Raw genomic sequence first — 72,089 nt, forward strand, 5'->3', positions numbered from 1 at the left:
CCACAAGAAATAGAAGCCCTGATTGGAATGGAAAAGTCCAGGAAGAGAAATAGATTGGATCCCAGGAACAACCCAATTTCTACAAAGAGAGACCTGAGTCATATCACATGTTTCAGGTGCAAAAATTCAGGACACTACTTCAGTGATTGCCCAAAAGGGAAGATGAGGACCCCAGGAGGCTATATAATCACAAGGAAACCTCGAGATATGTCAGAAGTAATATGTTTCCGTTGTGATGAAGCAGGGCACTTTGCCAGAGAATGCCCCAAGGAGACGGAGACTTGAGACAAATAGTTGAGTGCAACGAGAAGTATAGTAGTAGTAGTGTGGACATTTCTTTTATTAGTGAGGTGCCGGATTGAGGCATGTAATGGAATGCAGGAGATTGTAATAATTTGAGAATCAATAAAGTTAGCATCATTGGTATTGATTTGGATTTTATGAGTTGTTACTCTATGAAGAAAGATTTTGATCATTTTCGAGGATATGAGAAATATGGTCTATGGAAGATTGTGCATCTTAAAGGTGGTAGTACCCTGGGAAGAAACTTGACCCTTGGAAAAGGTAATGATATTCCACGAAGTGGATTTCGAACAAAATAAGTATGAGTTTTATCTCGATATGTTGGATACCCCAAGAATATGAGGGTATGGAGTATTATTGGATGTAAAGGAGGTAGTCTATGAAATTGGAGACAGAGCATGTCTTCGTGTGTTCCCTCTGCAAGGAGTTGAACTATTTGGAGTTAAGGGAAAGTAAGCCCCGAGATTTGAAGGACCATACCGAGTTTTGGAGCGTATGGGAGAAGTGGCCAACAAGTTGGAGTCACCCGAAGGACTGTCAGGAGTTCATGATGTGTTTCACGTTTTCCCAGTTGAAGAAGTGCCATGTAGAGATGGCCAATATTCCCCTGTAAGGACGCTTCACCCTGGAAAAGATAATGATGTTCCACGAAGTGGAGTACGGACTTCATAAGTATAAGTTTTTTTTATCTTGGTATGTGGGATATCCCCCGAGGATGAAGAGATGAATTACTATTGGATATAAAGGAGGTATGATGTTGGAAATATGTACCAATGGAAATTCCATGATGAGCCTGAGTAATCATGTCCTAGTGGTGCCAATAGAAGGAAGGAAGACAGTACAATTGGATGGATTTAAGAATACCAGGAAGTTGGATGTTGGATTAAGGATCAGTTGCCCGATGAGAAGTTCAAGGAACTACAAGTGATGAGATGGGCCATAACCCGCAGGCCCCAGGACCTGCCAAGAAGCAAGCACACTCTTGTTGAAGGGAAGACCCTGGAAGAAGTTACGATTTTATCGATAGACGATCTTATAGGAGTTACGCAAAACCTGAGAGTTGTGAAGGAACGATAGATGTTTGTTTGGCTTGCAGAATCCATGGATTTATTCGAACTTGGTTCGTCGATAAGAGAAATTCTGCAATGCTTGCGAGGATGACCGAGTGTTAGAATGCGAGATTCACTAAACCATATACAAGGTAATGATTTGGGTGCGGGATGGATTGATCACCATACCGACTTACTCTTATTGTTCGCTTTGCTATATGGGATGGTAAATCTGAGTGACCTACCTATAGTAGAGAGACGACGGTATCAAACCTTGTTTGAAGCTTAGAATGGTATAAGAATGTTTCCCTTGTACACGGCAGTTGATGCCAATCGTAGGTTATACGGCGAGGATCAACCCAGACCCATTTCCTGCAGGAGAAACCATAAATTGTTGACCACCATGAGATGTCGATAGTTGTTTAGTTTTGGCGCCAGACCCGTCAGCTATGAAGACCCAGTCATGGAATAACCTTACCGAGATGAAAGATAGAAGAATTGAGGAAAAGGTTATGCCGCTACCCAAAGAGCCAGAGAAGGAATTTTTCTGAGAATCTGAGAAGACTGACACTGTCAACAACAAGGATGGAGTATAAGAGTTTTGGTGGAACCGTAACAACGCTTTTAAGGGTGGTAGCACCCCACACCCCTGTGAAAATCGATGGATTTTGAGGAGACTCCCAAACCCTAACCTAATTCTTTCTAGCCTCTCCGAATCTCGAGGACGAGATTCATTTTAAGGGTGGTAGGTTTGTAACATCCCAAAATTCTAAATTTTGGAATGTTATAATAAACAGATAGATTGGATTGATTGTTTGATTGATTGACTGAAAGTGAGTGGAATTCGAAATCTTTTGAAAGTTAAATGAGAGGGAATAAGAGGACTTTCCCAAACTTTCATTTTTCTTTTATGATCTCCATGAATTCAAATTCTTTTCATCACAAAACCCTCGAGAGAAGATGACATGACTTCTTCCATTTATTTAAATGACAAGGGGTGTTGAAAATATTTGAATTTCATTTGAAAATATTTTCCATTTCTGAAACTTTATGCAACTCAATGATTTTCACGAGAGAAGATAAAATGACTTCTTCAAAACAAATGAAATATGAGTTGGGAGTTTCAAAGGATTTATTCAAAGTCCCATTGAAATTATTTTTCAATATTGGAGTTATTTGAGTTTTATTCAAATTATTTTTCTCCAAAAATAAAATATACATAAAATAGGGTAACATGATTCCCTACATCAGAAAATTGGAGAAAAACAAATTTGAAATCATTTTGGTATTTTTAAAATGATTTTTATTGGATTTTAATAAGGCAGTAGCACTGTTTGATTTATTAAAATTTCTGTGGATTTTATTTGACTTTACAAAAATGTCCACGTTGTAGGAAATCTTTTTCTGAAAATTTTGATATATTATATGCCTATATAATATTTTTATTTATTTCGTTTTTATTATTTTTCTTTGTCCGAGAAAAGTTTTATAAAAAAAAAACTTTTCCCCGCGAACCGAACTGGGCCGGCCCAGCTCCCAGCCAGGCCACGGCCCAGCCGGCCCACGCGCCCGCACCGCCGCCTCCGACTCCGGGAGGAGTTCGCCTCCCGCACGCCTCCCGAGCGCCGCCACCGCGCCGTGCCGCCTCTTGTCTCCCGTTGCCCCTCCTCCAAGCCGCGCCCCTCCCCTGGCCTTTATAAGGCGAGACCGCCGCCCCGCCCCTCTCTCTCTCTCTGCCCCGCCGCCGCCGCTCCCGCATAGCCGCCGCCGCCAGCGAGATCCACCGCCTCGCCCCGCGCTCCTCCGTCGCCCTCGGCCACTGCCGTCACCACCGCCGCCACCGCCGCATCGCGCCGCGCCTCCCCGTGCCTCCGCCCGTCGCAGCCGAGCCTGAAGCCACCTCGCCGCCCTCGCCGGAGCCGAGCCGCCGCGCCGAAGCCCGCCGTCGCCGTTCGGTTTTCTTGCCCGAACCGCTGATCCGGTAAACCGCCAGGCCCGGTTTATTTCGTTTAGGGTTTAGGTTTTTTTTCGGTTTTCTGTTTTAAAACCCGGTTTTTCTTTTAATCTAGTTATTTAGTGAACGTTCGCTGGTTAGGGTTAGAAAACGAACGTTCGTTATTTAGTCCTTTTCTTTTTCTGTTAGTTTTACGTCAGGGACCTATCCGTAAATATTTTATTTGCAGATTAACCCCTGGTTTTCAAATGACCACATCTTTTTACTCGTTTGTCCAAATCCAACGAAACCAACGCCCACGTCTTCGTTATGATCCCCTCTATCCAGTAAAACAACTTAAACATGTTTTTAAAATTTAAAATTTGCTTTCAAACAGATTTGAATTTGAATCTTCTTTTGATCATAAGTTGAGTTCCGTAACTCCGTTTGAGTTGATTCTTTTTGCAAATCGAAGCTCTTGACCTAAACTTTCTGATAAGGCCAAATTCATATAATTTTGGTACTGTTAGAAATTGTTTTATGTTGCAAGAGTTATTTTCTTGGTTTTGAAGTTTTCCGAATTGTTTTCTTCGATCTTTCTGATCTTGAGTGATTGCTTATGTGTGGTTACTATTGCTTGCTCTCGATAGATTGACCAGAGTGAGACGAATAGATCTATCAAGAGTTTTGAGTGCGAATCATCTTCATCATCATTGCAGGCAAGTTCACACTTTGATCATACCCCGTTCATACCCAGTTTTTATTGCATTAGATCTTTTCCTCAAACACATTGCATGGTTAGGGTCTAATTAAACTGTGGGTATTGGGAAGTAGTTGAGGTAGTACCTATTGCCCTGTTTTCTCATCAAACCCTTGGGAGTTACTTCTACGTTGATATTATATCGCCATGCTATGCGTAGACGTGGATTGGGTTTGAGAGATATTCATGACAGATGTGAGTGTTTAATAATGGTTCAACTTAAGGTGGCAACTAAAACTCACATCTGGGTGGATTGAGGCACCTGGAGAACCCAGTGTTGTCTGTATGTATAAGGTCCGCCACCCAGGCTCAAAGGGATCATAAGATATTTCATGCTAGAAACTTCCGTGTGCAGCCGCAAGCTATTATGGGCTCTAGCATAGCTGAGTAGGTTACAGGATCTCTTGAAGAGGTGGACTAGCAGATGTAGGGGAAAGTAGGTGTACCGGTCCATCCAGAGTAGAGAGTGACTGTTTCTGAAAGACTGTGTCTCGGTCATCCGTTTCTCAAACATCATGCAGTGCGAGAATCAAGCGGAGGCGATCGAGTCTTGTGGGAAAAGTGCACAAACCTCTGCAGAGTGTACAAACTAATCATGATTAGCCGTGTCCCCGGTTATGGACATCTTGAGTATCTAGTTCTTGGATTATCCCGTTGATCTCATCATGTTACTTTAATTAATTTTGCTGGGTTAATGATGACACTTAATTGGGATTGAGTTGGAGGTACCTTCTCAATGTTTCACAACCACCATGATAGTTAAATAAAATTTATTCCTTGGAAGTAGGGAAAAATTGGCTTTTCGCAAAAACATTATAACCATAGAGCTTTTCCACCAGCCATATATGCATGTAGTGATAGCCTTTGTTCATCATTTCTCTATGGTGTGAATTTGCCAGCATATTCCATTGTGCTGACCCGTTTTCGGGCTGCAACGTTTCATGGTGCAGGATATCTTACGACGAGTAAGTGATTCGTTAGGGTTACGATTTCTACACTCAACTTTGCCGTTGGTGTTGATGGGAATCCACAACCTTGTTACTTCCGCTATTTGGATTGAGGTAATAGTATTTACGTTACTTTATACATGTGATTACCTCTGTTATAAATCCTCGAGTACTGTGTGTGTCAGCATACCGATCCAGGGATGACACTTAAGCACAGAGACTTGATCCATTCGGGTCGGGTCGCTATAGAGAGGCCGGCGTCAACCCCATCCAGATCAACGGCGACGGCGGGCGAATGCTGCGGCCGCGCTCCGTGCACGGCGAGAGCTCGGGGGCACGCAGCTGTCTTCGCTCGTGTCCGGAGTCTCATAGGGCTCAGGAGAGTCACTGGACTCCCAAGCGCCACCGCTGCTGCTGGAGGAACCGCTGGCAAGGCCAGCGGCAGGCCTGGCTCCTGGCGCTGCACCGTCCCGACGATCCCTTCCAGAGCAGCACTCTAGGCGGCGGCCATCCTCGTCGAAGATCTTGAAGAACACCATGGAGGCGCAGTCGTATTCGAAGTGGATGGCAAGGGCACCCTCCGCACGGCAAACCCGGGCGACCTCACCCCAGCCGCGGGTCATGAAGATCTTGCCCGGGGAGACGACCTCAACCTCTGCCCCTGTCGCCGGGGCGTCGCACTCGGCATGCTGCAGCCATAGCTCGAGGGGACCCATCGGCGGCATCACGGCGGAGAAGAACTGTGGGAAGCGAATCCAAGAACGCGGAGGCATCGCCGCCCACACCACCAGTTCGCGCGAGGAGCCCTCGGCGTGGGTTCCTGGGGTGACGGCGCGCGCCACTGCGGCACGGTGACCACGACGGCAACGCGGTCGGCGCTGATTGCCGCCTCCTCCTCCGGAGCCCTCTGCCTGGGCGTACAAAGGCAGCGGATACCCAGGGGGAGGTTGCTCATGCCAAGGCCTCGTCACCTCCGGCCTCACGATGATGTCGTGGCAGCGGACCAGCCTCTTCTTCGGCAGAAGCAGCCCCGGCTCGTCGCGGGGGGCTTTTCCCTTCTCAGCGGCCGAGAATCTCCGTATCAGCGCCATGGGTGTCGATGCTAGCGATGAAGCAAAGCGGAAGAGGAAGGAGCGCGCATCAAGAAAGAAGGAGATGAGCAACGGGGTCTCCGCCCCCTCCTCATTTATAATCAGCAGGAGGCCAACCGCTGGCCTCCACGATCACACGCAATGATGGTTTTTCTTCTGCATGCAGTAGGGTCTCGTCAAATCGAGGGAGTTTCTGAGGCAGCTTGGGGAAGTGGAGACGCCCACGCCCCGTCAGTCGCCACGCATCAATCAAGGCCGCACGCGGTTGGGGCCCGCGGCGCTCCGCACTTGCCCTTTGACTTCGCCTCGAAGCCAAGTCTGAGCGCGCCTTGGGCCCAGGGGCTACCGTCGGCGTTCTGGGAATGGGGGTCCCCAGACTTGCCTGCCTGCGGCCCACGGCCTGGCTCCTGCAGCGGCCTGGTATGGCCCATCTTCATCGGCAAACAATCAAGACCCTCGCGAGGGGCCGAGCCTCGCGAGGCGAACGCCACAAGACCTCCTCAGGGGTGGCCTCACTAGGCTGGCTCGCGAGGAGCGGAGAGATCAAGGCGAGGGGCACCTCGTGAGGTTCCCGTGACGTGAGCCATGACGACCAAGGCCAGGCGGGCGCCAGCGGGCGCAGAGTACCCGCTGCCTCTTTGGTGCTAAAGGGGCAAGCGCAGGCGAGGAGTCCCGAGGCATCAGGCAAAGGTTTCCATATCGGTGCAACGAGACCAAGACCAGCAGGACGGCAGGACAGAGGTCATCGTGGAGCCCATGACAGCGTCTCCACCAGAGCCTTTGGCAGGCAAAGACCACCTTTTGTCAGGATATCTTGTACTAGCTGTCCCCCTTCAAATTGGCCGTTGTGGGATCCCTTCCCGCCTAATATTTGGGGAGAGGACCCGGGCCTCTATAAATAGGACTATCCACCACCTTAGCAAGGGGGGATCATTTAGATCATCCTATACCACACAAGCTCTCACTGAGCCCAAGAACACCTCTCCTCAGGAGGCTGTTCTTCCCTTGTACCAGTTCATCCTCAGCCTACAAGGCAATCCACCACACCACACTGGAGTATGGTATTACACTACATCGGTGGCCCAAACCAGTAAACTCTTGTGTCCCCTGTTCTTCGAGTTCGACGCGCTGAGCCTTGAGATCATGGTGAGCGAGCGAGCTAGGGGGAGGGAGAGATCTTCGTGCACACCCCAGTGTTCGAACCTTAAGGGTTTTGCCGGAACCCGAAATCCGACAGTGCTCGACTCGTCGACAACCTTCAGCCCGGTGGTAGCGATGACTTCCTCGTCAAAAGCCTCCCCCTCGGTTGGCGTGCGGTGCTTGCCGTCCTCGGGATGCTGACAAACAGATTGTCGCCCACCTTCAGATATCTGGTTGAGGGGGGCTTCGGATGTAGATGGTTGGTCATCGACCACTGTCTCCCTGGCAACTGGGGCTCCGGGACCGATGCAGCGCCAGGCCCTCCTGCGGCAGGGATGCCATCAGTTCGGTCGCCGGTCTCCCCGGTAGACCCCTTGGCGGCCTCCTCATGCGCGTCCTTGGCGGCCTCGTCGGCAGCAACTTTGGCGCCTTCGGCGGCAGCATCCTTGGCGGTCTCCTCGATGGTGGCGTCGACATCCATCTGATCCGCCAAGGGGGGATCTGAAGGCCAAGGAGGAGAAATAAGATGAAACCAAGATTGAAGCTCAAGGCAAGCAAAAAAAGAGAAAAAGATCGCACTTGAAAGATGACAAGTACGAGGAAGCGGGCGACTTACCTGTGACGAGCTGTTGGGGGTGGTTCCCTCCCCGGCAACACTCATTGCCGGTATGGAGCTGCCGGCGCCAGTGCTCGCCGGCTCCTCCTCCACGCGCGTGGGCTCGTCGGTGGAAGCCCTTGCCAGGGATCCCTCCCTGGGAGGTGTGGTTGACGGAGGGGGCATGTCACGGGTGGCCCTCAGCGGCTCCTCCTGTTACCGCTCTTCTCCTGCAAACCCGGCAAGGTTAGCAGTAAAGATACACACCCTGACGCTCACCAGCGGGAAGTGAGTAACGGGCTCACACTGGGGGCTGGGTTGGGGACTGCGTCGTGGGCTGGGGTCCGGGCTGATCGTGATCGTCTCCGGCGCACACGAGGTGCCTGTTGGGGGCTCGTCGCCCGTCGAGGTCTTGGCCTTCTTTGCCATCCTCTGCGCTAGCGTTTCCGTGTCTCTGCTGGAACAAGTTAGGGCCAGATCAAATCAGATAGGACAAGCAAAACAGGGATTCTGGAGGTGAAGAAAACAGTGAGGCACTTACTCGTCTTCTCCTTCTGGCCTCTTCCCCCTCCTCGGGCTAAAATAAGAGAGGCCGAAGTCAGCCTCTGGTATGGTGTCCATGCGAGGGGGTGGAGATGGGGACCCGGGCCGCTTTGTCGTGGCGGAGGCGACGGCCGCCGTTTCCCTTGCTACCGCGGCCGTGCGCCTTGTCTGGCGCATAGATTGCGGTTGGGCCTCTTGTCGTGGCGCGGCCATGCCGGCTGCCCCCTTGGCGGGGACCTCTTCGCGCGAGGAAGGTTGCCGGACTGGATCGGTGGAGCCAACCCGCTGAAGGACATGTTTCTTCTTCCCCGGGACTGGGGGCTCCTCCTGCAGCTCCTCTTTTGCCGCTTCTTCAGTCGTCCCCTCGGCTGCCTCCTCGGCAGAAGGGCCCCTGGAAGCGGCGCCACTGTGCTCCCCGGTAGGCTCCTCCCACTCGGCAAAGTCTTCCTCTACGCCGGCCTCGTCTTCCCGAAAGCCGACGCTGCTGGCCTCCTCGGCGAGGGCTGCCTCTTCCGCCCTGCTAGCGTTGTACGCCACCTCCTCGTCGGTGGTAGGGCGGATGAGCTATGCTTCTTCCCGGACGGCCTTCTCCGACAAGTTGTCGAAGAACTTTTGCACCCGCTCCGCGTCTGGCTTGGCCCAGGCCTGATCAAGGCCATGGGCGTTGAATACCGGCATCATGGCGATGATGGAGGTCGGTGCGGAGTTGTTGCATAAGGGGATCACGCCCGCCGGCAGCCTGAGCGGCTTGTTGGCCTTCTCAGTCTTGTCGGTCTTGTCGGCCTTGAGGTGGAACAGCTTTTGGCAGAGAGACGCATGCTGCATCACCGCCAGGTTGTTGTTCAGGCCGGGGTGCAGCCTCATGATGTCTGTCGTGTTCCGGTACTCCCAAGCTGGCCTCCCTTTGTTCTGCAAAGGGGCGATGCGGCGGCGGAGAAAGTCGGCCCCAATCATCTCGATTGTGAGCCCGGCAGCCTTGAGGCAAAGAATTCTGGTGGTTGCAACTGCGAGCTTCCCGTCTTGAGGGTCGAGGTCGCCCCAATTGCCACCACGGACTAGTTTCGTCTCCCGGGGCATACAGAATGGCTGCGGATCCTTCTCCACAATCTAGCACCACTTGTGCCGCCATTCATCCCACGTCTCCTTGTGGATCCCATCTGGGTACGTCTTCTTCCTTAAGGCCCTCGGGATCTAGGTGACGCAGCCAGAAAGGGTCCCTCCTAGCTGGATGCGGGGGACGAAGTAGTGGCGGAAGAGCGCCCTATTGGGGACCACCCTGGCGAAGTTCTCGCAGAGGTGGGCGAACGTGGCCATACACGCCACAACATTCGGCGTGAAGTCCAAGAGATGGAAGCCGAAGGTGTAAATGATGTCGATGAAGAAATCCGAGAATGGGCGGCAGAGCCCGCAGTAAGTAATCGACAAAGAAAGGGAATTTATCTGGGGCGGGCTCGGCGCGAGAAGATGGGATGACACGGGTGGCTGGATGCCCCGTCGTCTCTCTCCCCAACATGCACAGGTACAGGTCCTTGAGCGCGCGCGTTGAGCATCGGAGCAAAGACGACGTGCTCCCTCCGCATCTTCACCAACTCACTCTCCGGCACCTCTTACCCCTCGCTCGCCTTGGACGCCCCCTTGCCCTTGCTCGTTTTGGGCGCCATAGTAGCCGAGGGAGGGCGGGGGACCAAGAACAGTGAGGGCGCGGCGGCGGAAAACGGAGGAGGAAGCTCTGGTTTGGGCTCGAGGAAGAAGAAGATGGTGATTCCTAGATTGGGATGGGAGAAAGGGGTAAATGAGCAGCGCCCCTACGGATTCCTCTTTTTATGGGGAAGGCGCGGGACAGCCTCTTTACTGTTTGATGTGAAGGCGTTTTCGCAGGCATGCTACGACCGTTCCGCGCACGACCCCCACATCGCACACTCAATGCGGATCATGGGGAAGCGCAGCACACGAGATGATTACAACAGTTAACCCGTGCCACGCGTGCCCGCGCACTATTTGGGCGTGGCCCAACAATGCTTCGCACTCGTGTATGGCCCAGGCCCGGGGGCTCCTGTCGGTGTACTAAAGTTTGGGCCCTTTTGTACCCCTTACTTGTGCATGGGGAGTTGCAGCCGCACACGCGGCAAGGCTTGACGGGGGCAGCTGGAAGGCAAAATACAAGACGACCAAGAGGGCATCCAGGCCAGTACCCAGAGAGCAGAAGGCAAGCTGGACCCCCGGCAAGATCCTTGCAGGGACGGCTCGTGAGGCCCCGGCAAGATCCTTGTCGGGATGGCTTGCGAAGCACTGACAAGACCACCACCCTTGAGGTTGAGAGCTCTGACACCATCGGCAGTATCAAGACCAAGACCCAGGGTCACCTCGTGGTGGCATGCAGATCTTAAGACAAGAAGGCAAAGTTCCCAGCAAGGTTCTTGCCGGGGACGTTTGCGAGGCCCCGGCAAGACTCTTGTCGGGGACGATTGCGAGGCCACGGCAAGGCTCGCGCATGACAAGGCTCCGCCGCCCTGCCACCATTCCAGCACGGCAACTAGCCTGCCAACCAGGCAAGCACCTGCGTTGCGGCATGCAGATCTTCGTGAGATCCTACCACCGCTCCAGCGCAGCGGCTAGCCAGTCAGCTTGGCGTTGCATGCCTCGTCATCCTGGATGCGTGTCAAGATGGGGTGAGGCAGCGACGGACGGGACGGGCTCTGTTCCCCTCCCCAGTAGAGTTAGAGGGCACGTAAGCAGCGCATTTAATGCGTTTGTCCTAAGACGTCGGTGATAAGCACGTGCACTGTAGCACTTTACACCTCATGTGTGCCTGCTCGCCACTGTGGTAGCCACTTGGTATAAAAAGAGTCCCAGGGCGATGCAAGAGGGGACTTTTGGACTTTCCGGCCCAGTTTGCATGCGTAGCAGCTAGCCGAAGCTCAAGAACACTGAATATACACTAAAAGCAGGACTAGGGTTTTACGCTTCTCAGCGGCCCGAACCTGGGTAAAAATCCCTCGTGTTGATTGTTAGATCTGCTCTTTGTGCACCCCGTTTCCCCGACATTGTTATTCTTAACCACCGAATGTTCCAGTTCAGAAATTAGTGACCAAAGTGGATTGGTCCGTACATCATTTGGTTATGTAGGAGAACAATTTTATTAGTTCAAAGAAGTGCAACTGATAAGATCGTATTGTTCACTTAATACGTAGGGTTGGAGTTTTTCCATTTTTCTAAGATTGTGATGCACCCCTGTGCGCCTCGTATTGCAACTGATAATGTGATGCCTGTTTCAAATGATTGCAGGACGTGTCATACATTTTAGTTGACAACGAACTTGGGAAAGACCAGTTTGAAGACGTGTCAGCGAAGAGGATTCAACGGGAAATTGCACTGGCTCCCCTTGTTGTACTATGATCGGCTAGTCACTCCAACAGAAAACCCAGTTAGTGGTGAATCACATCGCATTATCACGATGATGTCCTCGAAAGATAGAAAATATCTAGTGGACCTTCTCTTCGGCGTTGTTAACTGGTACTACAAAACCTTTAGGAGGGTTGTGCTCGATGATGCTGGCAACTATGTCTGGGGAAATTCGTTTCGCTTCAAAGACAAGACCATCATACTGCCTTCTTATGCTGCTCCCAACTCAGAAGAAATGGGTCACAGAGGAGACCATGACCAAGGTTCAAGGGTACGTGTTTCTAACTTGCGTGGGATATCGACAACCTATATTAGTGTGTGCTAGATTCTACTATCGTATATATCTGTTATATGCTATGTCTTTGTGATAGTTGTGTTGTTTATTTACTCAGCTTGTTCTGTGCAGGAAAACCATTGGCGATGGAACTGTTTTCATAGACATCTTATGGGTTTGCTAGGTATCCAGAGAAGATACACGATAAGAAATAGTTGAGCAGGGCAGTGCGAGGCACAGCCATGTACTTCTGTGAAGCACTGTGCTTCTCGGAAATTTACTTGGAGGTGCTCCTCACGGTCTGGGCTGGCACCGACTCGGTAACACACCTATCAGAAAAGATGAAGCACTGAATTGGATCTTGGGGTGTTCTCTGCAACTTTGTTTTCAGCACAAGACGGAATGGAGGAGTGGTTAATGTTGCTACACTGATGGGGCACGGGGCGCATTACGACATGGGCAGGTTTGACCAGCTGATTGGACCCGATGGTGAGCTCAGGATCTTGCTTCATGATGATGACATCCTGCTCGATGATGAGCTTTGTATTGCGCTGGCAGCCGAGGGAGCAGGTCAAGGTGTGTCGAACGTGGCGTTTGGGGGTAATCTCCAGGGTTTTGGGAATGCTTTTGCACACATCTGAGTTCCTATTGAGAACATCTCCAACTAGGTGCTAGCATCTTGTTTCTTTTGTGGGATTTTGTGTGGTATCTGAATGCCCTGATTGAGAATAGTAGCTCCACTGATTGAACATGTGTAGATGAAGTAGTATTCTGGAGATGTATTAACTGATGATTGCACTTGAGAATAGGGCCACTGGTTGAACCTGTGTAGACGAAGTAGTATTCTGGAGATGTATTAACTGAAGATTTCACTGCCTCATTGCCGGAACATATTTTCTTGAAATCTCAAAGTTTGGGGATCAAATGTTTGTCTACCAAATAGTTAACTTGGCGAGTCATTGACACAGAAATAACATAAAGAACAAAACTACTTGGAGGGGTTTCGAACCTTAAAACCACCTCGTTAACTGCCGGCACGATCTTGTCATGCGGGCGAACTATGCTTAACATACAAGTATTACCTAGAAATCTATGTAGACCACGTATCGATCTGCAAATTTTCTACGAGTATCCACCGGTTTTATATTAAATTTGTTTTCAAGTTCATGTTTAGTTTTATGACACCTAAACGGGGCCGGTCCAACCAAATATTAGGCCCGATGCGAAAATAAATATAATCATTTACACTAAAAAGTAGTGTTTATTTATAAATATTTTGTTGTGTAATCGCAATCATATGTACTTTTAACATATTACACCTTAAAAGCAATTAAACCAAATCCACTTAAATATTAGAATATAATAAATTAATAATTTACATGTTTTCTCAGATTAATTTGTGATTATTACATAAGTATAACGTACTCCCTTTGTTCCTAAAAATAAGTCTTTTTAGAGATCCACTACAAACTACATACGGATGTATATAGAGATATTTAAGAGTGTATATTCACTCATTTTGCTCTGTATGTAGTCGATAGTGAAATCTTTAAAAAGACATATATTTAGGAACGGAGGGAGTATATGTTTTTGTATGCATTCTTATAACGAAGCATACTGTTTTCAGCATGCGATCTGATTATAGATCTCTATAGTATCCCTCAAAAGTATATCTCTATTGTGTATGGTATACAAAATATCTTGATAGTGGTATTTCATTAGATGTAGGAAAATAGAGAAATCTAGATTACACAAGATGTTTATGAGGACCTTGTCACTTAACCATTTACACACTACTTTATCATTTTTGGTCAAATGTGTCGTACATATTATAGTGGGTTTGGTAATCTATTGGTTATGTGCGTCTACTCTCTACCACTTGTAAATCATTCACTTGAGGAAGACTAGTAGCCTAACTTAACTTGATTTATATTCTGGACTATAAATTGAGTCTTTTGTTTTGTTAGATGTTCAATTTTTGTAACATATTAGACCCTTAAATGTAAGAAATATTGCAATATTCAGATGATTAATATACACAATTAGTATGTGGGCAGGGGCCTTTGCCTCACATGCCCGGGCTTGTCATCTTGTTTGTCGGACCGGGAGATGTTTAAAGCTCAAACCATGTAGGAAAAGCTCAAAGCTACTTCCAATTGTCAAAGAAGCTCAAAGTTTGAATCTATTGCCACTCGGTTTGTCTATCGCGTGTGGGGCAAGCGATAAACCTGTGATACAAATATACAATGCACTTTAGTTGGGCCTAGTTACTGGAGCTTCTTGGGTCGATGCTTATGGTGCTATGGCACAACTTGGTCCTTTTCATGGTGCAGTTATATGTCTCATTTCAGTTTCTTTTTGAGATGGAGTATTGTTTATTGTTCCTACCATCATGGATCGTTCCTAGTTTGTGTTTCCTAGGTTTCAGTGTGGAGTGTTGGGAACTGAGCCATGGGGCTACGTTGCACTGAAATGTACTATCTCTGTCCTGGTTTATTAGCCCTCCTTGTAGTTTGGGTCAAACTTTGACCTTTGATTTACCTATCAAAAAATAAGTTATATGCCTAAAAATAGTATCATCGGAAACCTCTTTCAAATATGAATCAAACAATATAACTTTTGTGGCATACAACTTATAATTTGTTAGGTAAATATACGGTCAAAGTTGGGCACAAAATATGAAAGGGATCAATAAACCCGAATGGAGGTAGTATGTGTTTGGTGTCAGTATTCATTCATTTACTCCCTCTATTTCTTTTTACTCCGCAAATAATATATGTTTGAAGTCAAACTACGTAAAGTTTGACCAAATTTATATTAAAAAAAGTCAGCATCTAGAATACTAAAGTTATATAGTGTGAAAAATAATTTCATGATGCATCAAATGATATTGATTTTTTATTATCCATGTTGATATTTTTTCTATAAAGTTGGTCAAATTTTATGAAGTTTGACTTCTGACAAATTTTATATGCAAACTTAAAAGAAACGGAGGGGTACATGTATGGGCAAAAAATCTAGACTTGTCCCATGATACATACGGGGCTCCTTCCAACTAACTAGACTTGTCCAATAGGTGTGGTAGCTTTACTCCTGCATAAACGCTTCGTACATGTAGCTTTACTCCTGTATGAGGGCCCTTGGACTTCAGGAGGCCCTGTGCCACCGCACTTATTGCACATGCTAAGGACCGGCCTTGCACCTAAATTTTCCCATTTAGAAAATACAATACTTATAAATATGCAATTAATGTGTACTTTTAAATATTCTTCCTTTTCTTTATTATTGTGTACTTTGAAGAGATAAATGAACTTTCGAAAAAAATGTGGATTTAAATAATTCAACATGTATTAAAATATTGTGTGATTTTATATATTTTCGTTTCAGACCAGAAGCGAACACAATGATTTTGTATCTTCATTGTATTTTGATAATACCCAATTGCTAAAAATTTGACAACGTTGTATTTTGTAAACTATACCACATGTATTCAAATTTATTGTGTAATAACATTAAATTATAGAAATGTATCAAAATATGTCAGCGTGCTTGTAGAATTGCAAGGATAATTTTACACAACAATTTTTTAATATGCGTTGAACATTTTCTACAAACATGTTGAACGTTTTGTAAATACAGATTATCACATGCCGAGCATTTTCCAGAAACATGTTTAACATTTTTTGAAATGCACAAACATTTTCTTTAAGTTTGTAATTTTTTTATTACATTTCTTTTTCAAATGGTAAAAATAATTTCAAAAATGAAAATAAACACGAACTTGAAAAAGTTAGAAAAATGCTGTGAGGGCCCATAGGAAAGCCATGTATATATAGCAACCAAAGTGAACTTTTGGAGCACGGTGACCACTGAGCATGTTTGTTTGTTAGGTTAAAAACTTGCACTTAAAAATGATTTTTCACACAAAAAATGTATGCATGTGCTCCAAGTTACTGTCAAATTTTGTTCGAAATTATGGTATATTATTCCCTGCAATAAAGAGAAAATTCCAGCTAAAAAAATAGCTGATTTTTGCTTGTATTTTGCACCTCTCGCATACAAACACGGACTTTGATGAAAATTCACATGATATATTACACTTCGATGTGAGCAATATTTGGAATCTTTTGAGCTATTAAATCCGTTTCTTTTAACTTCAGAAAAACGGGCACACGGTGTCTGTGCTCCAAAGTTACCTTTTGCATAGCAATGTAATATAAATAATTCGGTCCACTGAGCAGATTTTCGTGTGGTTGACTGTTGACAGCTTGTGCGTACAATGCAATCTGCGACCATGAGTTCCCAGGATTGATCCTACATCACCCAATTAATTTTTCTGTTGTTTGTCTCTGTCATACTGACCACGCAGGGCTTTATTATTGTGTAGCTTTACTCCCGTGAATGCTTTTTCTTTCTTTAATCTAATATTGACCACGCAGGGCTTTATTATTGTGTAGCTTTACTCCCGTAAATGCTTTTTCTTTGCCTAAAATTGCCTCTCAACTCCCGTGAACTTTTGCAAAAAAAAATTCTTTTAAATATTCTTCCTTTTCTTTATTATTGTGTAGCTTTACTCCCGTGAATGCTTTTTCTTTCTTTTTGCAAGACATAGGGCTTCCCTGCGTGATTAAATAAAATATAAGGGGGTTTTCTGAAACAAAATCCTCACGAGCGGGCTACCCGGCACCTCCCCTGCTCTCAGCCGCTGACATATGGGCCACCGCCATGCTTTCCCGCATGCAGGCAGAGCGTACGCCTCGATAGGGAAGGCGGCAATGTATTTGCATGGTCGGACAAGTACGGACACCTGTTTCGTATATTTTGCAATTTTAGGCATCAGACTGACCACGCAGAACAAGTTGAGAGGCACCCATCGTGTAACTAAATCTAATTTTACCTTAGAAAAACTTTAACACAATCGTCATATTTATGGCTTCCATAACAAATATGCGCTCCGTAATGTTTTTGAAGCCTACGAAGTTTATGCATAAACATAAAGTCATTATAATATTGCCTTTTTTTCATGTTTTCTTCAATCTACTCTACTAAAATTCAACAAATATTATTACAAACCATTAACCTAGATGCAACAAATAATCTAAATTATCAAATATCTTGATTAAAAAATTTGAGTAAAAATAAATTAACTTTAAAGAAATTTAAGCAAGCTATTTTTGAGCTAGCTGCCAATGACGCTCAATAGAATCCTCCTTTAACTAATCATGGGAAAACCGGTGTTCAATCTTCCGGCATGCCATCAGAAATGCTTGAACGCGGTTTGTGTGCCGTCAGGGCCTCACGATTGTGCCAATATTTTCATAGTCCATGGACTTAGAATTAGGGTTGCAAACGAGTCGAGTTCGAGCGATTTGGACTTGACTCAACTCAACTCATATTAAAATTTTGAGCGAGCTCAAACTGAGTGAAGCTCGAGATCAAGCTGTAGAACATTACTCGTGCTCAGCTTGTAACGATCTCGAATCAATCTCGAGCTAGTTTTGAGCTAATGTGATTATTCCAGCTAGATAATGCACAACACGACATAAGAAAGCACTAAAAATATATTATTCCAATCCAGACAAAAATATCAAGTAAAAGATTCATATTTCAGTAATCTGAATCACATGCAGAGGATGCACTAAACGTGAATCCTTGGTTCTGCTGACGCTGGTTTGTCATCTAAAATATGACAGTACGGCTTAAAAAAATTTGTGTTGAAAGGAACTCACTTGATCTATGTTAGAGCATCTCTATCAGACCCCGTATAATGCCGATCTGCAAATTGCGTTTACAGTTCGTTGCAGATGAGATTTGTGGGGTCGATTTCGTGCGTTGCAGATCAGACCCCATATATGAAACTGTAAATTAAAAAAAAGCATTCACGGGAGAAACTTGCAACGACATTGATCATACATAAGTTCATCTACATACTACATTGATCATACATAGTTCATCCAAATTCATCATACTAGTGGGGGAGGCCACGCGACGGAGGAGCTCGAGCCTAGGTACCAAAAATCGACAAGCTCGCAGCGGCGGCGACGCGGCGGAGGAACCGGAGGAGCTCAGTCCTCGTCGAAGGATTGAGGTCGATGAAGAACTTGACCTGCTCCGCCTTCATGAAGCACATGTCCTCCTCCTTGGATGCGTGCGGCTGCGACGCAGGGACGCCCGTCCGGAGGAACATTTGCTCGTACTCGAGCTTGCAGCGGCGGCGCGCTTCGGCCTCATCCTGCTCCCTCCGACCGCTCCATGACGACGCGCTCTAGGTGCTCCTCCTGCCCCGGAGGGAGGTAGTCCTCGGGGCCGATAACTCCTCGACGCGGTGGCGAGTCGGCCTTGAGCTTGACGGCGAGCGGCCCGAGCTCCTCCGGCTCTCTCTTCACCGGAGTGAGCCGCGAGCTCGAGGCGCCCGCGGACGAGCTCCCCGCGGCAGAGGAGCCAGAGGAGGTGTGGCGGCGGCGGGCGAGCTCGCGCTCGAACTCGACCAGCTCGCGGCGATCGAACGCCGGCGGCAGCCGCTTACCGCGGTTGAGCCGCCTCCGCGTGCCCCGCTTGCGCGCGACGTCGGATCTGGCGTGGCGGCGGCGCTCCGCGTCATCCCCAAAGCTGCCGTAGCCATCCATGGCTTTTTCAGGCTCGGCGACGGGGAAAAATCGAGCGGAGGAGGAGGGGAATCGCGACGGAGAAGGAGGGGAATCACGACGGAGGAGGAGGAGAATCGCGGCGGAGCGGCGGCGGAGGCGGGAAGGGTTTGACCCATATCCGAGTGGTGAAACCGCATATATAGCGGTGGGGAGAGTTTTTGCGGGCCGCGCCGCGGATACGGTGTCTACTCCGGTTAGAAAAGCGGACCGAACCCGTATACTCGCCGGAATTATACGATGTCTAAACCAAAATATTCTTTAGAGTAAAACTGATGAAGAATTACATAGAAACAACTTGCACCCTATCCAAGTGTACTTTACACGTGAACAGTCTAATTCAGAGATCAGGACAGAAACATTTGATCTATGGGTGTATATACATCCTATATGAAAAAAAAATAGTAACTAAATAAAAAGTCAAAAAATTCCGAAAATATATTTGAAATGAAAAGACCTTGCATTGTACTTGTAAACAAAAACAGAAATAGAAAAACCCTCGTTGACTTCTTTAAAACAGAAATAGAAAAACCCTCGTTGACTTCTTTTAAAAAAAGGCCAAAATATTATGAATAGCGGCCTATAACAGCAATAAAATTTTAAAAAATTGCCCTGAATTCAAAATTGGTTTTTTATTGGTGAAATTTTATATACTAGTGCAAAAGATAGTCAAGTTATTTTAAAAATTTCTAAAGTTTTTCTATTTTTTAAAATTATTATTTTCCCATAGCAGGTGCCGATTGACCAAAGTGTATTTCCCTCAGAGATCATTCATTTATTTATAAACTATAGTACCAACTATATGGCATGAAAGTGAAAAATAAGCTTACTTCAATCCAAGGTACAACCATCTCGTCGTGCTCGGCACAACTCATCTTGGTCTCTTGGGCGAACTAGCAACATGTGCTGATCTTCATGGACGAAAGACAAGAAAACCATGGGTCATATGCTCGGCAACTTTGGTAAAAAACAACGACATGCTATTTAACACATAGCGGACCACATACTGTATTAAGCTTCCATGTTTGCTAGTAAATAAAATGAAGAAAAAATGTGTACATCAGATATGGTAACAAATTTATTCTATTCCCACTCAATATGTGGTGTGATCGTTTAACATAATGTTATTGTACCGAGCTATCGAGCGAGACGGTATTGACTCAAGATCAGCTTGTTTCTCGACCGAGCAACATAAAATGTTCAAACTCATTTTTCAGTTGATCTCGAGTCAAGCCAAAAAACGAGTCGATCTCGGGCGGCTCACAAGCCTCGAGGGTTTCTTGCAGCCCTACTTTGAATATCCCTCTTATTCTCGATAATCATGTTGTGTCAGATCACACAACGTGTCATGATCTTTGCCAAGACATCCATGTTCCAAAAATGACCATGACCGAAGACAATTGCAAACCTAGCTCGTAGCACTTCAAATGCTCTCTCGATGTCTTTCCTCGTTGCTTCTTGCATCTCGGCGAAATGTTAAAGTTTCATGGTCTCAGGATTAGAAAATGTGTTTACAAATGTTGACCAAGATGGATAAATGCCATTCTTCATCACACCGATGACTATTCACCGTGAATTTACAAGGTGTGTTCGCACACGAATACGTCACCGTGTACCCTCGACGTTGGGGGTGATGCACATCAGCTCACGTCGAAGGAGACCCATACGGAAGCACGGTACGCAAGCAATCCGGCAGGCGCTTTTGTAGACCTGAAACCCCACACACCGGGAGGGACCCTTGTCGGTGTCAAAACCGGCAGATTTCGAGTAGGGGGTCCCGAACTGGGCGTCTAAGGATCGAGGGTAACAGGAGGCAGGGGACACAATGTTTACCCAGGTTCGGGCCCTCTTGATGGAGGTAATACCCTACTTCCTGCTTGATTGACTTTGATGAGTATAGGGGTTACAAGAGTTTATCTACCTTGGGATCGTAATGGCTAAACCCTAGATGTCTAGCATGTATGATCTTGATTGCCCCTATGGACTAAACCCTCCGGTTTATATAGACACCAGAGGGGGCTAGGGTTGTACAGAGTCGGTTTACAGAGAAAGTAATCTTCATATCCGATCGCCGAACTTGCCTTCCACGCCAAGGAGAGTCCCGTCCGGACACGGGGGAAAGCCTCCCGTCTTGTATCTTCACGGCCCACGAGTCCGGCCCACGTCACATAGCCCGGATGCCCGAGGGCCACGTAATCCAGAACTCCCTCAGTAGCCCCTGAACCAGGCTTCAATGACAATGTGTCCGGCGCGCAAATTGTCTTCGGCATTGCAAGGCGGGTTCCTCCTCCTAATACCATATTAGTCTTCTGAACAGAAGACATGTACCCGACTATGTATAACCACAATCAACAACCATGAAAGTAAAATATAAAATAGAGATAAGCTATGTCCATTGACAGCCTTTTTTTCTTTTTGGCGAAACATTACGTCAAGTCTCATTATTATTAATTCGAACCAATTTTCGGGCCTCCCGTCTCACGTACCGAGGCGTGGCCTCTGTTGACACGTCTCGTCAAGGCAGAGATCCTGTCCCCTTATTTGCGGGATCCTCATCAATACGGGTTCGAGTAACCCTAATAGTGCCGTTTGCACGACCCCTTGGGAATAGGCGAGTTTTAAGGCTTGTGAGGGGGCGCTTGATATTCACTGCCTTTATAAGAGGATAAGGATCCGTCCTTGTACCCCGCGCCCTTTCTCCTCAGCATTCCCATCATCAAGCTCCAGCGCCTGAGTCTCAATCTTTCCGCTCGCCCCCAACCTCTTCGGACATGGCCGGATCCAGCTCCCAAGGCAAATGGATGGCTTCCTCCATCACGGAGGAGAACGTCAAGGAGCTTCGGGAGGCCGGGTACTTGACTGCGGAGATCGCACACAGGCTTCCCGCCCAAGAGCAGGTCATCCCCTCTCCAGGACCAGGCGAATGAGTGGTATTTATTCCCCACTTCCTCCGTGGATTGGGTTTTCCCCTCCACCCCTTCGTCCGCGGTCTTATGTTCTACTACGGGCTGGATTTCCATGATCTAGCCCCGAACTCTTTCCTTCACATCTCGGCGTTTATCGTCGTGTGTGAAGCACTCCTCCGCATCCCTCCACACTTCGGCCTCTGGCTCAAGGTTTTCAATACAAAGCTGAAGGTGGTCAACATGCAGCATGCGGAGTGCGGCGCACGCAATGATAAGCAAGCTCCCCAATACCATGTGGCCAAAGGGAGCCTTTGTGGAGACCATAAAGGCATGGCAACAAGAGTGGTTTTATATCACCGAACCCCGTGGCACCAAGTGGGCACCCGCTCCCGAATTCCGATCTAGTCCGCCTATGCGGCTCGTGTCGTGGATCAACAAGGGCCTGGACTGGGAGTCCACCGATGAGGTACTGATGCTGCAGCAGCGCATCAAGAACATAATAGAGAAGGGCACCGATCTTTCCAATGTGATCCAGGTGATGCTCTGCCGTCGATGCCTTCCTGCCAACGCCGGAAGACCCGTATGTGGGAATTCAATCTGCATGGCCCTCTAACTCTGCAACACTTCTTCGGCACAACGCACAAAGGGATCTGGAAGTTACTCTTCAAGGCCCGGGAAAAGAAGTGCCCCAGGAAGACCGAAGACATCGGGCTCGACATTGCGCACCCTGCTTCTCCGGTAAGCATTCTGTTTCCAAACATAGCCTGAATCATTAATCAAAGGGGCATACTATGTTCGATTTCCTCATTCAGGGCTGGACAGCATAGGTGGAGCGGATAAGGTGTTCGGCTCCTCTGCCAGAAAACCCAGCCAACCCTTTATTAACGAGAATGCTTGTCCCGGCACCATACCAGGTGCCGGTAAAGAAGGACAAGAAGAAGAAGAGAGAGGAGGGCACTTCGGACGCAGTGTCCGGAGAAGCTGAAGCCCAGTCCTCTCACGAGGGCGACGATGACGACAAGGAGGAGGATGAAGTAGAAGACCCTCCCCGCAAGGGCAAGAAAAGGGCGGCCTCCGAAGACTTAGAGGCCGAAGCATCCAAGAGGGACAAGATCATCCTCGCCGATGACTCGGAGTCAGATGTTGAGGTTATCCCGAAGCATCGTCGCCGGACCAAGCCCAAAGCCGAATCGTAAGTAGCTCGGGATTTTTCAAATATGTCCAATGAACAATGATGATAACTCTAGGTTCTATATTTTTTAGTCTGGCCCACGTTCTCCCACAGCCATCCTCATCCTCAAGGGATCTGCCGCCAGAGATGATGAAGAGCGAGTCGCCTCCACTAGCTTCCCTGTCGCCTGAGGCGGATGACGCCGAGGTGTTGTCCCGTAGGCCCTCCCCGGGCCTTGAAGAGACGCGGGGGGCAATTTAACGGCGCCAGAGGGCAATACCTCGACTGCGGAAGGACTGGGGGTACGGCTCCCCCGAAGACCGGCAATGGGGGCCCCGGTCAACCCGTCCCCCTACCGCAGACTACTCCGGAGGCCCATACGGCCCCGGGGTCTAGTGAACGACCCCCTGCAGGAGAGGAGGGAGCAACAACCTCTGCTAATCCGGAGGCGCCGAATACAACGGCAGACGCACTTCAAAGTGCATCCGCCCTAGACGAGCACCGCATCCTGATGGGTGCGGTGTCTGAGAAGATTCAGACCGCCAAGAGCGGGCTGAACGAAGCCTTCTCCGGCCTGCTAGCAGGATTCGATGTACGCAATGTAATGTTTTTGATCATTTTAATGAGAAATATGCCCATGTATAGACAGTAGCCCCTGAGACTCTGTTCGGTTATTTGAAAGAAAAGCGAGCAGAGGATCAATATTCAAATGTCAGGTGGTAACATGCTATTTTATTTGGATTGAAAATAGGCTTTTCTGTTAGCGGCGATTGCCCAATCAGCGGAAATTTCCGAACTCAAATGGAAACTGGAGCGAGCCGATGAGGATCTAGTCCTTGTTAACATGCGGCTCGACCAGGCGCAAGGTATACGATACCTCTTGCTTTTGTGCCCGTTTATGTCCGTGTTCTCTGGAGATTCAAGAGCTGCAACGTGCGTGTTTGTACAGATGGTGCTGCCGTGGTGGAAACCCTCGGGGGAGAGCTTGCTCAAGCTATGGAGCAAGCAAGGGTAAGCAAGGCAGCTGCCGATAAGGCGGCTGCGAACAGGCCGCTCAGCGCCATTTTGAGGAACGGGTGATCGAGATGAAGCAAAAACTCAAGGACACCGCCGCTAATAAGTGTGAGTCCCTAGAAATGGAAAATAAGGCGAAGGGGACCGAACTCGCCAAGCCCCTTCAAGACGCTTCAGAGGCGCATTCCGAATCACACACAATGATAACCCACAAGTATAGGGGATCGCAATAGTTTTCGATAAGTAAGAGTGTCGAACCCAACGAGGAGCTAAAGGTAGAACAAATATTCCCTCAAGTTCTATCGACCACCGATACAATTCTACACACGCTTGACGTTCGCTTTACCTAGAACAAGTATGAAACTAGAAGTACTTTGTAGGTGTTGTTGGATAGGTTTGCAAGAAAATAAAGAGCGCGTAAATAAAAAGTAGGGGCTGTTTAGATAAAGACACAATAAAGTTAGTATAGCGAGTGTGGAAAAGTGGTGGTAGGAGTTGCGAAATTGTCCCTAAGCAATTGACTACTTTACTAGACCGATAGCAAGTTTTATGTGGGAGAGGCCACTGCTAGCATGTCCTCCCTGACTTGGAATTCTATGCACTTATGATTGGAACTATTAGCAAGCGTCCGCAACTACTAACATTCATTAAGGTAAAACCCAACCATAGCATTAAGATATATTGGCCCCCCTTCAATCCCGTATGGATCAATTTCTATGCTAGATAGAAGCTTCTGTCACTCTTGCCCTCCAATACATAGTCCTATAAACATACAACTGACCCTATGGTGTTATCCACGCGCGTGCTCATATGATGGGCACCAAAGGACAGCAACATAACCACAAGTAAATTAAATCAATCATAGCAATTCATCAACCACCGATAGGACAACGAAAATCTACTCAGACATCATAGGATGGCAACACATCATTGGATAATAATATGAAGCATAAAGCACCATGTTCAAGTAGAGGGTACAGCGGGTTGCGGGAGAGTGGACCGCTATAGATAAAGGAGGGAAGGTGATGGAGATGTTGGTGAAGATGGCGGAGGTGTTGGTGTAGATCGCGGTGATGATGATGGCCCCTGGTGGCACTCCGGCGCCACCGGAAGCGAGGGGGAGAGAGCCCCCTCCTTATTCTTCTTCCTTGACCTTCTCCCTAGATGGGAGAAGGGTTTACCCTCTGGTCCATGGTCTCCATGGCATGGGAGGGGCGAGAGCCCCTCCGAGATTGGATCTGTCTCTCTGTCTCTCTCTATTTCTGCGCTCTGGTATTCCGCCCTTTCACCGTTTCGTATATATATGGAGATCTGTAACTCCGATTGGACTGAAACTTTCGCCGAGATTTTTTTTTTTGAAAATTAGCTTTCTTGCGGCCAAAGAAGAGCAGCAACCGCCTTACGGGGGGCCCACGAGGGAGGCAGGCGTGCCCCCTGCCTCGTGCCCCCTCGGGCACCGTCTCGCGTTGATTCTTCTTCCCATATTCTCCAAATATTCCAAAAATATTCTCCGTCCGTTTTTATCCCGTTTGGATTCCGTTTGATATGGGGTTTCTACGAAACATAGAACATGCAACAAACAGGAACTGGCACTGGGCACTGGATCAATATGTTAGTCCCAAAAATAGTATAAAAAGTTGACAAAAGTATATGAAAGTTGTATAATATTGGCATGGAACAATAAAAAATTATAGATACGACGGAGACATATCAGCATCCCCAAGCTTAATTCCTGCTCGTCCTCGAGTAGCTAAATGATAAAAGGATAATTTTTGATGTGGAATGCTACCTAGCATAATCTTGATCATGTATCTAATCATGGCATGAATATTAAGACACGAGTGATTCAAAGCAATAGTCTATCATTTGACATAAAAACAATAATACTTCAAGCCTACTAATAAAGCAATCATGTCTTTTCAAAATAACATGGCCAAAGAAAGTTATCCCTACAAAATCATATAGTCTAGCTATGCTCCATCTACACCACACAAAATATGCACATCATGCACAATCCCGATGACAAGCTGAGCAATTGGTTCATACTTTTTAACGCGCTTTAGCCTTTTCAACCCTCACGCAATACATGAGCGCAAGCCATGGATATAGCACTATGAGTGGAATAGAATATGATGATGGAGGTTGTGTGGAGAAGACAAAAAGGAGAAAGTCTCACATTGACGCGGCTAATCAACGGGCTATGGAGATGCCCATTAATTGATGTCAATGCGAGGAGTAGGGATTGCCATGCAACGGATGCACTAGAGCTATAAGTGTATGAAAACTCAAACTGAAACTAAGTGGGTGTGCATCCAACTTGCTTGCTCATGAAGACCTCGGGCATTTGAGTAAGCCCATCATCGGAATATACAAGCCAAGTTCTATAGTGAAAATTCCCACTAGTATATGAAAGTGATAACTCAAGAGACTCTCTATATGAAGAACATGGTGCTACTTTGAAGCACAAGTGTGGTAAAAGGATAGTAACAATGCCCCTTTTCCTTTTTTTTTCTTTTTTTTGAGGGCTTCTTTGGCCCCCCTTTTTTTTATTTAGGCTTCTTTCGCCTCTTTTTTTTGATGGGGAAATGCTCTAATAATGATGATCATCACACTTTTATTTACTTACAACTCAATATTACAACTTGATACTAGAACAAAGATATGACTCTATATGAATGCCTCCGGCGGTGTACCGGGATGTGCCATGATCTAGCGTAGCAATGACATCAAAAAATGGACAAGCCATGAAAACATCATGCTAGCTATCTTACGATCATGCAAAGCAATATGACAACAAATGCTCAAGTCATGTATATGATGATGATGGAAGTTGCATGGCAATATATCTCGGAATGGCTATGGAAATGCCATGATAGGTAGGTATGGTGGCTGTTTTGAGGAAGATATAATGAGGCTTATGTGTGATAGAGCGTATCGTAACACGGGGTTTGGATGCCCCGGCGAATTTTGTGCCAACTCTCAAGGTGAGAAAGGGCAATGCACGGTACCGAAGAGGCTAGCAATGATGGAAGGGTGAGAGTGCGTATAATCCATGGACTCACATTAGTCATAAAGAACTCATATACTTATTGCAAAAGTTTATTAGCCCTCGAAGCAAAGTACTACTAGGCATGCCCCTAGGGGGATAGATTGGTAGGAAAAGACCATCGCTCGTCCCCGACCGCCACTCATAAGGAAGACAATCAATAAATACCTCATGCTCCAACTTCGTTACATAACAGTTCACCATACGTGCATGCTACGGGAATCACAATCCTCAACGCAAGTATTTCTACAATCCACAACTACCCACTAGCATGACTCTAATATCACCAACCTTATATCGCAAAACTATTGCATGGAATCAAACATATCATATTCAGTGATCTACAAGTTTTATGTAGGATTTTATGACTAACCATGTGAATGACCAATTCCTGTCATCTCTCTAAATAGATATAAGTGAATCAAGAGAGTTTAATTCTTTCTACAAAAGATATGCCCACACTCTTACAAATATAAGTGAAGCAAAAGAGCATTCTACAAATGGCGGTTTTCTATGTGAAGAGAAACAGGCAATCCAAACTTCAAATGATATAAGCGAAGCACATGAAGCATTCTATAAAGCCATACTCAAAAGATATAAGTGAAGTGTAATGAGCATTCTATAAATCAACCAAGGACTATCTCATACCAGCATGGTGCATAAAAGAAAAGTGAAAACTAAATGCAAAAGACGCTCCAAGATTGCACATATCGCATGAACGAAACGAATCCGAAAACATACCGATACTTGTTGAAGAAACAGGGGATGCCTTCCGGGGCATCCCCAAGCTTAGACGCTTGAGTCTCCTTGAATATTTACTTGGGGTGCCTTCGGCATCCCCAAGCTTGAGCTCTTGCCTCTCCTCCTTATCCTCATATCGAGACATCCTCGATCTTCGAACACATCATCCACACAAAACTTCAACAGAAAACTCGGTAAGATCCGTCAGTATAATAAAGCAAATCACTACTCTAAGTACTGTTGCAAACCAATTCATATTTTGTTTTTGCATTGTAGCTACTGTAATATAACTTTTCCATGGCTTAATCCACTGATATAAATTGATAGTTTCATCAAAACAAGCTAACTATGCATCAAAAACAGAATCTGTCTAAAACAGAACAGTCTGTAATAATCTGAACATTCTCCATACTTCTGATACTTGAAAAATTCTGCCAAAATTAGTAAAAATAAAAAATTTGTATAGAAAGACAGTGCGACAAGTTTCAGAATGATTTGACGTTCCAGTAGAAAATGTAAAATCACGCACTACAGCCAAAGTCTCTGTCCTACACCGCACAAACCAACAAGCATTGTAAACATCCTAAAGACAAACCTTGGCACATTATTTTTATAATACAATGGAATTGTAAAAGGGGATAATTATTTTTGTTGAAAAGTTTCTGTAATCAAGATTCACAAAGTTTCCATGGGCATGAACAAAGTTCAAGGACGTCCCCCACTTTCACAATGCTCGTCTATCTCACTTCCACTTTTCTTTTTGAAAAGTTTTGGGTTCCTGTTGAGGATATAGACCTTAGAGTCACCCGCCAGGAGGGGCCGGGTTACTCATATGGTCATTGCCAGAAACCTGGCGCCAAGCTTGAAGACGGTGGGCCAAAGATGGGCTTAAGACCCGGATATGGCTTAAGGCCCGTAGTTGCAATCATTGTTATGGTAGAACTTGTAGTGTAAGGCAGGAATAGTTGAGAGTCCGAGCCGGACACTCTTATGAGCCGGCCGGGACTCTGAGAGCTGCAGGGCGTCAGCCTCCCTATATAAAGGGACGACCCGGCAGTGGTTTAAGGGAGAGAACAATCTGATCAAAAGCCAGGCATAGCGGTTTAGCTCCCTGGTGATTGTAACCCTAATCAATACCACCTCAAACTGGACGTAGGCTTTTACCTTCACCGTAAGGGGCCGAACCAGTATAAACCCTCGTGTTCCTTGTCCCGCATTAACCCCTTCAAGCTTCCTAACTGCGATGGCTCCACGACTAAGTCCTAGCTCGAGGACATCTGCCGTGACAATTCCACGACAGTTGGCGCCCACCGTGGGGCCAGCGCACGGTGGATTTGAGTTCTTGAAGGGCAGCTTCGAAGGGCTCAAGGGATATGCTGTGGGTCGGATGACCAAGAGTCGTCGCGGCAAGCTCTACATCGACGATGCAAACTGGGGTCCCGACGCCGGCTCAATTGAGTACGGGTACCGGGTCCCCTTCGGCGGAATTCATGTTTTCATTGGCAAGATTGGTGAGCCGGGCCCTGAGCCGGATCTCTGCGCCGATCCCATCGAGACGGCTCAGCGTGCACGACCCGCCCGGGCCCGGCCTGCCTTACGGCACGCTTTTGTAGGGTGTATTCATGGAGGGCCCTCTGATCGATCTGGATCTGGTGATGAGGCGGTCGCCGGCTCTGACGGCGAGTCGTCCACCGACGAGTCAAACTCGTTGTATCAACTTCAAGATGGCAGGCTCATGGGTTGTTCCGATGGTGACAGTATTCCGGACCCGTTTGAGCTGCCAAGTCAGGTTGGAGTCTTTATGGCCGGTGCACAGTCTGTTCAGAACCCCGCTGCTAGAGCGGGAAACCCGGTGCCCTCGCCGGCTCAGGTACTAATGGATCTCACGGACAAGATGACGGCTCTGTTAACCGCCACGGTTGACCCGGCAGATCAAGCTCAGCATGATGCGGAGGTGGCGCAGTTAAAATTGGATCTAGTAAAAGCTAAGGAGGATCTGGCAGTGGAAGGGATCAGGATGGCTGCGGAGAGGGCAGCTCTCGATGCCCAAACTCAGTTGATCCAGGCGCAGTCCTTCCGGCTCACGATGGATCAGAACGCGTCCAATGAGGTCCTGAGAAGGAGGCATCAAAAGGCCCAATCCCGACTCCCTCCGGTTTACGATCCACGAAACCTCTTCAACACGCCAGGTGCAGGGTCTAGTAACCCGCCAGGGGTCATAGTGCCCGGGTCTGGGACCCCTATTCAGCCGCAAGTGATGGGGCCTCCCCAGGTGCCCCCTGCCCCGCCTCAGTACGTACCAATACCCCCGGGTCATTATAATAACCCGCTGGAGAACATGGTCGCCGCGGCGGCACGACTGGCGGCTCTCCCAGTTGACGGTGACTCTCCGACGGCCATTGAAACCCGTCGGGTCAGGGAACTCCTTCAGACAGCACTGGCGCAGCAAGAGGCGTATTCCTACAGCCGAGACAGGATCCACTCGACCCCTCGTCCAGGCCGGAGCCCGAGTTACAGCAGACACATGGTCTCAGCGACCGGTTCAAGTAACGTCCGACGCCATGACCCGCCCCCTGGCCATGGCCCGGTTCATAACGGAGCCTTTCACGCAGCAGACCAGGACAGAGCGCGGCAAGAGGCGGAGCAGGTGCCTCAATTGCCGGCTTACCAGACCCCCCCGGCTTATCCGACGACTTCCGTCGACGTGGGTATCCCTACCAGGACTGGGGGTGTCCCTTGTTTAGTGCCAGCTATCCGCAATGAGCGTCTACCCAAGGACTTCAAAGGCCCTAGGAAGGTGCCTAATTACACAGCAGACTTACAACCCGCAGCCTGGATCGAGAGTTACAAGATGGCTATGGAACTGCTGGAGGTCAGTGAGGCAGCCATGGCTAAGTACTTCACCATGATGTTGGATGGGACCGCCCGCACTTGGTTAAAGGGGTTACCACCGAATTCCATCGGGTCTTGGGCTGAGCTAAAAGCCCGGTTCATCCAAAACTTCAAAGATACCTGTAGGCAGTCTATGTCAATTGTGGATTTGACTAACTGTAAGCAGCAGGAGGGTGAATCCACGACTCACTGGGTTCGCCGGGTCAAGGAGATCATACATTCGTCAGATAAGATGGATGCCGGCTCTGCGGTCTTAATGTTGGAACAGAATTGTCGTTTCGTGCCCCTGAAGATGAAACTCGGCGGCTTAAGCGCGACTGTAGTGATATGGGTACGCTAATGGCGGCTCTTGTCAAGTACGCCGATTCCGATGGTACCAAGGATCCCCCTCCAGATGATGAAAGGGCAGGGAAGGGAAAGAAGAATGGCAATGGCAAGGGTCCTCAGCATAACCCGGGGAACCTAGTAGGAGGCAAGCGCAAGGCTGATGGCAGCCTAGAGTTTGTAGCCAACGCCAGCTCACAAGGTAATAACCAGCGACGCAAGGGGAGGCCCCCTCCCCGAGGCGGCGGGTCAGGCCCGACGCTGGAACAACTGTTGAATGAGCCTTGTCCAAGGCATGGCTCTAGAGAGAAGCCAGCAACTCATCTATGGAAGGATTGTGCAATCATGAAGGCCTTTAAGAATTACAATGGCCCGGGCGGCGGCTCAAATTCCAATCCTCCGAACGGTCAAGGGGGCTTTAATCAGCAGTCTGGCCAGGGTCACCAACAGCAGCAGGGGGTTATCAGACCAATCCCAAGCAGCTTAGTGGTGGACAGTATCATGTGTTTACCACCAGTCTGTGCAAGCGAGATCAGAAGCTTCATAAGAGGGCAGTGAACGCTGTTGAGCCGGCGGTTCCACGCTACTTGCGGTGGTCAGAGCAACCCATAGTGTGGAGTAGGGAGGATCACCCTCCCCGGGTGGATAATCCGGGTCACTTGGCCCTGGTGGTGGCTCCTCAGGTGGGAGGATATAAGTTCACTAAGGTACTCATGGATGGGGGCAGCAGCATCAACATCCTCTATTATGAGACATTTCGTCGTATGGGGTTGATTGATAAGAATCTCAGCCAATCAAACACTATTTTCCACGGTGTGGTACCCGGTAAGTCGGCTTACCCAGTCGGCAAGATCGAGTTGGAAGTGGCCTTCGGAGATGAGAACAATTACAGGGTGGAAAAATTGACCTTTGAGGTGGTCAAGATAAGAAGTCCGTACCATGCCATATTTGGGCGGCCGGCTTACACCAAGTTCATGGCACGGCCGTGTTACGTATATTTACATCTCAAGATGCCGGGTCACAATGGGACCATTACGGTTCACGGCAGCCGGAAGGTGGCCTTGGAATGTGAGGAAGGCGATGCAGCTTATGCAGAATCTGTTTGTGCAACAGAGGAGTTGAAGTTTTACAAAGACAACGTTGACCCAACGGATATGACCTCTCTGAAAAAGCCGACTATGGAGCATGAGCCGGCAATGAAATTTAAGTCGGCTAATGAGACTAAACTTGTTGATTTCGTTCCAGGAGATTCATCTCAGCAATTCAGCATCAGTGCCAATCTGGATCCAAAATAGGAAAGCGTGCTCATCAAGTTCATCCGTGAGAATAGGGACATCTTCGCATGGAAACCTTCTGACATGCCAGGTGTACCTAGAGAACTCGCTGAGCACACTCTCAATGTTGATCCGAAATTTAAGCCGGTTAGACAGTTCCTTCGGCGGTTTAATGAAGAGAGGCGGAAGGCTATTGGTGAAGAGGTGGCCCGGCTCTTGGCGGCCGGGTTTATTGTTGAAGTCTTCCACCCAGAATGGCTAGCTAACCCGGTGCTCGTACTCAAGAAGAACGACACTTGGCGGATGTGTGTGGACTACACGGACTTAAATAAAGCGTATCCGGCTGATCCTTTTGCCCTTCCCCGTATTGATCAAATTATTGATGCTACGGCCGGTTGTGCGCGCTTAAGTTTCCTGGACGCTTATTCTGGATATCATCAGATTAAAATGGCAGTTAAGGACCAGGAGAAGACGGCGTTCATCACTCCCTTTGGAGCCTTCTGCTATGTATCCATGCCCTTTGGACTCAAGTGTGCACATGCGACTTATCAGCGTTGCGTGCAGAACTGTCTTCATAAACAGATTGGGCGCAATGTTCATGCTTATGTGGACGATATTGTGGTTAAATCCATAAAAGAGGAAACCCTGATAGATGATTTGAGAGAAACCTTTGATAATCTCTGGGTCTACAAGATGATGCTTAACCCGGCCAAGTGTGTCTTTGGTGTCCCTGCAGGCAAGCTCTTGGGTTTTTTGGTTTCTGACAGAGGCATTGAGGCTAACCCGGAGAAGATCAAGGCCATCACCTCCCTGGCTAAGCCGGCATGTATAAATGACGTTCAGCGTTTGGCGGGTCGCATCGCTGCTTTAAGCCGGTTTATAAGCCGTTTGGGTGAGAAGGCCATGCCATTATATCAGTTAATGAAGAAAACTGATAACTTTGTCTGGAATGATGCAGCCAATACCGCTTTTGAGGATTTGAAGAAGCAGCTAGCGGAGCCCCCAGTCCTTGCTGCTCCGGTTGATAAGGAGCCCTTATTACTGTATGTGGCGGCAAACACACGAGCCGTGAGTTTGGCTGTGGAACGCAAGGAAGAGGGTAAGGAGCATCCGGTTCAGCGGCCGGTTTATTATGTCAGTGAAGTGCTTATCGAGTCCAAACAGCGGTATCCACATTGGCAGAAGCTTGTTTATGGTGTGTTCATGGCAAGCCGGAAGCTTAAGCATTATTTCCAGGGTCATCCCATAACCGTGGTCAGTTCTGCCCCTCTTGGTGATATCATTCAAAACCGAGAGGCCACAGGGAGAGTGGCTAAGTGGGCTATTGAGCTCGGACCTCATGGTCTCAAATATGTGCCACGCACTGCTGTTAAATCTCAGGCCCTGGTGGATTTCATCAATGATTGGACAGAGTCACAAGTGCCCGAGCAAAAGCCGGATAACACATATTGGACTATTCACTTCGATGGGTCCAGGCAGTTGGAGGGCTCGGGGGCTGGAGTTGTATTGGCTTCCCCTAAAGGTGAGAGGTTCCATTATGTGCTACATTTGATGTTTCCTTGCACTAACAATGCGGCTGAGTACGAGGCCTTGCTCCACGGTCTTCGGATGGCTAAGGAGATGAGCTTGAGCCGGGTAAGGTGTTTCGGTGACTCAGACTTGGTGGCTCAACAAGTATCAGGCAAGTGGGACTCTAAGGACCCTCTCATGGCGGCTTATCGCCGCGAAGTTGATGCCATTGCTGGGCACTTTCAGGGCTACCAAGTAGAGCACATTGATCGCAGGAAGAATGAGGCGGCTGATGCTTTAAGCCGGCTAGGCTCTCAGCGAAAGCCGGTGCCGCCTAATACTTTCCTGGATGTCCTGTATAATCCTTCTGTTAAGTTGCCTACAGAGGAAAACTTGGCTGTCCCCGACCCGGAGGCACGGCTGGTGGCGGCTCTCCATATCATACCAGACTGGACAATGCCCTATCTGGCTTACATGACCCGGGGCGAGTTGCCTGAGGATGAAACTTTGGCCAGGCAAATAACCCGGCGGGCTAAGTCAATGATTGTTATCAATGGTGAGTTGCACCACCGCAGTGTTACGGGAGCGTTTCAGCGTTGTGTTTCCCCTGAGGAAGGGCAAGAGATCTTGCGTGAGATCCATGAAGGGGATTGTGGCCATCACGCCGGCTCAAAGTCCCTTGTGGCCAAGGCTTTTCGTCATGGTTTTTATTGGTTGACGGCTCATGCTGATGCAGAGGACTTGGTCAGTAAGTGTGATGGTTGCCAAAGGTTCTCGCGATGGGCTCATGTACCGGCTCAAGAGCTGAGGATGATCCCAATTACTTGGCCCTTTGCGGTCTGGGGGCTGGATATGGTTGGGCCTTTCAAAAGATCCAAGGATAAGAAGACCCACCTTTTGGTGGCAGTTGACAAGTTTACCAAGTGGGTTGAAGCGGAGCCAGTTAGCAAGTGTGATGCAGCCACGGCGGTTCAGTTTATGAAAAAGGTGATCTTTCGCTTTGGTTTTCCACACAGCATTATAACTGACAATGGCACCAATCTCTCCAAAGGCGCCATGGAGGAGTTTTGTCAACGAGAGAATATCCGACTTGATGTTTCCTCAGTGGCTCATCCTCAATCCAATGGTCAAGCTGAGAGAGCTAATCAGGAGATTCTGAAGGGTATCAAGCCCCGGCTCTTGGTACCTTTGCAACGGACGCCGGGTTGTTGGGTGGAGGAGTTGCCCTCCGTGTTATGGAGCATTAACACTACTCCTAACAGGTCTATAGGTTTTACGCCTTTCTTCATGGTTTATGCGGCAGAAGCAGTCCTCCCGAGTGACATCCGTCATGACTCACCTCGAGTGGCGGCTTACGTTGAGACGGATAATGAACAGGCGCGCCAGGATGCTCTTGACTTGTTGGATGAACAGCGTGATGTGGCAGCAGCCCGTTCAGCGATTTACCAACAAGACCTGCGCCGTTATCATAGCCGCCGGGTTAAATCCCGGGTCTTCCAGGAAGGTGATCTCGTGCTCCGGCTCATCCAGGATCAAACAGATGCACACAAGCTATCCCCACCTTGGGAAGGGCCCTTTGTGGTCAGCAAGAATTTGCACAACGGGTCATATTACCTCATTGACATTCGGGAGCACAAAGATTCACGTAAGTCGGAGGAAGAGACCCGACGGCCATGGAACATAGCTCAGCTTCGGCCTTACTACACTTGAGCCACCGGCTCTCATGATGTACATACTTCTCTAAACCATGTATATATTATGATAAGTAATAAAGCAGGACCTCTGTCCTTTTTTCTCCTCCAAATGTGCACGTGTTGTTTTCATTGCCAGGTTACATGGTAACTTGAAGGAGGATCCGGCTTATGATCGTATTCGAATCTAGCCGTAGGCGATAAGGTCACTTGGGGGCTTCCTGTTCAGACATAGGTCGTATTCGAACCAAAGAGAACACAGCTGTCGATACCCATTTGATTGGCAAAGTGCCGAGCTCATTGGGGAGTTTTCTTTGATCATATTTGAATCTTAGTTTAACCCCTTTGAGAACCGACGTGGATCGTATTCGAATCAGCGTCGTTAAACAATTCTTAAAGTCATTTGGGGGCTTCCTGTTCAAACATGGGTCGTATTCGAACCAAAGAGAACATAGCTGTCGATACCCTCTTGATTGGCATCACCACACCCACTGGGGGCTATATGATCGTATTCGAATCCTAGCATAACCCCTTTGGTCCGGGTCTCTGGTCGTATTCGAACCAGAAGCCCCTAAGTTCTCCTGTTTCATAGCAAGTTTCTTCTGATTATTTCAAAGTGTGTACGGCCGGGTCTTACTTTGCTGGCTTAACTTTGTTTACAGTGTTAGTTGAACACAATGGGTGTCATTAAGACAAGTAAATCGGAATTAAGGTACCAACCTTATTACCCGGGTTATCTAAACCAGAAGTATGCTTGCAGGCCGCTAAGTGTGTTAGTACGGCTGTATTAAGGATATAATTGAGGACCAGCCTTTTTTGATTCATATTCCAGGTTATACATCTCAAACATATGATTCTCAGGGCGGTAAGCCGCCTGGAGACTTGTGATTCGTCTTTCTATGCAGGATAGTTAAAGACAATTATTTGAGACTAAGGAGAATGAATGACCCGGAGAAATATAAAGGAGACAACTTCAAGCATTCAAGGCGTGCACGATGGCACGGCAGAGATAAAGTGTTGGTCCTACTCTATTACAAGACTCGTTGAGTCCAAAAGGGTGAGGCATTGTTTGATAAACCGCCAGCAGAATTACGACGCTTGCTGGGTTGATGTCTCCGGCTCATCTCTTTTTTCTCCTCCGGCTGTTCCCAAGGTCTGGAAAGTCGACGACTTCCAGTCGATGCCGCTCAGAGCTTCGAACTGGGCTTCCTCGTCAATTAACCCGGCCGGGTCAATCTCCGGGGCGAAGGTGTGTTGGCGAGCCGGCGGGATTAAACTCAGGGCTTCATAGCGAGGGGTCGGGATCCTCTGATTCTCCGCATTGTAACCCGGCTGATACTTGGTCAGATCTGTATCGTTGCCAATAAGAGTGGCCACCGGGCGTACAGTCTTCACACAAGCTGCAAAGTCCTTCTGATCAAAGGCGGTGCCGTCTTCCTTCAGACTTGGGTAGCCGAGGGCGATGTCCGCCGGGTCTAACTCTGGCAAGAACGCCTTGGCCCGGCTCAGCGCAGCAATTGCTCCGGCTCTTGCAGAGGCCCGTCGCAGCTCTTGGATCCGCTGAGGCAGAACGGCGAGACGGCGAAGGACTTCCGCCAGGTGAGTCGGCACCTCGTTGGAGAGGGCCACCACAGCCAAGGCACGTTGTGACCCGGTGTAGAGCTGCTCCACCAGGGTATACACGGCCTTCAGCTTGGTTACCACGCTCTGGTTGAGGTTGGCACTTCTGGGACCTCTTTAACAGAATCAGATAAGCTACCGACAAGGATGAATTATGAGATATAAAAATTCTAAACTTGATGAAAGCCGGTGAGACGACTTACCGAAGATTGCGGCCACCATCTGGGACACTTGGCGCTTTAGGCCGGAGAGCTCTGCGGTCTTCTCGGAGAGAGCCTTCTCCGCCTGTTCGGCCCGGTTCACCAATGCGGCCTTTTCTTCGGCCCACGCCTTCCGCTCAGCGTCAAATTCTGTTTTCAGCTTCTCTTGCGCGGCGATGCTGGATACAAGCTTGGCGTTTGCCTTCCGGGTCTCCATCTCTTGCATCTGCAGCCGGTTCTTGAGATCAGCCATGTCAGCCTCTAGCTTCTTGCCGGCAGCCTGCATACATTTCCGGGTTATGACATGAACAGTTACTATATAAATTTTAAGTCCCAAGCACTTTCCAAGCAAAGACACTTGGCACTTGGGGGCTAATGCATATTGAACGTTTCTATCTACAAATTGCCGGTTCAATTGAGTAAGCCGGAACCTAAGTCTACAACATATTCAATCATAAGTCGTCGACTTGGGGGCTAGCATGGTAAAGGTAACTATGCAGTAAGTAAGAGGACAGCAGAAGGATACCTCAGATTTTTGCTGGATCTGGTTCACCATGGCAACCTCTGCGTCCCGGCTCTTGTGCACTTGGTTGATGTAGCCAGAGACGAGCTCTCCAATGCTCAGGTTGGTGTGGTCGGAGAGGTCCAGGTTCACCCGGTGGGGCTGCAGCAACTCCCCCTTAGAGGAGCACTTAGCCAGTGCGGTAGGTCTCCCCGGCTCAACAAATGCCGTCCGGGTGATTACCACGTCCGGATCATTTGCTGGTTGAGCCGAGCCGGAGGCCTCCGGGTTAGTAGATGCTTCGGCAACTGCCTTATTAGTTGGAGCGACGGCTTCGGGAGCGGAGGCAGCTGGCGGTTCTTGATCTGCTGCCTCCGGCTCAGGCAACTCCGGCTCTTCGATTGGCTTGGTTTTCTTCGCCCTCTTGGTGAGTTTGGCTTGGGCACTGAAAGGACAGAAATGTTAAGCACAAAAAGGGTAAGTAAAGACAAGTATAACATGAGATGGTCATCATTACCCGGGCGCGGTCTTGAAAGCCGGAAGACTCGACTGCATAGAGTCGCCCGAAGAGGGGGAGGTCTCCTGATAATTGGAGTCAGAAGAATTGAGTGGCTGACGGATAACACCCGCCAACGGATGAAAAGGGTACAAGTGGGAAATAACCTCAGTTCGGCGCTTCCTCGATGCGTCGGGTAACCCGGCTGAGAGGTCGGTGTCCTTGTTGGTCCGGGTGTGACGCCGGCTCTCATGAACCTGTCGCTTCAAAATAAATTGAGGATCTTGATAAGCTAAAGGATGTGAAAAGCTTACTTTCTGGGTTACCCTTCGGACTTTCAGCCTTGGCAAGGGCTCCGAGTCGGAGGAAAGTGACATTACCTCTTCAACCACCGGGTTACTGGCTCCGGTGTCATCCTGTTGATGAACAAGTGTTGGTAAGGCGGACAGGAAATAAACAATAAACGTAACAAAGAGCTTACATGTTCAGGGGTTACCTCTGACTCGGAGCTGTTGCTTAATTGCATCAGCTCCGAAGCAGTTGGCCTACTTCCCTTCTTACGGGGAGCAGCCTTTTTGGCGGCTTTCTTCACTTTTCTAGCCTTCTTGGCCGCCTCATGGTCATATTTGACCCGCCAGAACTTGTCGTGAGCCTGAAAAATACAATGATGATTTGTTCAAACGATTCAGATGAAAGTTATATACAGAAGATAGGATTTTCAGATTGGCGGCTTACCGCTGGGGCTGGGTTGGTCTTGCAGAAGGGGGCTAACCCGGTCCTTCCGCAGTCTGCCAGGCTCTCGTTTAAAAGAGCCTTGGTCATCTCCTCTGCAACATCTTCAGGAAGATCGTTGCGGCTGTGTCTCTGAGGGTCATCCTTTCGGCCCGTGTACTCGCACATTAAGCCGGGGCGGCGGCTCAATGGGATCACCCGCCAGGAGATCCAGACCCGGACCAAATCGATTCCATTCAGACCATTGCCCAGGAGAGCCTTGATCTTGTTGATAGTGGGGAGCAGAGGTTGGCGCTCTGCTTGAGTTAGCTTGTCTGACAGTGGGTGAGTCGGCTCCAGGCGTGAGGGGCGAAAGCTGGGCAACGGACTTTCATCAGCCGGCGACGTGTCTTGGCAGTAAAACCACGTCAGATTCCAGTCCGGGGTGGCTGGGCGGCTCTGCGTAAGGGAAAAGGCAGTCCCTTCGCCGCTGAATGGAGATGCGACCTAGCTCTAGACTTGGCCCATTGGCGCACTCATTCTGACGGTTCAAGTAAAAAAGCTCTCTGAAGAGCAGCAGACTAGGTTCTTCTCCAAGGTAAATCTCGCAGAACACTTGGAAGTTGCAGATGTTGGACACTGAGTTGGGTCCTATGTCCTGAGGCCGCAGGTCGAAGAAATTGAGGACGTCTCTGAAAAACTTTGAACCGGGCGGTGCGAAGCCCCGGCTCATATGATCCGCAAAAAATCACTACCTCCCCATCCTTTGGCTGTGGTCTCTCTTCTGATGGGTCAGGGGCACGGTAGGACATGACATCCTTCTTGGGCAGATATCCAGACCTAACAAAATCCGCTAGGGTCTCATTGGTGACATTGGACCTCATCCAGTTGCAAGTAATGGAGGCTTTGGGAGATTTGGGAGGCATGGTGAAAGTCGGCAGTCTATGATACAAGGAAAAATGTCCGGGTTAATTATGAGCCGGAAGACATCTACAGTTCAGTCAAGGTGGCGGCTTATGAAGGGGACTAATGGTATACATTTAAGTACATCGGGCTATTTAAGCCGCCGAGGGATTGAGAGTAATTTGATTGTCTACAGGCCTTATCACAGCTAAGCCGGAAATTTTATGGCGCATGGTTTCTTTAAGCCGGAAGGTTCTACGGCGCGTGGTTTCTTTAAAACCGGAACTGTAAACCGCCGAGATTCAATGATTGCAGTTTTTTACTAATTGTGGTAAAACAGGTTTCACACATCGCAGTAAAAAATTTGGATCAAATTGGTCGGGTAAAAGAAAAGTTTCTAGACCTAGAAACAGACGCGAGGAGTTCTTGAGCTCGAACGAGGCCTTTATGCAGTGAAAAGAGACCTACTGGCATTTGAAATGAGTACTAAACAACCGCCGCACTAGTTCTATACAAGGCTAAGATCAAACAGGGGCAGTAACTATGAGAACTACCGGAGCTTGTGGGCGACGGCGACGAACACGGACGAACACGGATGAACCCTACTGCAGATCTGTTCTACGGGGTAGTGAGGACTTACCGGTGCTGAAGAGGTGCAGGGGTCGCCACCGTTTGTCTGGACTGAGTCAGGGTGATGCAGCGGCCTGAGTTGGTGACGATGCGAAGACCCGCGGCGGCGGCAGCAGCAGAGCTTGGGCAGGGGAGCAGTAGCGCGAGGAAGAAGATGAAGGAGAGAGAAGTGGCTGAGAGCCCGACGGGCCGACCTATTTATAAGGCGAGTTCATAAGTGGGCGCGAGAATCAAGGAGACCACGGCGTGGTTATCTCCCCACGAAATGCCTCGATTTTCGGGATGACAGTAAAGAAAAAGATCCGTTGCGGATCTGGCGGAGTAAAAAACGGGCTTAATGGAAGATGATGTCATGGCGGATTCCCCGGAGTCCAGAGGATGATGTCATGCCGGGTTATGGCCTTCACACAATTGTAAGCCGGAGGTTTTCTGTCGAAGGAATGGAAGATTGACATGAGCCGGCTCAAATCAATCTGGGGCCTAATGTTGAGGATATAGACCTTAGAGTCACCCGCCAGGAGGGGCCGGGTTACTCAGATGGTCATTGCCAGAAACCTGGCGCCAAGCTTGAAGACGGTGGGCCAAAGATGGGCTTAAGACCCAGATATGGCTTAAGGCCCGTAGTTGCAATCATTGTTATGGTAGAACTTGTAGTGTAAGGCAGGAATAGTTGAGAGTCCGAGCCGGACACTCTTATGAGCCGGCCGGGACTCTGAGAGCTGCAGGGCGTCAGCCTCCCTATATAAAGGGACGACCCGGCAGTGGTTTAAGGGAGAGAACAATCTGATCGAAAGCCAGGCATAGCGGTTTAGCTCCCTGGTGATCGTAACCCTAATCAATACCACCTCAAACTGGACGTAGGCTTTTACCTTCACCGTAAGGGGCCGAACCAGTATAAACCCTCGTGTTCCTTGTCCCGCATTAACCCCTTCAAGCTTCCTAACTGCGATGGCTCCACGACTAAGTCCTAGCTCGAGGACATCTGCCGTGACAATTCCACGACAGTTCCCCTCTTTATTTTATTTTTTAAAACTATATAAAAGCACTCAACATAAATAAATGACTCTCTAAAACTTCCGGGTTGTCTCCCTGGCAGCGCTTTCTTTAAAGCCATTAAGCTAGGCATATAGTGCTCAAGTAGTGAATCCACCCAGATCCCAAGGTATATCAAAGCCAATTTTAATTAACAATGATTTAGAATTTAGTAGTGAGCACAAGGTAACATATATCATGTAATGACGAAGTCTAACTCTCTTCCTATGCGTCGGCATGTCATAAAAGAACAATTCATGCACACATAGTAAAGGCCAATGCATAGTATAAACAGTTTCTTGCAATTCTATCGTGTGGGAAACATAGAGAGGTGGAGATATAGTTCCTCTCTCATAATAATTGCAAGTAGGAGCAGCAAGAACATGCATATTATATTCATCAAAATCATCATGTGCAATGGTAAAAGGCAACCCATCAATATAATCCTTAATAAGGGCAAACTTCTCCGATATAGTGTAGTCGGGAGAATTCAAAAAGATAATAGGACTATCATGCGTGGGTGCAATAGCAACAATTTCATGTTTAACATAAGGAACTATAGCAAGTTCATCTCCATAAGCATAATTCATATTGGCATCTTGGCTACAAGCATAGCAAGCTTCGTCAAAAAGGGATATTTCAAGAGAATCAACGGGATCATAACAATCATCATAGCAATCATCCTTCGGTAAGCACAAAGGGAATTAAACAATGTATGAGTTGAAGAGTTACTCTCATTAGAAGGTGGGCACGGGTAGCTAATCCGCTCTTCCTCCTTTTGTTCTTCGCTCTCCTCATCATCTTTTTCATCCAATGAGCTCACAGTTTCATCAATTTCTTCTTCCATAGACTCCTACAAAATATTAGTCTCTTCTTGGACAGCGGAGACTTTCTCAATAAACGCATCAATATTGGCATTGTATTCATAATTCTCATAGCAATATTTAAGGATAGCTAAATTTTCAGGTCTATAAACAGCATCATCAAGATTTTCACACTCTTTAAATACAGATTCAATTTCATAAGCACCCATAAAAGCAACAAATTCTTCTATTTGTTCCACATCATAGTAATCATAAATACCATTAGCATAAGAAGCCAAGGTTTTATTATCATTAAATTTGCATGAAAAGGGAAGGTGTGGAGCCTTCATCCTAGAGCAACAAGTATAATCATATCTCAAGCATAGTTGCCTAGCATACCACTTCAATATATGAATTTGATCCCATAATAGTTTCCCTTTTTGAGTCAAGCGATAATCCCTAAAGTATTCACGTTGATCCAACGTGTCTCCCATAACATAGTTGAATGGGGTTTTCTTAGGATTATCAAAAGTAGTACATAATATCTTTCACATAATGAGCATCGAGGGTTTTAGGAGGTTCCCCATCTCCATGAGTAGCAAGTACACCTATTTTTTTGGTATTTCATGTTCCATATCCATAACTAAAGATAGAAAACAACTAAGAACAGCAAATAAAAATTACTTAGTGATAAAGCAAACAAGCACACACGAGAATATTCACCCCACGCTATGACTCCCCGGCAACGGCGCCAGAAAAAGGTCTTGATAACCCACAAGTATAGGGGATCGCAACAGTTTTCGATAAGTAACAGTGTCGAACCCAACGAGGAGCTAAAGATAGAACAAATATTCCCTCAAGTTCTATCGACCACCGATACAACTCTACGCACGCTTGACGTTCGCTTTACCTAGAACAAGTATGAAACTAGAAGTACTTTGTAGGTGTTGTTGGATAGGTTTGCAAGAAAATAAGGAGCGCGTAAATAAAAAGTAGGGGCTGTTTAGATAAAGACACAATAAAGTTAGTATAGAGAGTGTGGAAAAGTGGTAGTAGGAGTTGCGAAATTGTCCCTAAGCAATTGACTACTTTACTAGACTGATAGCAAGTTTTATGTGGGAGAGGCCACTGCTAGCATGTCATCCCTAACTTGGAATTCTATGCACTTATGATTGGAACTATTAGCAAGCGTCCGCAACTACTAACGTTCATTAAGGTAAAACCCAACCATAGCATTAAGATATATTGGTCCCCCTTCAATCCCGTATGCATCAATTTCTATGCTAGGTAGAAGCTTCTGTCACTCTTGCCCTCCAATACATAGTTCTATCAACATACAACTAACCCTATGGTGTGATCCACGCGCGCGCTCATATGATGGGCACCAAAGGACAGCAACATAACCACAAGCAAATTAAATCAATCATACCAATTCATCAACCACCGATAGGACAACGAAAATCTACTCAGACATCATAGGATGGCAACACATCATTGGATAATTATATGAAGCATAAAGCACCATGTTCAAGTAGAGGGTACATCGGGTTGCGGGAGAGTGGACCGCTGTAGATAGAGGGGGGAAGGTGATGGAGATGTTGGTGAAGATGGCGGAGGTGTTGGTGTAGATCGCGGTGATGATGATGGCCCCCGGTGGCACCGGAAGCCACCTCCTTCTTCTTCTTCCTTGACCTTCTCCCTAGATGGGAGAAGGGTTTTCCCTCGGGTCCATGGTCTCCATGGCGTGGGAGGGGCGAGAGCCCCTCCGAGATTGGATCTCTCTCTCTGTTTCTGCGCTCTGGTATTCTGCCCTTTCACCGTTTCATATATGTATGGAGATCCGTAACTCCGATTGGACTGAAACCTTCGCCGAGATTTTTTTTCTTCTGAAAATTAGCTTTCTTGCGGCCAAGGAAGAGCAGCAACCGCCTCACGGGGGCCCACGAGGGGGGCAGGCGCGCCCCCTGCCTCGTGCCCCCCTCGGGCACTGTCTCGCGTTGATTCTTCTTCCCATATTCTCCAAATATTCCAAAAATATTCTCCGTCCGTTTTTATCCCGTTTGGATTCCGTTTGATATGGGGTTTCTACGAAACATAAAACATGCAACAAACAGGAACTGGCACTGGGCACTTGATCAATATGTTAGTCCCAAAAATAGTATAAAAAGTTGACAAAAGTATATGAAAGTTGTATAATATTGGCTTGGAACAATCAAAAATTATAGATACGACGGAGACGTATCACACAGCGCGCGAGGAAATCCGCGAAGCCGGTCAGATAGCGGCTGGTAAGCCGTTTCTTTTACAGCCTAAATTTGGGGACCGGAAGTATGCCTTGCTTAATCGACTGTGGAATTCTCCAGATGCATATGCGGATCTGCCGAAGAGAGCTGCAGACGCCGCCCAATTCTTCCAGGCCTAGGAGGGGTACGTGACGGAGAAGCTCTTCTGGTCGCAGTTTGTGGGGCAGGAGCGTCCCACACTGCTAAATGACCAGATGGCGCAAAGGGCGGAGCTGCATAAGATGTCCAACGCGGCCATGAAGGACGTCATAGTCCGGTTGTGGCCGACCGAAGCCATTCCGGACAGCTACTTCGGCCTCGTGCGGCGTCTCGTTGATGCGCTGCCCCGGATTGATGCCATCAAGAGGTGGTCCTGTATAGAAGGAGCGCGTATGGCTTTCGCCCGTGTCAAGAGGCACTGGGTAAAGATGAAGGCCGAAAAGGTGGCAGTTGAGGGTCCTCCCGAAAGCAAGGCCCACCGCACACCGGAGCGCTATTTTGAAGACGTGCTAAAAGGTGCTCGCCTTGTAGAGGGCCAATGCTCGAAGGATGTAGTGTTCGAATAAACGAGTCCGAACTGTCCGGGGGGTTTGTATTATGAACTAAGTATTTTTAATATATTCATTCCTTGATGAAAATTTGTATCCTCCTGTGCAGCCGTGTATTATATCTGAGAGTTCCCAGTCGTCGGCTTCCACCCCCATGTAGATACTACTGGGGTGTTCGGAAGTGCACATGACTACACTTCACCCAACGTCTTGGTCCCTGAGGGAGGTGTCAGTGCGGCGAACCAGGCAATCAGACTATTCGGTTTTATTGCTCTCACTTAGCTATGGGAGTTTGACAATGGGTCTTATACAGTAGCCCCTGGTATGTACGCGGCTATCCTGACGCGGATGCGTTACATATGTGACCGGAAAACAGTCCTTCGTGTAATACGAAAAAATCACTAAGGATTGTAATAAATCGCCGAGTGGCTGACCAGCTCTTGCCGTATCATGACAGTCAGTTTTTGGCTTTCTCTACTGAGGTGCTTAACCGGACGAACCAGAAACACAATCGCAGTAGTTCTCCCTTTACTACCCTAGCCGATCAGATGGAACGTAAGGTAGCAAACACAGGAGCCGGGCAACCCAACTATTGACCAAAGACATGATTCGGAGCCGATGCATATAGTGCCGAGCTTGGGAGGCCGAATTGTGCTATAAAGCTATTCGGACTTTTGTTTGGCAACACACATGTTGCCCTATAGAGCCCCTGGCAATTTTGTGCCGAGGTGTGTGCGTGAGACAACTGAACAGACGGAATAAAGTCTATAAGTAAAGATGTTACCGAAGAAGAATTTGGTTCACAGGGATCTGGTTGATACGTCAAAACATAATCTTATAGAAGGTACCGTAATCACCAAGGCCATTTTACATGCCGGGGGTCTAGGGCTAAGGGGAAAAGCTCTATACAGGTTTTGAGTGAAATTGTGGTCTGCAAAATGCTTTGCACCTTCCTGCCACATGCCTGCGCCGCTTTCACCCAAATAAGAAAGATTCCTTTAGAGGAATGGTCTTCGGCTATGTATGTGAGTCCGAAGAATGAGTAGGTTTTGATTCACCTGTGATAAAAAGAAAAAAACATTAAAGAAAGGGGAAGGCCGTATAAGGTCGAACCGTGCTATAGGCCTGTCCGTATATTGCCTCCGCTGATGCCCAAGGTATTTTGAGTGCATAGTTGTGCATGCACGGTACGAATTTCGCTGATGTATGTAGCGATCGACGGAGGCAAAACCTCTAATCCAGCCCTGGAATTGTCGGGTTGCCAGCATGCAGAACTGACCTGTCTTGCGCAGTGACGTCCGGCGGCTTAATAGCCGATGAGGTGTGCGGCTTGACAGGGCCGCTTTGTAGTTCGGCCGCGATGGCCGCAGTATGCTCCTCAGTACGGAGGGAGCGCTCCATGTTCTCGTTGATTGTAATGACGCCACGTGGACTGGGCATCTTGAGCTTTAGATAGGCGTAGTGCGGAACCGCATTAAAGCGGGCGAAATCGGTCCATCCGAGCAGTTCGTGATAGCCGCTGTGGAAGGGGATGATATCGAAGATCAAGTCTTCGCTTCGGAATTGGTCCGGCGAACCTAAGACAACTTCCAGCGTGATTGAGCCCGTGCAGCGGGCCTCTACACCAGGTATTACTCCTTTGAAGGTAGTTTTAGTTGGCTTGATTCTTGCCGGATCGATGCCCATTTTGCGGGTAGTGTCTTGATAAAGCAGATTGAGACTGCTGCCGCCGTCCATGAGGACTCGCGTGAGGTGGAATCCATCGATGATTAGATCGAGGACCAGAGTTGCCGAACCTCCATGACGGATACTGGTTGGGTGGTCCTTTCGATCGAAGGTGATCGGGCAAGCCGACCATGGGTTGAATTTTGGGGCGACCGGCTCTATGGCGTAGACGTCCCGTAGTGCGCGCTTGCGCTCCCTCTTAGGGATATGTGTGCCATATATCATATTCACTATTTTAACCTCGCGGGGAAATTGCTTCTGTCCCCCTGTGTTCGGTTGGCGAGGCTCTTGGTCATCTTCGTCGCTGGGCGACCCTTTTCCCTTGTGTTCGGGTTAAGTTTGCCGGCCTGTTTAAAGACCCAACAATTTATGTTGGTATGATTTGCAAGTTTATCGGGGGTGCCATGAATCTGGCAAGGCCGATCCAGTATTCTGTCTAAACTAGATGAGCCATCTATGTTTGCCTTGAATGGCTTCTTCCGTTGACCGGGTTTGGAGCCGCTGAATCTGGCGTTGCCACCCGTGTCTTGGGTTCCTTCGTTATTGTTTTGACGCTTGTGCTTGTTGCGTCGTGGCTTGCCGTTGCGGTCCCTGGCTTCGGAGGTTCCAGGGTCGATGGTGCTATTGCTTCTACGAGCAAGCCAGCTATCCTCTCCCATGCAGAAGCGGGTCATAAGTGCGGTAAGAGCTGCCATGGACTTCGGCTTTTCTTGGCCGAGGTGTCGGGAGAGCCACTCATCTCGGACGCTTTGCTTGAAGGCCGCAAGGGCTTCGGCGTTCGGACAATCCACAATCTGGTTCTTCTTGATTAAGAACCTTGTCCAGAGCTGCCGGCCGATTCCCCGGGTTGCTAGATTATGTGACTAAGATCATCGGTGTCTGGGGGCCGAACATAGGTACCTTGGAAGTTATCTCTGAATGCGTCCTCCAAGTCTTCCCAGCTACTAATAGAGTTTTCTGGTAGGCTGTTCAGCCAGTGTCGTGCTGGTCCCTTAAGTTTGAGGGGAAGGTATTTGATGGCGTGTAGATCGTCACCGCGAGCCATGTGGATGTGAAGAAGAAAGTCTTCAATCCATACTTCGGGATTTGTTGTGCCGACATATGATTCGATGTTCACGGGTTTAAACCCTTCTGGGAACTGGTGCTCCATTACCTCGTCGGTGAAGCATAGGGGGTGTGCGGTGCCTCTATATCGGGCCATGTCACGACACAGTTCGGATGAAGTTCGGATGCGGTTTTCGGCCTGGGCGTGGTTGTACTTGCCGTGGCGGGATTGATAACTGTGCTCTCGCACCGGGGCACGCCCACGTGATCCGTAGATTGATCTGGTCTGACCTGCTCTATTTTCCAGGTCCTGTCGTAGGTCATATGTGTATCCTCGAGCTGTTGTTTCTCTGCTTTTACGGCGAGGTGGTGCGGGCTAGTGTTCGGCTTGAGTTGTCATTCTGTCCTGGCCACGTGGTGGTTGGTCGGGCCCGTCAGCCGTGTTATGTGCGGGTGGTATGGGGTCCAGCGCCTCGTCGTCGAATTGGGGTAGCAGCTTACGCTTCGGGTAACTCTTTGCTGGGCGTTCGAGGCTGTATTCTTCGGCTGCCAGGACATTAGTCAGCTTGAAGCTGTTGCTGCTTCTTTTTTAGGCTTCTTGCCGTGGCTATTAGCCGGCGCTTAAAGCGCTCTTGTTCGAGGGGTTCCTCTGGCACGATAAAATCTTTGTCGCCGAGGCTCACGTCGTCCTCGTGGAGTGGTAGATAGTTGTTGTCCTCCGAGTCTTCGTTCCCTGCTTGCTCGTCAGGGTCAATTTGACCGTCCTCCTGATCATCCTGTTCGGATGTTGGCTCGATGGGGTCTTCTTGGTCTTCAGCGTTCTCCGGAGTATCATTGTCTCCGGTGCCGGTATCGCTGTCCTTTCCGCGACGCGATTTAGAGCGGCGCCGCTGGCGTCGATGCTTCGGTGGTATCTCCGGAGGTTCGTCCTCGACTGGGTTTTTCTCATCATCGTCGTCGCCGTCTTAGGTGTATCCACCATGTACATGTCGTATGAGGAAGTGGTCGTCCAGTGTCCGGTGAACGGCGGATTTTGGGCCTGCTCCTCTCCGGCATCGTCCTCCACACCGTCGATGTCTTTGGAGGCGTAGTCAAGCATGTCGGTTAAATCCTCGATAGTGGCTATAAAGTGGGTGGTGGGAAGTAAAATTCCTTATTTTCAGCCCCTAGTCCGGGCTGGGCACAATTCAGAAGCGGTTCCTCCATGATGGCGAGGGATCGCATTAAGTCCAGAGCCTCGTTTAGGAGTGAGGTTTAGATGGGGACGGAAGTTCCCTGGCCGAGCTCGCGTGACGAGGACTTCGAGCCTTTCGACGATGGCACAGTGGAACTCTCAATGAAAGCACCAATGTCGGTGTCAGAACCGGCAGATCTCGGGTAGGGGGTCCCAAACTGTGCGTCTATGGATCGAGGGTAACAGGAGGGAGGGGACAGAATGTTTACCCAGGTTCGGGCCCTCTTGATGATGGTAATACCCTACTTCCTGCTTGATTGTCTTTGATGAGTATAGGGGTTCCAAGAGTTGATCTACCTCGAGATCGTAATGGCTAAACCCTAGATGTCTAGGCTGTATGATTATGATTGCCCCTACGGACTAAACCCTCCGGTTTATATAGACACCGGAGGGGACTAGGGTTGTACAGAGTCGGTTTACAGAGAAAGGAATCTTCATATTCGATCGCCGAACTTGCCTTCCACGCCAAGGAGAGTCCCATCCGGACACGGGGGAAAGCCTCCTGTCTTGTTTCTTCACGGCCCACGAGTCCGGCCCACGTCACATAGCCCGGACGCTCGAGGACCCCGTAATCCAGAACTCCCTCAACCACGTCAGGGCGTGCGGCGGCTATGGGCTGCCCTAGGTCGACCTGGTCGCCCCTAGGGCCTCGAGGTTCCTCGTCCTGCAAACGAAGAACGAACGAAGAACGAGAAGAAGAACAAATAAGGTTAAGGAGAAAAGATAAAAGATAAAAGAAAAAAAAATTGGTAGATGAATTGATCGATTGTGTGTTGTTCAATCGCCCGTCACCTCTTGTCAATATAAGAGGCGGATGGACTTCTCGTGCAAGAAAAATGACTCCAAATCACGTCCAAATCTTTCCAAAATTAATTGAACTCAGATTTAGATAAGTCTGGGACAACAGTTCGGTTTTAGGTCCCACAGACCACAAACGACCTTGGATGAAAATGAGTCCAAAAGCAAATTTGACCGTTTCGACAAGGCGAACAACTTCCGTGTTGACTGTTTTTTGATTCAAAGTCGTCTTGTGGGCTGAAATGCTCGCACAATATAACCAATTGGTGGCCCTACCTATCGGACACAATGTCTGATTGGGCGGGCGACTTTTTGCCTCGTGGTAGGGCTGCACTCGAATGGCTCTAACTTTCACATAAGATCTCGGATTGAGACGATTTTTACATCAGAATCGACTGTTTCGACGAGAAGAAGACAATCTGTGTAGAAAGTTTTTCTCATTTGAGGCCGTCCTTGAGACGTAATCGGCCAAACAGTGCTTTGCATACAAAATTTCAGTATTTAAACACAACTTCGGCCTTCAAGATGAGATCGGATGGCGATGGCCCAAACTTCAAAGATGTTCATGTCGACAATAAGAAACTTTTTTATGTAGATCATTTCTCCATTTGAGATTATCTTAATTGCATTTTGTACCATGCCAAAATTTGGTGTCAACACATGCCCCCCTGTTTTTTGGCAAAACTTGAATGCTGTAAAATAATTTGCACCGCGTTTGTTCTAAGGACGATGTCAACACTCCATCGACCATTTGTATTCTTAGGGCGATAATTGTGTATTGGCCATGCCTTTGCTTAGGGTGATATTTATATATCGGAAGTTGCCTATCTAGGCTTCTTGCCACACACTTGGGTGGTATTTCTTTAAATATTTGCCGTTGAGAGTTCAAGGTAACAATGTCCCTTGTAAGAATTCCACCAAATATGAGTTTCCGGGAACTACACTTGTAATCTTAAAAGGACCTTCCCAACTTGGAGACCACTTCCCGAATTTTCTGTCTTTTGAACCAATTGGTAGAATCACCTTCCACACGAGATCACCAACTTGAAAATTCTTCAACTTGACCTTCTTATTGTAAGCTCTTGCCACCCTCAACTTATCTCTCTCTATGGCCTTCAAAGCAACCAAACTTTTATCTGCCACTTCATCAATATTGTGAAGGAAATATGCCCTAGAGGCAATAATAAAGTTGTTATTTTATATTTCCTTATCATGATAAATGTTTATTATTCATGCTAGAATTTTATTAACCGGAAACTTGATACATGTGTGGATACATAGACAAAACACCGTGTCCCTAGTAAGCCTCTACTAGACTAGCTCGTTAATCAAAGATGGTTAAGTTTCCTAACCATAGACATGTGTTGTCATTTGATGAACGGGACCACATCATTAGGAGAATGATGTGATGGACAAGACCCATCTGTTAGCTTAGCATTATAATCGTTCAGTTTTATTGCTATTGCTTTGTTCATGTCATATACATATTCCTTTGACTATGAGATTATGCAACTCCCAAATACCGGAGGAATACCTTGTGTGCTATCAAATGTTACAACGTAACTAGGTGATTATAAGTTGCTCTACAGGTATCTACGAATGTGTTTGTTGCATTGGCATAGATCGATATTAGGATTTGTCACTCCGAGTATCAAAGAGGTATCTCTGGGCCCTCTCGGTAATACAGATCATAGGAAGTGATGTGACCCCATCTTCGAAGAAGAGGGAGTACAAGGGGAGGTCCGATCTTCACGGCGTAGGATCGATAAATGGATGGGGATAAATAGGTGCAAGCAGCCGAAAAATGGAAAAAATAAGAGATTATGACCCGACGAGGAGGAGGCTCACCGAAGCTTGCAATCCGAACATTCGCCGATCCACAACCCGCAATACTACCTGACACAACCACGCTCAAGTCGTGGAGCACGGGATAGGTGCAATTCGCAAGGGAAACCACGAACTCTAACCCACAGAACACGATCTAGTCATGGAGCACGAATTAGGAGCAATTTCTCAAGGAATCACGAGAATAAGGATAACAAGAGCTCTCCAATCTCAGGAGGAGTCTTTGGTCTTTGATAGAAATGGCAAAAGTCCCCAATGAAGGGAAGAGCTAGCCTATTTAAAATCGGGACAACCCCCCTGGATAGGTGTGAAAGAGAACTATCTTAGGTGTGAAAGTGAACCAGCTTTGTTTGACTAAATGGCTTCAAGACTTAATGAGGTAGCTTCTGGAAAAGTCTCGTTGGAGGTGGTTGGCAGTTCCCGACCAAACATTGTTCACTGGGGTCGAACAATGTTTCCTTCAGCAGAAAACTCAAGTTCTAGAAACCTTTCGCAAGTTGGGATATCCAAACTCGTCCAAAACATTGTTTCGTCAGAATCGGAACAATGTTTCTTCAGCAGACAACTCATTCTTCATGAATTCCTAACTTTGTTTCCTCGCCATAAAACATTGTTTTGCACGGACTGAAATGTGTTTGGCCTTCTTCGACATCTCACCTGAGTTCAACAAACAACAAAGGAGGTGAAGGCACAACCATGTTTTCAAGGTCAAATGATAGACTTAAGTTAGCGTTAACCTGATCATGTATTTGCATTGCGCGACTTCTTGTGATTGGACTGTTGATGGTTGGTGGTGTGGTGCCCATGGTTGGGATGTCCTCATCATCCTCCCCCTCTTGAGAAGGAGTCGTCCTCGACTCTAAAGGCCCAAAGTGTGGGGAAAGATTGGAGACATTGAAGGTTGGGCTAACACCATATTCTTCTGGAAGATCGATCTTGTAAGCATTGTCGTTGATTCGCTCGAGCACTGCAAATGGTCCATCACCACGTGGCTGCAACTTGCACTTCCGTTGCTTAGGAAAACGGTCCTTCCGAAGGTGTACCCATACCAAATCGCCTTGCTCGAACACTAGCTTCTTCCTGGTCTTGTTTACCCGCTTCGCATAGTGTTCAGTCATTTTCTCAATGTTCTCCTTTGCCCGGGCATGAAGTTTCTTGACGAAATCAGCACGCTTACTGGCATCAAGGCTAGTTCATTCCTGCAGTGGCAAAGGCAAAAGATCGATGGGAGCAATAGGTTTGAAGCCATAAACTAGTTCAAATGGGCAAAGTTTAGTGGTCGAATGTACCGCCCTGTTATACGCGAACTCCACATGAGGTAGGCAATCTTCCCACATCTTCAAATTCTTCTTCAGGACTGCTCGCAGCATCATGGACAACGTCCGGTTGACAACTTCAGTCTGTCCATCAGTTTGTGGGTGGCATCTCGTGGAAAATAGGAGCTTGGTGCCGAGTTTCCCCCACAAGGTCTTCCAAAAGTAGCTCCGAAATTTGGTGTCACGGTCTGACACAATCGTGCGTGGTACTCCATCACTATAAAAAAAGACACATCCATGACATTTTGGGCCGAACGAAAAAAAATTGTCATACTTATGACACTTCTATGACGATAATTGTGACAAAACCCGGTATAATCATAGATGTGGTGGGCTCCTACTTCTATGACAAAAAATCATGACAGAAAATGGGCTCTTCGTCCTGGGCGGGTCGGAGATGTAGCTGAATGACATTCTTTGGGCCGTCCATGACGGAAAAAACCGTGGTAGAAGCGAGTGCGAGGAAAATATCGGGGTGTTCCCGGTGACGGTGGGTGGTCGGGGCCGAGCGATGCACGGAGGTTTGCGCGTTTCTCTCATACACGCACGCGCGTGGGTGCGAGGCGTTGGGCTCTAACTGAACCCGAGCGAGGCATTCGGCTACTGAACCCAAGCGATTGCACTGCAGGCTACGTGTTACTGAACCGAGCGATCGATCGATGGTTGTTAACTGAACCCAATCGAGCGATTCCTTCGCTACTGCTGCTAACTGAAGCTGATCGATGCTGCCTCTGGATGAACAGTGAGCGTTGCTGGGGGGTTTGGATGAACAGTTCCTGGTGGGGGTGGATGAACAGGACCCGTGGTGTTGCCTCTGGATGAATAGGACCCCGATCGATCGAGCCGGTTGGGGCTGGATGAACAGGACCCCGTGGAGGGCTGGATGAACAGTAGACGGTGGGGGCTGGATGAACAGTAGCCCGTGGAGGGGTGGTTGAACAGGAGCCCGTGGAGAGGGCTGGTTGAACAGTAGCCGGTGGAGTAGCGTGCGGTGGAGGCTGGATGAACAGGAGCCCGTGGATGAACAGTCGCAGGTGGAGGCTGGAGGAGGTCGACGGTGATGAATGGTAGCCCGTGGAGGCTGGAGGAGGTCAACGGTGGAGATGAACATTATCCCGTGGAGTCTCGATTTACGGTACGCCACACCCCTCCCGATGAACAGGACCCCCGTTTCAACCGTAGCGCTCCAACACAAGTCCGTTTCCTCCGTTTTGCGGTAGGCTGATACGTCCATTTTGCATCATGCTTTTATATCGATATTTATTGCATTATGGGCTGTTATTACACATTATGTCACAATACTTATGCCTATTCTCTCTTATTTCACAAGGTTTACATAAGGAGGGAGAACGCCGGCAGCTGGAATTCTGAGCTGGAAAAGGAGCAAATGTTAGAGACCTATTCTGCACAACTCCAAAAGTCCTGAAACTCCACGAAAGTTATTTTTGGAAATAATAAAAAATACTGAGTGGAAGAAATATGTCAGGGGGGCCTCCACCTGTCCACGAGGGTGGGGGGCGCGCCCTACCCCCTGGGCGTGCCCCCCTCCTCGTGGGCCCCCTGTTGGCCCTCCGGTGCCCATCTTCTGCTATATGAAGTCTTTCGTCCGAAGAAAAATCATAAGCAAGCTTTCGGGACGAGACTCCGCCGCCACGAGGCGGAACCTTGGCGGAACCAATCTAGGGCTCTGGCAGAGCTGTTCTGCCGGGGACACTTCCCTCCGGGAGGGGGAAATCCTCGCCATCGTCATCACCAACGCTCCTCTCATCGGGAGAGGGCAATCTCAATCAACATCTTCACCAGCACCATCTCCTCTCAAACCCTAGTTCATCTCTTGTATCCAATTCTTGTCTCGAAGTCTGGGATTGGTACCTGTAGGTTGCTAGTAGTGTTGATGACTCCTTGTAGTTGATGCTAGTTGGTTTATTTGGTGGAAGATCATATGTTCAGATCCTTTATGCATATTAATACTCCTCTGATTATGAACATGAATATGCTTTGTGATTAGTTACGTTAGTTCCTGAGGACATGGGAGAAGTCTTGCTATTAGTAGTCATGTGAATTTGGTATTCGTTCGATATTTTGATGAGATGTATGTTGTCTCTCCTCTAGTGGTGTTATGTGAACGTCGACTACATGAAACTTCACCATTATTTGGGCCTAGAGGAAGGCATTGGGAAGTAATAAGTAGATGATGGTTGCTAGAGTGACAGAAGCTTAAACCCTAGTTTATGCGTTGCTTCGTAAGGGGCTGATTTGGATCCATATGTTTCTTGCTATGGTTAGGTTTACCTTAATACTTTTGTTGGAGTTGCGGACGCTTGCAATAGAGGTTAATCATAAGTGGGATGCTTGTCCAAGTAAGGAAAACACCCAAGCACCAGTCCACCCACATATCAAATTATCAAAGTACCGAACGCAAATCATATGAACGTGATGAAAACTAGCCTGACGATAATTCCTATGTGTCCTCGGGAGCGCTTTTCTCCATATAAGAGTTTGTCCAGGCTTGTCCTTTGCTACAAAAAGGATTGGGCCACCTTGCTGCACTTTATTTACGTTTGTTACTTGTTGCTCGTTACAAATTATCTTATCACAAAACTATCTGTTACCTATAATTTCAGTGCTTGCAGAGAATACCTTGCTGAAAACCGCTTATCATTTCCTTCTGCTCCTCGTAGGGTTCGACACTCTTACTTATCGAAAGGACTACGATAGATCCCCTATACTTTTGGGTCATCAAGACTCTTTTCTGGCACCGTTGCCGGGGAGTGAAGCGCCTTTGGTAGGAGGAATTTAGTAAGGAAAAATTTATATAGTGTGCTGAAATTTACTGTCACTTGTTACTATGGAAAGTAATCCTCTGAGGGGCTTGTTCGGGGTATCTTCACCCCGACCAGTAGAGCAAAGAGTTGCTCCTCAACCTACTGAACCGACTGAAGATGAAAATGTTTACTTTGAAAATTCCTTCGAGTATGTTAGAAAAACTGCTAGCTAATCCTTTTGCAGGAGACGGAACAAAGCATCCTGATGAGCACCTAATCTATGTGGATGAATTTGTGGATTATTTAAGCTTGCAGGTATACCCGATGATGTAATTAAGAAGAAGGTCTTCCCTTTATCTTTGAAGGGAGATGCTTTGACATGGTATAGGCTATGTGATGATACGGGATCATGGAACTACAAACGATTGAAATTGGAATTTCATCAGAAATTTTATCCTATGCATCTTGTTCATCGTGATTGCAATTATATATATAATTTTTGGCCTCGCGAAGGAGAAAGCATCGCTCAAGCTTGGGGGAGGCTTAAATCAATGCTATACTCATGCCCCAATCATGAGCTCTAAAGAGAAATGATTATACAAAAAATTTATGCTCGGCTTTCTGATAACAATCGCACCATGCTCGATACTTCTTGTGCTGGCTCTTTTACTATGAAGACTATTGAATTCAAATGGGATTTATTGGAAAGAATTAAATGCAACTCTGAAGATTGGGATCTCGACGAAGGTAAGGCGTGAGGTATGACACCTAAGTTTGAATGTGTTTAATCTTTTATGGATACCGATGTTTTCCATAAATTTAGCACTAAATATGGACTTGACTCTGAGATAGTAGCTTCCTTTTGTGAATCTTTTGCTGCTCATATTGATCTCCCTAAGGAGAAGTGGTTTAAATATCATCCTCCCATAGAAGTAAAAGTAGCTGCACCTATTAAAGTTGAAGAAAAGACTATCACTTATAATGATCATATTGTTCCTACTGCTTATGTTGAAAAACCACCTTTGCCTGCTAGGATAAAAGATCATGCTAAAGCTTCAACTGTGGTTCGTAAAAGCAATATTAGAACTTATACACCTCCTGAGCAAATCAAAGTTGAACCTAATATTGCTATTGTTAAAGATCTCTTGGCTGATAATATTGATGGGCATGTTATTTATTTCTGTGATGAAACTGCTAGAATTGCCAAACCTTGTGCTAAAGATAAACATAGACCCGTCGCAGGCATGCCTGTCATTTCTGTTAAAATAGGAGATCATTGTTATCATGGCTTATGCGATATGGGTGCCAGTGCTAGTGCTATACCTCATGACTTATACAAAGAAATTATGCATGAAATTGCACCTGCTGAGATAGAAGATATTGATGTTACCATCAAACTTGCCAATAGAGATACAATATCACCCATTGGAATTGTTAGAGATGTTGAAGTCTTGTGTGGGAAAACTAAATATCGTGCTGATTTTCTTGTTCTTGGTTCCCCACAAGATAGCTTTTGTCCCATTATATTTGGTAGACCCTTCTTGAACACCGTTAATGCTAGGATAGAATGCGAAAAGGATGTTGTTACTATTGGTTTGGGTGATATGTCTCATGAGTTTAATTTCTCTAAATTTCGTAGACAACACCGTGAGGAGGAATTACCTAGTAAGGATGAAATTATTGGTCTTGCTTCTATTGCCGTACCTCCTAGTGATCCTTTAGAACAATATTTGCTAGACCACGAAAATGATATGTTTATGAATGAAAGAAGGGAAATTGATGAAGTATTCTTTAAACAGGAACCTGTCCTGAAACACAATTTGCGTGATGAAATCCTAGGGGATCCTCCTCCACCCAAGGGTGATCCCGTGTTTGAGCTTAAACCGTTACCCGATACTCTTAAATATGCTTATCTTGATGAGAAAAAGATATATCCTGTTATTATTAGTGGTAACCTTTCAGAGCATGAAGAAGAGAGATTATTGAAAACTCTGAAGAAGCACCGCGCTGCTATTGGATATACTCTTGATGATCTTAAGGGCATTAGTCCCACTCTATGTCAACACAAAATAAATTTGGAGAAAGATGCCAAACCAGTTCGTGACCACCAACGACGACTGAATCCTAAATTGAAAGAAGTGGTAAGAAAGGAAATACTAAAGCTCCTTGAGGTAGGTATAATTTATCCCGTTGCTGATAGTCAGTGGGTAAGTCCTGTCCATTGTGTCCCTAAGAAGGGAAGTATTACCGTAGTTCCTAATGATAAAGATGAATTGATCCCACAAAGAATTATTACAGGTTATAGGATGGTAATTGATTTCCGCAAATTAAATAAAGCTACTAAAAAGGATCATTACCCCTTACCTTTTATCGATCAAATGCTAGAAAGATTATCCAAACATACACACTTTTGCTTTCTAGATGGTTATTCTGGTTTCTCTCAACTACCTGTGTCAGCCGATGATCAATCAAAGACCACTTTTACTTGCCCTTTCGGTACTTTTGCTTATAGACGTATGCCTTTTGGTTTATGTAATGCACCTGCTACCTTTCAAAGATGCAAGATGGCTATATTATCTGAATTTTGTGAAAAGATTTGTGAGGTTTTCATGGATGATTTTTCTGTCTATGGGTCCTCTTTTGATGATTGCTTGAGCAACCTTGATCGAGTTTTGCAGAGATGTGAAGAAACTAATCTTGTCTTGAATTGGGAAAAGTGCCACTTTATGGTTAATGAAGGTATTGTCTTAGGGCATAAAGTTTCTGAAAGAGGTATTGAGGTTGATAAAGCCAAGGTTGATGCTATTGAAAAGATGCCATGTCCCAAGGACATCAAAGGTATAAGAAGTTTCCTTGGTCATGCCGGTTTTTATAGGAGGTTGATTAAGGACTTCTCAAAAATTTCTCGGCCTCTGACTAATTTATTACAGAAAGATATAGCATTTGTCTTCGATGATGATTGTGTAGAAGCATTTGAAATACTTAAGAAAGCATTGATCTCTGCACCTATTGTTCAGCCACCTGATTGGAATTTACCTTTTGAAATTATGTGTGATGCTAGTGATTATGCTGTCGGTGCTGTTCTAGGGCAAAGAGTTGATAAGAAATTAAATGTTATTCAATATGCTAGTAAAATTCTAGACAATGCTCAGAGAAATTATGCTACTACTGAAAAAGAATTCTTAGCAGTCGTGTTTGCTTGTGATAAGTTCAGACCTTATATTGTTGATTCTAAAGTAACTATTCACACGGATCATGCTGCTATTAAATATCTTATGGAAAAGAAAGATGCTAAACCTAGACTTGTTAGATGGGTTATCTTGCTACAAGAATTTCATTTGCATATTATTGATAGAAAGGGAGCTGAGAACCCCGTTGCAGACAACTTGTCTAGGTTAGAAAATGTTCTTGATGACCCACTACCTATTGATGATAGCTTTCCTGATGAGCAATTAAATGTTATAAATGCTTCTCGTAGTACTCCGTGGTATGTTGATTATGCTAATTATATTGTTGCTAAATTTATACCACCTACTTTCACATACCAGCAAAAGAAAAGTTTTTCTAAGACTTGAGACATTACTTTTGGGATGACCCACATCTTTATAAAGGAGGAGTAGATGGTGTTATTAGATGTTGTGTACCTGAGCATGAACAGGAACAGATCCTACGCAAGTGTCATTCCGAGGCTTATGGAGGACACCACGCTGGAGACAGAATTGCACATAAGGTATTGCAATCCGGTTTTTATTGGCCTACTCTCTTCAAGGATGCCCGTAAGTTTGTCTTGTCTTGTGATGAATGTCAAAGAATAGGTAATATTAGTAGACGTCAAGAAATGCCTATGAATTATTCACTTGTTATTGAACCATTTGATGTTTGGGGCTTTGATTACATGGGACCTTTTCCTGCTTGTAATGGATACACACATATTTTAGTTGATGTTGATTACGTTACTAAGTGGGTAGAAGCTATTCCAACTAGTAGTGCTGATCATAACACATCTATTAAAATGCTGAAGGAAGTTATTTTTCTGAGGTTTGTAGTCCCCAGATATTTAATGACTGATGGTGGTTTACATTTTATTCATGGTGCTTTTCATAAAATGCTTGCTAAATATGATGTTAATCATAGAATTGCATCTACTTATCACCCGCAGTCTAGTGGTCAAGTGGAATTGAGTAATAGAGAGCTCAACTTAATTTTGCAAAAGATTGTTAATAGATCTAGAAAGAATTGGTCCAAGAAACTTGATGATGCACTATGGGCCTATAGAACCGCATATAAAAATCCTATGGGTACGTCTCCGTATAAAATGGTTTATGGAAAAGCGTGTCACTTACCTCTTGAACTAGAACATAAGGCTTATTGGGCTATTAAAGAGCTCAATTATGATTTCAAACTTGTTGGTGAGAAGAGGTTATTTGATATTAGCTCACTTGATGAATGGAGAACCCAAGCTTATGAAAATGCCAAGTTGTTTAAAGAAAAAGTTAAAAGATGGCATGACAAAAGAATACAAAAATGTGAGTTTAATGTAGGTGATTATGTATTGCTATACAACTCTCGTTTAAGATTTTTTGCAGGAAAACTTCTTTCTAAATGGGAAGGTCCTTACGTTATCGAGGAGGTCTATCGTTCTGGTGCCATAAAAATCAACAACTTCGAAGGCACAAATCCTAAGGTGGTGAACAGTCAAAGAATCAAACATTATATCTCAGGTATTCCTATAAATGTTGAAACCAATGTTATTGAAACCGTAACCCCGGAGGCATACATAAGGGACACGTTCCAGAACGTTTCAGACTCCGAAAAGGAATAGGTATGTGGTACGGTAAGTAAACCGACTCCAAAACAGTTCTAATGGCAATATTTCTCCGTTTTGGAATATTTAGAAAAATAGAAAAATGAGAAGCAGTCCGGGAAGGACACGAGGCCTCCACGAGGGTGGAGGGCACGCCGTACCCCCTGGGCACGCCCCCTGCCTCGTGGGCACCTCGTGCGCTCTCCGGACTCCGTTTTCTTGCACGTTACGTATTTTGGTCGGTAAAAATTCATTATATAATCTCCCGAAGGTTTTGACTCCTGTATCACGCAAATATTCTCTGTTCTTGTTTTGAGTTGTTGCTGCTGCAGATTAGAGCAACATGTCGTCCCAGGATTCGGAAGGAGAAAGTTATGTGGCTGATTATCTTGCAAATCCTAAGATCTATGGGGACGTGGAGCATTGTGGTTGGACTACGGATGAAGAGGAGGACTATGAACCCAAGAGAAAGGAGGAGACGAGCTCAGATGAAGATGGAGTCCCATTACCTCAACCTGGGGACATGCATGTGGAGTTCAAAAAGTCAAGCCTCCCTGATAGAGCAAAGAAATTTAAGATTGAGTTTATCCCTTTTCGCCTCTCGCAGGAAAACAAGCAGGAATTATGCAAAAAGATATTAAGCCTGGAGCAGGAGATTGATGACCTGAGGGATCAAAATTCTGTCCTCAAGCGCAAATTAAGGAAGAAGCCTACGCCATCAACTAAACCATCATTTTCTTCACCAACAAAGAAGGAGACATAATCACATGGGTATGGGCACTCCCCTTGGCAACTGCCAAGCTTAGGGGAGGTGCCCCGGTATCGTATCACCACCACATGTCCTATCTTTACCCTTTTTCTTAGTTCGATCCTATTAAGTAGTATCTTGATCTAGTAGAATAAAAGTTTTGGTATGATCTAGTTTTGAGTTTTGCTTTATGATCTCTCTATGTAATCGAGTCCGTGAGCTATATAATAAAAATTAGTGTTGAGTCAAGGGCTTGATTATCTTGCTATGATCTTGAGTAAATAAAAGAAAAGAGAAAAGAATAAAAAGAAATAAAGAGATCATATTGATCTTATTGAGAGTAATGAATTCACATAGAAAGAGTATGATGATTAAAAATTGTTGAGAGTTGACAAACATAGCTTTGGTCATCGTTGCAATTAATAGGAAGTAATAAAGAAAGAGAGGTTTGATGTTGGACATCTTTTATGATTGGGAGCACTCATTAAAATATGACATGCTAAAGAGTTGATGTTGGACAAGGAAGACAACCTAATGGGTTATGATCTGAGATAAAGTATATTGTCATGGATCATCCAACATGTTGAGCTTGCCTTTCCCCCTCATGCTAGCCAATTCTTTGCACCAAGTAGAGATACTACTTGTGCTTCCAAATACCCTTAAACCCATTTTTGCCATGAGAGTCCACCATATCTACCTATGGATTGAGTAAGATCCTTCAAGTAAGTTGTCATCGGTGCAAGCAATAAAAATTGCTCTCTAAATATGTATGATTGATTTGTGTGGAGGAAATAAGCTTTATACGATCTTGTGATGTGGAAGAAATAAAAGCGACGGACTGCATAATGAAGGTTCATATAAAGTGACGTTCTTTCACATTAAGATTTTGTGCATCCAACCCTGAAAGCGCATGGCAACCTCTGCTTCCCTCTGCGAAGGGCCTATCTTTTATTATTACCTTCTACCTTATGCAAGAGTCATGGTGATCTTCACCTTTCCTTTTTATATTTTATCCTTTGGCAAGCACAGTGTGTTGGAAAGATCCTGATAGATATATCTAATTGGATATGGGTTAGCATGAACTATTATTGTTGACATTATCCTTGAGGTAAAAGGTTGGGAGGCAAAACTATAAGCCCCTATCTTTCTCTGTGTCCGGTTAAAACTTCGTAACCACAAGTATTGCGTGAGTGTTAGCAATTATGAAAGACTAAATGATAGTTGAGTATGTGGACTTGCTAGAAAGCTCTGACATAGACTCTTTCTGATGTTATGATAAATTGCAATTGCTTCAATGACTGAGATTATAGTTTGTTAGTTCTCAATAAAGTTTCTGATTCATACTTTGCATTGTGAATAGATTATTCCTTGAGCATAAGAAATCATATGACAATATCCATATATGTTGCTGTTATGAGAATAATCATGATGCCCTCATGTCCGTATTTTATTTTATCGACACCTCTACCTCTAAACATGTGGACATATTTATCGTTATCGGCTTCCACTTGAGGACAAGCGAGGTCTAAGCTTGGGGGAGTTGATACGTCCATTTTGCATCATGATTTTATATCGATATTTATTGCATTATGGGCTGTTATTACACATTATGTCACAATACTTATGCCTATTCTCTCTTATTTCACAAGGTTTACATAAGGAGGGAGAATGCCGGCAGCTGGAATTCTGGGCTGGAAAAGGAGCAAATGTTAGAGACCTATTCTGCACAACTCCAAAAGTCCTGAAACTCCACGAAAGTTATTTTTGGAAATAATAAAAAATACTGAGCGGAAGAAATACGTCAGGGGGGCTCCACCTGTCCACGAGGGTGGGGGGCGCGCCCTACCGCCCTAGGCGCGCCCCCTGCCTCGTGGGCCCCCTGTTCGCCCTCCGGTGCCCATCTTCTGCTATATGAAGTCTTTCGTCTGAAGAAAAATCATAAGCAAGCTTTCGGGACGAGACTCCGCCGCCACGAGGCGGAACCTTGGCGGAACCAATCTAGGGCTCCAGCAAAGCTGTTCTGCCGGGGACACTTCCCTCCGGGAGGGGAAATCATCGCCATCGTCATCACCAACGCTCCTCTCATCGGGAGAGGGCAATCTCCATCAACATCTTCACCAGCACCATCTCCTCTCAAACCCTAGTTCATCTCTTGTATCCAATTCTTGTCTCATAGTCTGGGATTGGTACCTGTAGGTTGCTAGTAGTGTTGATGACTCCTTGTAGTTGATGCTAGTTGGTTTATTTGGTGGAAGATCATATGTTCAGATCCTTTATGCATATTAATACTCCTCTGATTATGAACATGAATATGCTTTGTGAGTAGTTACGTTTGTTCCTGAGGACATGGGAGAAGTCTTGCTATTAGTAGTCATGTGAATTTGGTATTCGTTCGATATTTTGATGAGATGTATGTTGTCTTCCTCTAGTGGTGTTATGTGAACCTCGACTACATGACACTTCACCATTATTTGGGCCTAGAGGAAGGCATTGGGAAGTAATAAGTAGATGATGGGTTGCTAGAGTGACAGAAGCTTAAACCCTAGTTTATGCGTTGCTTCGTAAGGGGCTGATTTGGATCCATATGTTTCATGCTATGGTTAGGTTTACCTTAATACTTTTGTTGTAGTTGCGGACGCTTGCAATAGAGGTTAATCATAAGTGGGATGCGTGTCCAAGTAAGGACAGCACCCAAGCACCGGTCCACCCACATATCAAATTATCAAAGTACCGAACGCGAATCATATGAACATGATGAAAACTAGCCTAACGATAATTCCCATGTGTCCTCGGGAGCGCTTTTCTCCATATAAGAGTTTGTCCAGGCTTGTCCTTTGCTACAAAAAGGATTGGGCCACCTTGCTACACTTTATTTACTTTTGTTACTTGTTGCTCGTTACAAATTATCTTATCACAAAACTATCTGTTACCTATCATTTTAGTGCTTGCAGAGAATACCTTGGTGAAAACCGCTTATCATTTCCTTCGGCTCCTCGTTGGGTTCGACTCTCTTACTTATCGAAAGGACTACGATAGATCCTATATACTTGTGGGTCATCATACGCCACACCCCTCCCGATCAACAGGACCCTGTTTCGACCGTAGGAGGTCCAACACAAGTCCGTTTCCTCCGTTTTGCAGTACACCAGACCCCTCCCGATGAACAGGATCCCGTTTCGAACACAAGGCCGTTTCCTCCCTTGTGCGGTACGCCAGGCCTCGTTTCCATCGGCTGTTCCGTCCAAGCCGGTTGGCTCCCACGCATTCCGTTGCCTCCCGATGAACACGACGCATTCCGTTGCCTCCCCATGAACACGACGATGCAGTTTCTCCGTTCCGACCCAACCATGTACACGAGCCCTGGCCGTACGTACACGCGAGTAGGCGTTCGAGACCCCGCCCGTATGTATATACGTGGCTATATTAACTTTCTTGCAGCCTGGCCACTATACGTATGTGTACATGTTGCGTGCGTGCCTCTACTATGACACGTGCGCGCCTCTACATCCACCAGTATGTACATACACATTCGTGACCAGAATGACAACGGTACGTACGCTTCGACCAGGTGGGTCTCGACTGTCACGCACTTCCTTGCGTGTGAAGATGTAGCTGGTGCGTCCCAGCAGTCAGGGGGCGAATCGTTTTTTTGCCCGGACGCACTTCCTTGCATGCGAAGATGTAGCTGGTGGGTCCCAGCAGTCAGGGGGAATGTTTTTTCGTGAAATGCAGTTGCCCGTCTGGTGGGTCCCTGCTATCAGGTGGAGGAATCATTATTTTCCGCGTAATAAGGAGGCACTTCCTTGCTGCGGCCGTGGACCCATCTGTTAGCCTCTCCACGTACAGTACTCTTCCGATGGAAGTCGGTCGTTCACCACATTGACCATGCCGCGTCGAGAGCACCAAGGCGGTGGACGACGGCGAGGCCTAGGAAGGGGACGACACGGAGTCGGGGAAGACGCGGAGCTGGGGAAGACGCGGTAGTGGATGCCCATGCAGAGAGGAGTACGAGGGTTCACTGGTTCGGTTGCGGTGTGAGGTTGCCGTCGCCGCTGAATAACAGGGGGTGTGGGTGAGTAGAGGGATGGCCTGGCCAGCGGTGGGAGTAGTAGGGGCGGTGAGGCCTCCGCTGCATCACAACCGGCCACGGGAGGCAGGAGCACGCGGCACGACCGACACTGGTTTGGGCGGCTGGAGCAAGAAGACCAGAGGTTGAAGAAGCACTACGGCCGTTGGATGAACATCGTACGGTAACTGGAGCTAGAATCGTTCATATTGACTAAGTTGACAAAGCCCTCCATCCCCGTCAACTTGGTAGGCCCACAAGTCAGCCTCCCACTATGTTGGGTTCCAACTGGCAGGGGGAGTATTCATTTTATTGTGCGTAATAAGGAGGCACTTCCTTGCGTGCGAAGATAGCTGGTGGGTCCGACCTGTCACTGGGGGCACGTATTTTTCGCGAAATACAGAGGCCCTTCCGGTGGGCCCCAGATGTCAAGTGGAGGAATCATTATTTTGCGCGTAATAAGGAGGCATTTCCTTGTGTGCGACCGTGGACCCAGCTGTCAGCCTCTCCACGTACAGTCCACATCCGATGGATGTCGTTCATTGACCATGTTGACCAGGCTGCGCCGAGAGCACCATGGCGGTGGATGACAGCGAGGCCTAGGAAGGGAACGACCCGGAGTCGGGGAAGACTTGGCAATGGTTTCCCACGCGATGGGGAGTACGAGGGTTTACTGGTCCGGCTGCCGTCGCCAGAAAATAACAGGAGGTGTGGGTGAGTAGAGGAATGGCCTGGCCAGCAATGAAGTAGGGTGGGGCGGTGCGGCCTGTGCGGCAGCACAACCGGCCACGGGAGGCGGGAGCAGGCAGTCCCACCGGCGCTGGTTTGGGCGGCTGGAGCAAGAAGATCAGATATTGAAGAAGCAGCACGGCCGTTGGATTAACATCCAACGTTCACTGCTGCTAGAATCGTTTGTCGACTAAATTCACAAAGCCTTTCGTACACGTCAACCTAGTAGACCCACAAGTCAGCCTCCAAATATGTTCCAAACAACATACAACCCGAAATTTGTAGCCAGATTCAAATTAATTTTAAAACTAAATATACCTTAATTTAAATTCAATGAAATTTTACCTGCACAAAAACAATGAAATTTAAAATATCAAAATCCAAAAGAAAAAAGTATTTTGGAACTAATTGCCTGTTTGCAAAAAAGAAAATAGATGGCTAGCCATTTTCAGAAAGGAAAAAACAAATTGGTTTGGTCATGTGCTAAACATATGAAATAAAAGCCTGGGCTAGACGGGCCACAGCTCCCGCACAACCCAGTTGATACCCTTCTCCGTCCCGAAAAAACAAAATTACTGCACGCGCTGTTGGGTCCCTACTGTCATCATCACCATGTACAATCATCTCCTTATTCCTCTCGGTTGTTGACCATGTTGACAACACTGGAGGGCGGTGCTGCGGCGAGCGAACCAAGGTGGAGGACGATGGTGAGGCCTCGGACGGGAACGAACAGGAGCCGGGGAAGATGCGCAGAGTTTTAGGGTGCGATGTGGCCATGATGCGTGCGCGGCAGCACAGCCGGCCGTGGGAGGCGGGAGCAGGCGGTCCCGCCGGCGCTGGTTTGGCTTTGGCGGCTCGAGGAAGAAGAGACTGAAGAAACACGACAGACGTTTAATGTCAATCCAACGGTCAAGGTTGGCACAATAGTTTGTTGACTAAGCTGACACCAAGTAGCATACTTTTTTATATATAGGAAGAAAAGAAAAACTGGGCTCGTTCGCCTGATAACATTCCCGAAACTGCGACCGTTCGATCTTGTGTCGCAACTAAAACTACGAGGAAAATGCGTTCGTCTGCTGTCCTCCTCCCAGGGAACGTTCGCCACATAAGTGACTAGCACCCTTGGTTTTCAACCGAGAGGTCTTAGGTTCGAGTCCCAGGAACTATCAGTTTTGTCCTCCTTCCTTCCTCGCAAAAAAGGGAAAGAAAATCAAAGACTTGAGAAGGCGTACAGAACAAGCTAGTGTACCAGTAAAGAGACGTTGCTGAGTTTTAGAAAAAAGAGAGACGTGCTCCAGTAGTTGGTTCGAATCCAAACCTAGACTACGACTATATATGGTGCTATGCTACTCTGCAAGTAATGAAACTGACATATCCAACGCTTGCTTCTCCTCTACTCTACTTACTCTGCCTAGCATTAGAAGCTCTGGCCGCAGCAACCATGTCCGCTGGCTGCTCGTCCACCTGCTCTTCAGCAGGCAACAACCAGATATGCGCCAAGTCGCCACCCGTACCATCGCCTGTGGGTCTCATCACACCCCCGCCGGCACGCGCACCACAGCCGGTTGCTCATCGCAACCCGCTGTCGTAGGTGTGGTGCCACTGCTGCAAATCATGCAGAGTCATCCGTCGCGTCTCAACCACAATCCTCAACCCTGGCCGAGTCTTCTACGAATGCCCGAATCATGGGGTAATAATATGTTGAAGTGTTGTTCTGCTGCTTTCAGTTGCTGATTTTTTTAATAGTTTGGTTGATGATCTTCCAATTTGATTCGTGCAGAAAAGGGAAGATTCATGTGATTTGTATTTCTGGGAAGTTGCTGATGTGGGGGAGTGCAACTACGCTGATTATTTGGTTAGCCGAGGAATCCCAATACCAGCGGGTTGGGGTGTTGGACAAGTAACTGAAGGAACGACAGAAGAGGAAGATGCAGAGCAGAAGGTTAAAGATGCAGTTCCTCTGATCATGGCCAAGCAACAGCTGCTGAACGGCCTTGACAACAATGAGGAGATGAAAGAGCTTGTGAAGATAATGGGCAAAATCGATGTGCTCTGTAGGATGATTGTCTCTTTATTTGCAGTGTATGTAGCACTCATGATGTATTCAGTGGCTATGACATGAGCACTTTGCTGAAACTAGTAATGAATGAAACCTGTGTAGCAGGCTGGGAGTAGTGTTGTGAGCATCTAATGATTTCTATTAACGGAAATCAGGGGGTATACCCTTTTGCTCATAAATAAATAAATAGCAGAGGCCCTTTTGGTAATAAATAAATAAATTAGCAGAGGCCCTGTCGGGTCAGATTTGTTCTCATTCGAAGACGTCGAGCAAATTGCAGTCCAACAGCAAACTATGTCATCAAATTCAAGTTTCGCAGCCAAATATGAGTACAACTAAACAACAATATCATCATTTTTTGGTCATCATACAATCACCAAACACAAATCATCATACATAACAAGTGATGTTCTCACAGGAAAATACTAAACAACATCTTCATCGGGTTTCAGTTGTCATAGCAAACACAATTTCACATAGTAGATAAAAAACGTCTTCTGACAGGCAAATACGACAAAAGCAATGTAATCATCATCCGCAGCAGCAGCGTCAACATCTTCGCCATGTGTATCAGTCTGAATCGTAATTCCCCACGGTGTCATCTTCTTCTTCGTCCTCAACATCCTCGAACGTTGGCTTCTTCTTGATCAACTCTTGTATGTCCACAGCACGAAAGGCAATCTTTTCACCCCGCGTCATTGACGTGATGATTCTCAAAGATATTAGGAATATATGTGTTATCTTGTACATGAGGAGCAGTGTAAGCATCATCTTGTTGTGCAACTTCATTAAACGAATTCCTCTGCTCAAACCTTTGCAATACTCTCCAGTCACCGCTGCGTGCAAATGTGTCTTCCAAGAAAAATATCTGTGTTGCTTGATTTGCCAAAATAAAAGGCTCGTTGGTCTGGTACGCCACCTTGACATAGATGGATTTGAAATAATCATCAGTTGTGGGTTTTGTGATCATGGAAAACAGGTTATACCAACGACAACACAACAGAACCACACACCGATGATCCTCGAAACTGGAGATATACTACAACTGAACAATGCCTGTTATGTTAGTATACATTTCAGTTGTCTCTTTGTCATACGTATCCGTGCTCATGATGGCACTGTTTTGTGTCTTCCTGCCTTCGTCTCGTGCAAGGGTGTTGTAGCGCACATCTCCAACAACGCAAGATTCATAATGTCTTACCCGAGTATCAGGACCCATTGCTAGTGAGTAAAGGGCATCATCAACTGCCTGCCCATCCTCCCGCATCTTCTTAACCTATGGTTAGAAAATAAACAAGCTGATCATCTTATCTACTCAATATATTAAAATAACTAACAGTGCAATTCAAAAGCTTACATGGCTCTTGAACCATTTCGCAAATCCTGCCATAACCAGTTTGTCAATGTTTCTTGGATTTTGCGGCAGTAACTCCTTTTTGTAGATGCTGCACAACACAGCGATCGCGTCAAACATCTAAATATATAAGAATGTGCTGCAAGTTTAGTAATTACGATGTATAAGCTGCAGTACTTAGCACTTACTTGATATAAGGTAGTATCTCAGGACAGTTATTCAACACATACCAAACCATTTTGTCCAAATATTTAGGTTTGTCCTCTTGTCGACTCTTCCCTGTAACTCGAACAGAATAATCGAAAACATTGAGCTCGGGATTGTCTTCACCCACCTCTTTGCTAAGCTGATCAACTGTTTCAATGTATTTTGAGCAGAATGTCAACGCTTCTATAGCAATGTAGACCTCTGCAATGGAACCCTCGGGTCTAGCTCTGTTCCTAACATAGCCCTTGAAAGTGCCTAGCCGCCTTTCATTAGGGTACATCCAGCCATACTGTACTGGACCTCTAAGTAGTGCCTCATCAGGTAGATGAATAGCCAAATGCACCATCACATCAAAGAAGGCTGGAGGATATATCTTCTCAAGGTCGCATAGGATAGTTGGTATCTTGTCTCTAAGACGCTCCAAAGCATCTATCCTGATATTTCTACTGCAGAGTTCCCTGAAGAATTGTCCCAACTCTGCAACTGCTCTGTATAAGTCAGGGCAGCCCAATGCTCTAAGGATAACAGGTAAAACCCTTTGAAGTAGGACGTGGCAGTCATGAGTTTTCAACCCTTGTACCTTGTTTCCATCTGCACTGACTCTCCTTTCAGGGTTAGAAGCAAATCCATGTGTGAATCTCACACGTGACAGGACCTCGCAGAATTCTTTTCTTTTTACCTTGTCCAAGACGTACACAGCTGGTGCCATATCCCGTGGTTTACCTTCATCTTGCACCTGCAAATCCTGTCTGATACCCAGGTGTGTCAAATCAATCCTAGATTTTAAGGTATCTTTCGTCTTGCCTTCAATATTAAGAAGTGTGCCGATAATGCTGTCACATATATTTTTCTCGATGTGCATCACATCAAGATTATGCCGCAGATCCAAATCTTTCCAATACTCCAAGTTCCACAAAGTGGACCTGCGGGTAAACAATAATCTCTCTTCTGCCCTGCCATGCTTCCTTTTTCCCACTACCATTGCCAGGATGGTTTCCTGGTGTAATATGCCTGGCCTTCTCTAATTCCACTTATAACTCATCGGCGGTGAGCCTCTTTGGCGCATCACGGTTTTCATGCTTTGCATTGAACACATGTCTTTGGTATTTTCTAGGATGCGGCTTATCCTTGGCAAGGAAACGGCAGTGTCCAATGTAACAGATCTTGCTAAGTATTGCGTATGACAGCGGATTCCTGTCATAGCAAACACATGCATTGTAACCATGTGTCGTTCGCCCTGACATAGTGCCCAAAGCCGGATAAATCATGGATGCACCAAATTATAACAACACATAGAAAGAAATCAGCTGGTGGGCTGCTATATAGGTCTCGAGTGAGAACACCCCTCCATAGCTGTTGAAGTTCCTCCACAAGAGGCTCCATGAACAAAGCAAAATCCTTTCCAGGACTTTTTGGACCTAGGATGAGCAAGGCCATCATGTAGTTTGATTCTTTGGTGCAGACATTTGGAGGCATGTTGTAAGGGATAACAAGCACTGGCCACATGCTATATGTGGCGCTCTGGTGGCGAAATGGGTTAAATCCATCTAAAGCTAAGCCAAGTCTAATTTTTCTCGGGTCAGCAGCAAACTTTTTGTGTTTCTGATTGAAGCTTTTCCACTCACTACCATGTGATGGATGGCTCATTACATTCTAATCTCCGTACTCCTGGTTCCTAGAATGCCACAGTACATCCTCTCTTGTTTCAGCATCATGAAACAACCTCTACAATCTTGGTGTAATTGGAAAATGTCTCAGAACATTATGAGGAATCCTCTTCACAACATCGCCATCTTTCCATCTTGATGATTTGCATTTCGGGCATTCACTTAAGTTGGCACAATCCTTCCAGAACAGAACACAATTATTCTTACAAACATGGATCATATCATATCCAATTCGAACTGCACGAAGGAAATTCTTCATTTTACTGTAGGTGTGTGGCAGCTCAGACGCATCTGGGAAAGCTTTGCGGAAAGCAGCCAACATCGCATCGAATGATTTGTTGGTCATCTGCTCAGATGTCTTCACCTGAAGAAAGGTGACCATAGCTGAGAATACCGACAGCTTATTTCTTGGGGTGACAACCACGTTGCATTGTTCCAACATGCGGGCCCACCGTTTTTCTTCTGCAGGTGAAAGTTCACGGAATGCACGAGCATTTCGTAGCATTGTTTCAATGTTGGTCAAACTCACTGGCTCTGCCACCACCACCACCTCCTCCCCTTCCACGTGAGCATCAGGCAGATCAAGATGGTGATCTGCTGCTTCCACATAGTCAATAACATTGACGTTCACAGCTTCACCATGATGAACCCACCTAGTATATGTGACCGACATCCCATACAAGTGTAGATGATTTTGCACAATTGGCTGGGGTCTTTTAACTGAATTCATACAACTGCTACACGGGCAGAGC

The sequence above is a fragment of the Triticum aestivum genome, chromosome 3D, assembly GCF_018294505.1.
Source record: "Triticum aestivum cultivar Chinese Spring chromosome 3D, IWGSC CS RefSeq v2.1, whole genome shotgun sequence".
NCBI classification, from domain to species: domain Eukaryota; kingdom Viridiplantae; phylum Streptophyta; class Magnoliopsida; order Poales; family Poaceae; genus Triticum; species Triticum aestivum.